General features: G+C 37.9%; 1 long non-coding RNA gene across 1 annotated transcript; it reads left to right on the forward strand.

The window, feature by feature from the left end:
* Positions 1–23064: 23064 nt before the first annotated feature.
* LOC127059271 (uncharacterized) lies at positions 23065–29744 on the forward strand. Its single transcript, XR_007776903.1, has 4 exons — positions 23065–23296; positions 23760–23923; positions 28020–28348; positions 29536–29744. It is a non-coding gene; the product is annotated as an uncharacterized LOC127059271 (long non-coding RNA).
* The last annotated feature ends 42345 nt before the right edge of the window (positions 29745–72089 follow it).

The following is a 72089-nucleotide window of genomic DNA, read 5'->3' on the forward strand; positions in this document are numbered from 1 at the left end:
TGCCATTTGTCTCATTGACTTTTAACCTACATTAACTTGGGAGGGCTCATAATTTTCTCTTTACTACCATTGCATCCATAAATTATGTTGGATTTAGAAGGTGTTTCTGACACTTATGGCTTTGTAGACCTGTGGACTTGCAGACCTTAGAAAAGGTCCTATCTTGAGTAAGTGCCCTTTTAATGTGCTACCACCATGCGAAAACTGACTTCTGTGATGAAGATTTATTTGCTAGCACAAAGTTGGTGGATATCTCCTTCACTTCATTTTCCAACAGAAAGATTTCACTGCGGATAACAGAGCTGTGTTAGGGTGTTAGGACATGATCTGCTTACCGAGATACTATGGCAGAGAAGAGCTTTGCTGGCAGAAGCCTTTGTAAGCATAAATTTAAAAATAAAAAAAAAAAATAGGCTGCTGGTTGCCATATCTGTCTTCCTCTAATGATACAGAAACATCTAGAAAATCCTGGAGACATGTCCTTTAAAATTACCAGGCATTAACATTTTCCTTTTTTCTGTCTCTGAAAAGTTGTTCATACCTTGGGGGAATTTGATGGGATTGGTGGGCATGACCCTGGTTTGTTAATAAGATGGGCACTTTTAGGTTTTCATGAAAAGCTGATGCTTAGTTATATTTCTCAAGGGAGATTTAAAGGAGGATTTTTTTTCAGTGATACAAAAAGTATTTTGGTGCTTATGTTCCCCACTGAGTAATACGTCTGGATTCCCTACCATTTAATGAGAAATTAATGGCTCCAAAGAATCAGAGTAGTAAATGTCAAAATAGATAAAACTAAATGGAGACTAATATTTTTTATGGTCATCAGGTATCTTCAGATACAGTATGTGCATTAATGCAATCCCATGAGATGTGGATTAGGTGATTAAGACAAACTTTGAAAAATAAAAATGGAATGCATATAGAAAGATAGCCAGAACTGGATGTTTCTATAAAGGTTTAAATGCAGAGTAAAACTGCTGTGTCCAACAAAGTTGCTGAAGACTCATTTGGGTGTAAGTTGAATTGGAGTCTGTCTCTAAGAGTGACTTAACAGTGACTCAACATGCTGAATTGTTGCTCCAAATAGTAGTTATCAAAGGCATCTTGCCTTTGCGTAAATGACTAATATAATTAGCTTATAACAGTACCATAGGCATTGGCAAAAGTAATCATCATTACTATCCATTGTGTTCACAACATCTGAACCATTCATTTCAAAGCCTGTGGAACTGAAACTTCTATCCATCTCAGGAGAACTTTGTTTTCATCCTCCACACATTTTCTGCAGGGGCCTGTTTTCCATGCCTCCCCATCCTCCTGCTCATTCTTACTGCATACAAAATGTAATTAGCATTGTTCCTGCTTGCTTCATCTTTATTTTATTTTTTTTTAAGGAGTGAGGCAGAGATGGGGAAAAATTTTTTTTACAATAAAATCAAATACAAAAGTCCTTTGTGCACAAAACCCTGTCCTGCTTGGTTAGCTCAATTAAACATATGTAGAAAGGCTTACAAAGTTGGCCCTATTTTGTTGTTAGTTTCATCCATACAATTCTGAAGTTATATGGGTGTAACCAAGGTCAGAATTTAGTCCATTGTATGCTTAAAAAGAAAAAGAAAGCACAATGAGTTTTTGATGTTTCACTTTTCTAGCAAAATGATGTGCTTCCGTAGCCATGAAATAAGGACATGATTTGAATGAGTTACCATCTCTCTGATACTGAGATAACTAATCTGAGATTGAATGCTGCTCTTTTTCAGGAAAAATGAACACAATGATTAATAGTATCATGGCAGCACTATTATTTGGTATGTAATACTCTCTTTATATTATTAAATGTTTGTGAAATTGCAATTAAAAGCTTGCCTTCTTTGCTAATATGCTCTCTTCTTTAATTAAAGAACTCTTGATGTGAACTTTGCCTTTGTGCACATGCTGAGCAGTGGTGTTAAGGAAGGGTTTAATCCTTTTAGACAAAGAGTCACCTGTTCACAGGCCCCTAAAATGCTTAAGTCACATCTCATTTAAGACTAGATTGCTCAGCACCTTTAGGACTAAGCATAGGCTTAACCTACCTGTTTCTCATTTTAGTGACATGTAGCGGAGTAGCTCGAGTAATAGCTGAAGCTGTGCTTCCTCAAATATCCAGGTAGCAATTCAAGTCTATCCACTCTACCACTGTTGGCTGGTGCTCTAGTCCCCTTATCAACTTCATGGCCCTCTTCTGCACTTGCTGCAACAGTTCCATGTCTTCTTCTGTTGGGGCACCAGACCTGTACAGAGCATTCCAGATAGGGTCTCTGCGAGAGCAGAGGGACAGAATCCCATCCCTCCACCTGCTGGCCACGCTCCTTTTGATGCAGCCCAGGATTCCACTGGCTTCCTGGGCTGCAAGCACACACTCCCTGCTCATGTTGAGTTTTCCACCAACCATCTCCCCCATGTACTTCTCTTCAGGACTTTTCTCTATCACTTTTCTGCTCAGCCTGTAGATGTGCCTGGGTTTGCTCTGACCCAGGTGTAGGACCGTGTAGTTGGGTGTGTTGAACTGGTTTAGACTTCAGGTAGAACTGCATGTGTGAAGTAGGTCAAGGTTATCTTCTCTCAGATCTGCTTTTACAGCTGTGCAAGCTCTTACCTACTTTGTACACTTCTTTCCAATGTCAGTTTTAACTCCCATCCCTTCTCTTTCACTGTCTCTTTGAGCCTTTTAGGAAAGGAAGGTGTGATGGATTTCTATGGCTCAAGAAACCTACTTGGGATTAGTCTCTTTCCCTATTGATTAATCACCCACAGAAAACTCTTGAGAGCAAACTTTGCATGTAGCTGTCTTTCTGTTATCTCCATAAGTTAGAAAGCAAGCTTTATTTGTTTGAGGGCACGAGATGTCCTTCTTTCCATTATTTATAGTACACATGTTGTGATTAGAGAAACTGCCACCGAGGTGAGGCTTCTTTTATTAATAATGCAAACCCTCTACTTATTACTTTGCATATAATCTGCTAAGATTTTTTTAAAGGTCAAATAAAAAGGCAAAAAAAGTTTTGAAATTTCAGATGAATTACCAACAGATAGGTGCCCAATGAAAAATCATTTCTCTCAAGAATCCTTTGTCCAACCTGCCTATTCTTAAACACCTACACTTTAAAGACTGCGTATTTTAGGCTGTGTGCCTGTGTTACAGACACAAAAACTGAAGACCAGACTTGAAAAATATTCAAAATCCACAATCTGAATAATTCTGAGAAGAACTCAGTTGTCCTTGAAGCATCCCACAAAAACACGAGGATTTTTAAAACTTCATTTTTCTCTATAAACAGAATTGCAGCTTCAGGATGCACAACTTCCTATTTTCTTGGGTTTGGCTTTGCATCCTTATTTCCTTTGAGTAATATTATAATAATCAAAATATTTGTCATGCAGCCCAGTCTGTGGCTGTGGTCTGATGGCAGTAAGCCAGCAAAGCCAAGACTGAGGGACCCCACCAGCCTGAGTCCTGCTTGATGCTGAGAACTGCTGCAGCTCTGCTCACGGCCAGCAGCACATCCCTCCATCCCAAGACACCCAGCTGTCTATGTGGGCTGATGACAAGCAACTGAGCTTAGAGCAACCTGAGTTAACGTCACTGGGAGATTGGTTTAGCTCTCAGTTTAAGAGTCGGGAAGTGGCAGTTGAGATCAATATGCATAGAACAGGCGTATTTTTTGATCTCTTTTTTTTCTTGAGCTGAATATTTGAATACAAAATCTGATCTTACATATGAGCTCAACTGTGGAAGTGCAATGCAAAAGCATTTAAAAATAGTGCCTGCCAAGAAGCAAATTAACACAGAGGAAAACCATTTGGAGGTGTTTGGTGATGGTGTTCACCAGGCAGGCTATGCACAGTTTTTATATACAGTAGGTTAGCATTTCCAAAGGGCAAAGAGAGATGGAGAATACAGGATAATCTTTTGTTGCTTCCAGGCGTGTGATCTTTGTGGATGCACATTTGCAGTTGGAGAGCCCTAGCAGTGTTATCTTTCAGTCAGGTCTTGCTATACTCTGAGATTTTCTTAAAGTGTCATGACAGAAAATTGACATTAAGAACATACCTCTTTATGTGCTTTTTAAAAAATAAATAAATTAAAACCCTGTTCCTTATCAAGCTTTTGATTTCCATATCAAGCTGTTTATGGCTCTGACAAACAATGCAGATATTTGAAACCTGCCCAGAATGTGTTTAAGAGCTGTACTACTATAGATTAATAGATTTGTAACATATTTTACTCAGATTTAGCTCTTCTCATATGCAATGATGTATTTTTCCCTGAGAACAATACAGATAAAAGCTGTAGATTACAGTTTGTGTTAGAGTGGGTATGCACAGATAAGGATGTTTCTCTTTGTGGAAGATGAAAAAAAGTAGAAGAGCCTAAGAACAACAAAGACGATCTTTCACAGCAGGGAATATATTTGATGACCTACAGTAAATATTTTAAATGCCTGAAAGTGCTTTTATATACAAGTATTGCTTTGTAGTAGGCACTTTGTAGTATGTATTTGCTATTCTCTTCCAATACAAATAAATATCAAGCTAGAGGAGAGTTATAGAACCATAAGATTAGGAAAATGATGAAAGCATAGCACTGTCATTAGTTACAGTCAAAGACATCAGTGGTCTAGCAGAGGGACACATTGATTTGCTTGCTACACTGATGTTTAGGACTAATGTAAGCAAGTAACAGGTAGGTTAATTTGGGCAGCAAGGGTTAATTACTGAGTGGATGTTACAGTGGAATAGAATGTCATGGGGCAAATCACTATAGCAGTTGAAAAAACAATGGGAACTCCAATGTAAAGTGAAGGTCCAAACTACAGAATGAGTTTCTAGCTCTGGGGTCATATAGGAAGTTCAGACTACAAAGTCCTACCAATAATTCAGAAATCTGATACTGGTCTAGAAATCTCTTTCTAGGGACCAGTTTGAAGACATTTCACCTTTGCCTTGAGCAAGGGCAGTAAAAGATAGCCTCATCATTCAGGAGCTCTTGGAGAGCAAATTCTCAAAGCAAATTCCTCAGTGGTGTAGGGTAGGCATCTAGATGCTTTTCTTTGCATTGTGGGATATTGTAAATCAATGAAAAGGAGACAGAAAGTGGTGTCTTAGTGCCTCCAGCTGTAGGACATAACATCTCAGCTCTGATGCTTCCAGGAATCTAGAAAGAGAGGGCAACATTGGAAGACTCATGAGGAGGTGAAGGAATGGATGAAACAGAATCTTAATTTAAAAAAAAAATCAGTAAGAGTGCCTAAGAATTTGAAGCACTGTATTTTCAGGATTCCCCATTCTGATAACCAGAAAGTCATTATCAGGGCTCAGACCTGGTAGCTCTGGATACATGTTGAAATCCCAGCAAATGAGCCCACTAGGGAATTTCATCCTTTCTGTTTGCACATATATTTTAAAATGAAATCACCTATGACCTTTTTTCCTGTATTTCAGAGTTTGCTGCTGTGCTCATCATATCCAGACATGCTGCAGTGATAAGGGATCTTGTGTTCAGAGTTTCAATACCCTCTCCACTTGGCTTCTGGGAAGAAGTTGAGACTTGGCTTTCTTTGAGGCTGGTAAATGACATGGTAACAAATGGGTTACAAACAGTGAGAAAAGGACAGGGTGAAACTAGAGGAGCTAGCCATAAATACCCCTCTCTTTGGGCCATTGGTTCCTTTCAATAGCCCATTTTGCTCTTCTGCCTTCTGAAGCAGCAGCAATATTATAGTAGGCTAACCCTGGCTGGATGTCAGGTCCACACCAAAACCTCTCCTCAGCTGGACAGGGAAGAGAAAATATAGCAAAAGGTTCAAGAGTTGAGATGAGGACTGGAAGAGATCACTCACCAAATACCAATATGGGCAAAGCAGACTCAACTTAGGCATGTTAGCTGAATTTATTACTAACAAAATCAGAACAGGAGAATAAGTAAAATAAGTCTTAAAAACACCTTGCCCCCATCCTTCCCTCCTTCCCAGCACTACCCCAGCAGTACAGGGACACAGGGAATGGGGGTTGTGGTCAGTTCATCACATGCTGTTTCTGCTGCTGCTCAAGAAGAGGAGTCTTTCCCCTGCTTCAGTGTGGGGTCCCTCCCACAGGAAGGAGGAAGTTCACCTTCTGCAAACTTCTCTCACATGAGTTCATCCCACAGGCAACAGTTCTCCATGAGCTGCTGCAGTGTGGGTCATTTTGCCATGGGGCACAATCCTTCAGGCACCGGCTGCTCCAGCATGGGTCCCCATGGGGTCACAAGTCCTGTCAAGAAACCTGCTCCATTGTGCGTTCCTCTTTCCATGGGTCCACTGGACTCTGCCAGGAGCCTGCTCCATCATGGACCTCGCAAAGATTCACAGCTTCTTTTCAGGCATTCACCTCCTCCGGCATGGATCTGCTCCACAGGCTGCAGGTGGATTTCTGCATCCTTGAGGTCCTCCATGGTATTGTCTTCACCATGGGCTGTAGGGGAAACTCAGCTCCAGTGCCCTGAAGCACCTCCTCTCCCTCCTTCACTGACCTTGGTTTCTGCAAGGTCACAATTCTCTCTCTTGCAGCTTTTCTCTGGTTGCAATTACATCTGCACTACAACTATGTTTTAATATGTTCCCACCATTTCTGGCTGGCCCAGCCTTGGGCAGTGGCAGGTCCATCATGAAGCTGGCTGGCATTAGCTCTGTTGGACATGGAGGGAGCTTCTGGCAGTTTCTCACAGAAGTCACCCCCTGTAAAACTCCACTACCAAAACTGGACCATGCAAACTTTTTAGCATTACCCTTTCTCCAAAACAGGAGGCAAAAAAGCCCCATGGCAGCCTTTATTGATTATAGTCCTAAAAGTCACCAGCCTAGTGGGAATGGATACATCTGTAGAGAAAAGAGGAAGTGTCTGGGGGACTTTCCCAGTGACAGAACTGAGGTCTCAGTGGAATTTCGGATATCTCTGTGGAATGTGTCACTCTGGTAAGCCAGACCCTCAGGAGAGGCACCTTCACAGAAGCCTGGGAGTAATGCACCGTGAGATTTCATTATGTAGGTGTGATCGTGTCTTGGCCGTGAACATAACAAAGATGTCACAAATTAATCCATTCTTAGGGTTTTTTTCTGCTTAAGTTGGCATTGTACAAGGAACAGAATACAATATTAGACCTGTAAGAAACATTAAATTCTAGTTTCTATGTTCATGTTTTTTTAAGTGAATGACTTTATTCACAGTATAAGAATAACTGTGGCTTTTGCTGAAAAAAGCATGTAATTTATTTTTTTTTAATTTTAATGAAAGCTAAATGGTCACCAGCCAAAAAAAATCTTCATATTAATAATATTTAGTTTCTGGTTTGAAAGATGTATTTCTTTTTGAACCAGATCTGATCAATGCACACAGTGTGTTTTGACCAAGATTTTTAAAAATGCTTCACTTAAAATTGTCCAGATTTTTGATCAAATAATTTGGAAAAATGTATCTGGTTTGTTCTCACATCGGGGAAGGCTTTTCTCCATTTTCTCACTTCTGTGTTTTTCCTGTCTTTTGATGAATCCTGACTCGAGCGCTCCGTTTAAAGGCTTTGAGCATCCCAGAGCGTGGGAAGCCTTCTGGGGCTGCCGAGACGCGGCAGAGTGCACGACCCTGCGACTGCTCCCTTCTCTTCTCGCCCACTGTGCAGCACAGGCTCCCAGACTTCTCCTGAGAAGTGTTGAGGCCCTGCCAGTTCTAGTCTGGGAGCTGGGTCTGTTTAGTACCTCTGAATACTAACTAGGTTGTTTTTACCCAACAGTAATATGTGACAAATTAAACAATATAAATTTTATCTTGATCTTAATTAAGGCAACAGCAATATTCCCCTTAACTTCAGTGGGACCAGAACTATATCAAATATTATTTAAACATTTATAATAGCATTAGATAATGGGGTTAGAATAATTAAGAGTCTATTGAAGAAATTTAGCTTGATGGTGGAAAGGCAAATTATGTCAAATGAACGGGAACTGTCATTTATGGAGGCCTATTGAGGTAGTCTTGTTTATTGAGGGAAGAGAACGAAGCTCATAGAAATCTTTCAGGGGCAGAATCTGAATGTCTTTTTGGGACTGAGAAAGAGGTGTGGGAATATTAAACAGATGTGAGAGGTGGGAACAGTGTTTCTCACCATCACACAGACTCAGCAGTCAAGAGTACCTGAAAATTAATTTTCGATCGGCAAAATGAGATCCTAGAATCAGTGTAGGCTGTTTCAATTAGGTCTGTGCAGATAGACAAAATTAATGGGTCAAATAAGTAATTAATGGTGTTAATATATCAATCACTTTTCTAATAAAAGTGTCAGAAATGAGTCAAGGGAAAAAAAATCTAATAATTAATTTGAAAACTGCTATGATACTCCAATTGATTTGGGGCTGGGATAAAAAAGGAGAATAATTAGTAAGGATCAAAAAAACAATATTGCATTTAGTCCCCCAAATGGGGAGGAAAATTAAACAGAGGTGGGATTGAAATATCATTTTTTATCCTCTTAAGAAGATTGGGATTGTCAACTATAGTAGAATACTATTCCTTATTTTAAAAGACCTATGTATGCCCTGTCCTTCCTCACTTCTACTCATGTGCAAGGTCATGTCGACTCAATGAGGAAACAAGTGGCTCTGTGTGTGTGTTTTAAACTTTCTCCTTTACCCAGAGCTTTAAGAAGCTCTTTTGTCTGTTTGCTGCTATGATAAAAAGATGAAGGAGCATAAAAGCCATAAATGTTTTTGGTTTTTTTCCACAAAAAGCGTGCTCATTTCAACACAAAATGAAGGTATTAGTCCAAGTGATCTCTGCTAGACTGATCACTGGACAGGAAATGAAAGAGAGGGGGCATTGCATGAACATGTCTATAAGTCATAAAAATATGTTGTGGGTGACTTTTTTAATTTTTGGAGGAAATTGTCAAAACATGTGAGTGGTCATTTTTTGAACAAAATAAACTTATTGAATACACTAGTGGAGGCGCAGAAGTTCATAAGGGTTAAAAAAATATAAATCTGGGATTTCCGTTGGGAAATTTTTTGACTGGCCACACAGTGCTGCTGAGCTTGGCTTGATAAACCTCTGTGTTATTGAAGAAAAATGCACTGCAATTGCTATTAAAAATAGCTCTTGTTTTGCCCTTCCCCATTCACTTCCAGTATGGAAACTAACTAGCAAATGAGCAAGAAACAACCACAATTCCTTTCAACAAAAAATCTAGGTTGAACCACCTCTTCCTCGCAAGAAGCTGTCTACCAAAACAATTCACGGAATTAGACCTGCTTTAGCTGATACCCTAAAGCTGTGAATGAAAGGCAGTAGTTAAAAGTACTTGAAATAAAAGGAAAATCAAAACAAGTGCAAGCTAACTCAATGCTTTTGAAAATGGGAGTCTTAAATAGAATGTGGACTAGTCTGTTATCTGCCATTACATTAAAACTGTTGCATGGAAGCTGCCTTGTGGGAACCAGAGATGTAAGTATTGGTGTACAAATGCTAAATATCTAGGAAGCATTAAAGGAGTGGAACTGATCAGACTGAGAACTCATACTGTAGTTGTTCAATGTGTTTCAGGGGATCCAAGTAACCCTAAAAAGCTTTTCTGCTAAGAAATGCTCTTTCCTTGCAGTAGGAGTAGCTATTCTCGCTCTATTTTACCATGAGTTAAACTTACCATACACCTTTCCTCTTCTTGGTAATGTCTATTTTAATGACACATCCACCAGTGTTGGTGGTTGTGTTCTTTGCTGTATTAATTTTCCTTATATTTATTTCAGGTCACTGCTGCTGGGCAGGATGTGACAAGTGTGCTGGTTTGCAAGGCTGTGGTGTACACAGAAGAGTGATTTCATTCAAACAAAAAGTTGTTGCTAGGTAGGCATTTTATTAGCACTCATGAAAGTAGCAACTTGCTGTAGTCTGCACTTTTTCATCTTTAAAGTACACTTAAAACTAGATCCCTGAACAATAGGCCAGTAAGTTGGAAAACACATTTGGACTTTGGAAGAAATGCTCTTACCAAGAAAAAAACTAAACCAAAAATACAAAGGACAATATTTCAAATAGTACATGGTAGTATGGTGTTTAATAATTTGTCCTATTTTAGCATATATTTCTCATATATAGATTCCTTATTCTCTTTGTTCTTTGTAAATTTACTCGTACACCCTCTCTATCACTTTAGTTGCTCTTCTCTGTGTTTTTTAGGTTTTGGTTTTTTTTTTTTTTTTCCTAATTCTAGTCTGTCTCCTGCTCTGTTCTGTCTTAAGATACACAGACCAGAACTGCAAACACATTAAAAATATGGGTGGAGCAAGATGTCCCCAGTGGCAAAATTATTTTCTTGGTTTTTGTTGTGACTGTTCTTCCTAATGACACCCAGCATTTTATGACTGGTGTTGCAAATTTAACTCAGAATTGCAAAGAGCTGTTATTGATGACTCCATTAGCATCTCCACTAATGGAAACTGTTCTGAATACAGCGTCAGGTAAGCAAAGTCTAGGTTATTCTTCCTTTGATACAGGAAGATCACAAAGATCCACATGGAAGCTCACCAGCCCCTGAGTGTTGTGCACACTCTCTGAATTGGCTTTTGGAGTTCCTTATGGTCAGTGTGGCACTTGACTATCTGGAAAAGGCCCTGCTGTTATCCAGACACTGCATTCTCTAAATCATTGACACAGATGTTGACTCACTCTGGTTCTGACAGTGATCTCTAGGGGCTCCTGAGTTTTATACTGATGTTCCTTGCACATTCTTATCTATGCATTTTATCACAAAACACCTTTAAATTATATTAACTATTTATTATGTTTTATTCAATTTTAGGTGTATTTGAGGTGCAAATCCATGGCTCTTTCAGACTTCAAATGCTTTTTCTGTATTTACTTCTAAAATATTTACAAATAGTTTGGTTTAGTGGTTAACCTTACAAAAGCATTGTCTCCTGTGAAAGGTTGTCCACTTCTCTAGGTCCCAATGCTAGCAAACAGACTATGGACAGACAGAAAACCTGCAAACAAAATTTGACTTTTGTCAAAATTGAAAATACCAAGCATGTACCTCTCTCTGTCTCAGCCTGGGCATTGTGTGACATGTCCTTATCCTGGCAACAGAAGTAATATCAGAGAAAGACTCATTTGATTGTGTTCCTTTTGCCTGGAGTTAGGAAAGCATCTTTCCAATTTGTTAGTTTTTGACTGTCATTTATTCTGCAATGATATAAAATGTGCTCTTGGACCAGTTCTTCTTTGGAAAGTGTAAGTCTGCGAATGACATTTCCAGAGCATACCTCAATCCAGTGATTTATTGAGGCAATACATTATCCAAGTAAGGTCCTTTAACCATGTTTTTCTCACCAGATGATACCATCCAGAGAGAAGAAAATCTGAGTCACTGTTTTGTTGTGTAATAAAGGTATGTCAGGAAGCAAGATGCTTCTGAAACACTAAGCAGGTTTGCCTCCAGGTATACTGGCATTGTTGCACCTTCTTTCACAATCATGTTAGTGAGCTGAATTGGCCTCCATACCTGGTCGCTAAGGTCTTGGTCTCCTTGACAACTAAACTTTTCAAAGATTACATGAAAAATCTTTTCTTTACCCCTCGAGCTGTTTTAATGCTTTAAAATATCAGGGAAAAGATCCTTTTGTCCCAAGAGTAAGGAAGTGGTGGTAATGGAGAAGGAACAGAATATTTTAAAAAAATGTTTGCAGAGCAATAGAGTAATATAGCACCACAGGACTGCCCAGACAGAATGCCCTCAAAAGGGATGATCTGAATTTAAACTTATTAATGAAAATACATTGCTTCAGAAGAGATTAGGCTTTTGGTTGAAAAATGAAACCTTTCACCTTTAATTTGCCCCACTAAATTCAGCAAAAGTTGGTAACAGCAGTGACATGTTCTATGGCTGCTACTTCATGATAAAATTTACAAACTTCAGTGTTGTTTTCTTGGTGATTTTTGTTAGAAAAGTGGAGTTGTGTTAGCTTTCAATCAGAACCAGTGTTTGGGTCAGAATTAAAGGTATATTTGCCTCCGTGGCATACTAATTTAGGTATTGCTGAAACAATGGGTTGGTTGAAATAATTACTGTTCCGTGTGTTCCATAACAAGCTAAATATCCCATGAGCATTCACCTGCACAGTCCATAATGGGACATTGCCAATGATGTAGGAGAGAAAAGAGTAAGATGTTAGGGGAAGCAGAGACAGCAAGGTGTTTAGGAAGTGGGCCTGAGTAGCAGTAGGCTCTGGCCATAACTGGCACTGTGGCACCAGCTCTTCTGATGGGTGGTGGAGCCTGCAGCACTTCCCAGCAAGGGACACCTCCCCAAGCAGTAACTTGGAGGGCTGACAGGGACAGAAGGGACATGGGTTGTTGTTGTGACTGGAAAGCAGTCATGAAATGAAAGTGCAGAGAGCCAAAAAAAGGATGCTGTGCTGAGGGGCCAACAGGCAGCACAACTTTGGGCTTCTTTTCCAACAGGGATTGCATACTGTCAAAGGAAGCTAGTGGTAGCCTCTTTTTTGTAAGTGGTTGCCAGTGCCTCAAATGGAGTTCGTTTGAACCTGTATTTATGGAGGTGATTAAGAAGAAGATTAGGAAGAACCTGTGATTATGGTGGTGAGGAAAACTGCTGAAGGGAAATTTGTGCTTGGGGTTGAATATTTGCAAACTTGGAGGAAGCCTCTTGTCTATAACCCACAGGTTAGAGACAGGTCCATCTGTGGAAACAGTAGCCACATCTCATTGTTTATTTTCCATACTGACTTGCCTATTAGTTTATCTCAAATTATCACTACTACTTCATTTTTGCTAGTCTTCAAATGCTTAGAATTCCAAAATAAATTGAGGTTTTTTGTAGCTTTTTCATGTTAAGGGCCACAGTCTAAGATCTAGGAACAGGAAGGCAGGTGAAGGACATAAAGTGCATGAATGGTAGTGCATTTGCTCATCTGAATCATGCTTTTTTGGTTGGTTGGTTGGTTGGTTGTTATTTGTTTTTTCAGTTAAAGTTTGTCTTGTTCTGTTTATGTGATGCAAGCTGGTTTAATTTCATTGGCAGTTGCAATCCATTGTCTGAAAGACAACTGCTGTAATTTTTTGACTGATACATTGACTCCCTAACTTGCCAAACACCATAATTCAGGTTAGTGGAGTGCCACCCACTGGGTAAACAGTGAACCCTTGTAGATCCTCTTGCACAAGAGGTGTGATAGACCGATGGCAACTAATTCTGCTATAAGAAGTTGATTTTCAATCACAGTAAAATTTGTCAATGATTCTTTCTTTCACAAACCTTACTCTGATCTGGCACCTAGACTTGGTTGATGGCTAAATTCAACATAGAATCATAGAATTTTTAAGGCTGGAAAAGACCTTTAGCCATTAACCTTTTGCTGCCAAGTCCACCACCCAACCATGTCCCTAACTTGCAGAAGGTGCACTCATTCTCCTTATCCAGATCATCCATAAAGATATTAACAGGCCTATTCCCAACACTGAGCCTGAGGAATGCCTCTTGTGATTTCCTGCCAGCTGGATGTAATTCTGTTCACCATCACTCTCTGGGCCCGGCCATCCAGGAAGTTTTTTACCCGGCAAAGTCTTTGCCTGTCCAAGCCTTGAGAAGCCAGTTCTCCTGGAGAATGATAGGAGAACTGGTATCAAAGGCTTTACCTAGCCCAGGTAAACAACATGCACAGCCTTTCCCTCATCCACTGTGGGTCACCTTGTAATAGGAGATCAGGTTAGTCAAGCAGGACCTGCCTTTCACAAACCCATGCTGTCTGGGCCTGATCCCCTCATCTTTCTATGTGTGTTGTGTGATGACATTCAAGATCTACTGCATAACCTCCCTGGCACTGATGTCATACTGGCAGGGGTGTTCCTTCCTGCCCTTTTTGTAGATGGGTGTTGATTTGTTAGCCTCTAGATAACTAGGACCTCCCCAGTGAGCCAGGACTGCTGATCAGTGATTAAAAGTGCTTGGTGAGTATTTTGGCCAGCTGCCTGAATACCTTTATGAAATCCATTCATCCCCAAAAATGTGTTAGTGTCTAAATGGTGTAGCGGGTCACCACTGAAGGTTCGGGGGTATCCTTTCTGTTCCTGTCCCTGTCTTCCAGCTCAGGAAGGTGAAAGCTGTGTACCCAGAGGACAACAGGTCTTACTGTAAAAAACTGAGGCAAAGAAGGTATTAAGTACTTCAGCCTGTTCCTCATCCTTTGTTATTCTGTTTCCCTCTGCATCCAATGATGGATATCCAGAAAACTTTTCAATTTATATTGAATTCTAGATTTCTAAACAGTCTACACTCTTTTTCAGTTCAAGTGTGAGTCTAGATTCAATTGATAGCTCTCGGTTCTGCTCATGCCTGTTAATGTTGAGATCTGCATTTCATGATTCACAATTCAAAACCAAAGTAAATCACTTCTGTTTGAATTGATACAATCTACATATTGCCCCATCACGCTCAGCAATTCTGGGTTTGTCCACTGCTCTTTCCACAAATTCTGGTTCAGTTCAGAGTATTGCCCTTGGATTTCTTTTGATTGGCATATTCGAGAGAGACTTGGATTCCCTCATAACAGGATGCAACAAACTGGAAGTTTTTATGTAATGGCTGGTGCCCCACACTGGAGCTACAACCTGATAAGACTGACTGCCTGTGAGGTACTAAAGTCTTTGTGGTATCTGAAGGCAGATACCATGCTTCACCTTTTAACTTCTGGTCTGAAGCAGTGCTTTTTGGCTCTAGAAGATATTTGCCATCTGAGTCAGAAGCTGGGGATACATGGGACTACCTCATTTAAAGGATTGCCAAGGAATTCCCGTTTTGATGCCTTAAGTGGATAACCATGACTTTATCAAATAAGGTTCTGGCCTCTTGAAGTTTTTTTGTAAGTGACTTAGCCCTGCTCTAATCACAGTTGAGAGTTAATAGCCTCTGCATCTTATTAATTAATTATTTAAAGCTCTTGAACAAACATGCCTTTTCAGGGAATATAAACTCATCTGACAGGCCACTGAGAGCAGATCTCTTTCTGCAGTTGGTACAGGTAAATCCTGTCCTATTCCTTGCCATTCTAATGCTCTAGCAACATTCCAGCATTTTATTTACAACTTTGAGAGGAAGATGTTAGACTAGGATGTAGCAGCCTGTCTGGATGACACCCACATTTATTTTGGGAGCCCAGAAACAACACAGTTGGCATGTTCAACTTGTCCTCAAATGCCTCCACCATAATAACCTGTTTGCCAAGCTGGAAAAATGTAAATGTGATCAGACGGTTGTGGAATTTGTGGGCTATGAAATTGCCCTTGGGGATGAACTGGGGAAGGTTCTTCATGAGATTGCTGCTGTGGTTGGCTGGGCTTCCCTGGGGGATATGTGAAGGATATTGTGTCTGAGGTTCAGAATCCTCTGACAAATTTCACACACATTTACCCAAAATGCAGGGATCTCAATGGGATGAATCAGAGCCTGGATAACAGTCTCTAGGACTGTGCACACTTTTTGTTTAGGTAAACTCAACCAAAAGCATAAAGAACCACACAATGTGCTCTGTTCTTCATGGAATCTCTTGCTTTTTCAGTGTTTTCTGTGTTCCTCTGTGCTTTAGAAGATCATGACAAAATTTGGGGTGGGGTTTACAGAGGGAGAATATAAATTGATGTGTAGTAGCAGAGAGTGTGTTATCTAATAGGCTCTCCTTTATAAGGAGTCTCAACTTTGCCGTTCTGGGACATTGCATAAAAACATCTATAATAATTAACTGTTAGTGAGACTCTGGGGCAAGCAAGGGGTAGAGAGCAAATTGAAAATTACCTTTCCTTATGTTTTCTGCATTTCCACTCCTACTGCACTATTCACTCCGTAGAATATTTTCTCCACTTCATATTTCACTTGAAGCCTGTGTGGCTTCAGGACAGATAAACACACACACATGTTGCCAGTATCATGTCTCCTCAGCAGAACTTCATTGAAAAATGTTGCCATTCACTATTTTCTAGGACATCGCATTGCTCATAAGCCCCCAGCTTTTTCTCACTCCTCTGCCAGGATTTTCCACCTGTCCAGAAACCATCAGATTGTGCAGTTGGGATCATGGGAAGATGAGACATTTATTTTTATTTTTATTTTCCTGTTTTGGCAGCTTTGATATTCTGAGTGGAAGAAGTTTGAGAACCCCTGAAGGAGGGGAAGTGTCACTCTGAATATGTCTGTATTGGGAGTTGCTCATGCTCCACATCAATTTACATCTGGTTTAAAGTCCTCTGAAAGGGTTATGGGGTTTATCTGATAGAGACAGAGGGTAAAAATCTTCTACGTCTGAATTGCTGATTGATTGCATACAGTAGTACAACAAATAATTCTTATTATGTCTCATAATTCACCTATGGGTTTTCCCGTGAGGCTTGAAAATAGATTTATGTGGGTTGCTTGGCTTTCCTTTTCACCTCTGCTTAGGAAGGGGAAAAAATTCCCATCTATATTATTGTTTTCAGAGAGATTTTTCTTGTATAGAACTACTATTAAAGCCATGTTTCCAGTTTATAAAAACTGTCTGGTTTATATTGCTGCAACATGGAAAGCTATTGCCTCTGTTCTATGTATCCGTCTTTCTCAATATATGCTGTGCATCAAGGGACCCTGCCCCAGCTACAGAAAACCTGTAAAACAAGGCATATTACTGCTTATCTACAAGCACTTCATGTCACAAGGAAATTCTCTGTATGATTAACACCCAAGTATTAACTCCTTCACTGCTACCAACACTGGAAACTGAGCTGGCTGTAGCAATTAAGTACTTTTGTGACTGCCATTCTGCTCCTCAATAAAGACATTGTTCTCTTTGGAATTCTATTTCGTATTAATTTGCTTGAGACACCTTAAGCTTTTCATTAATTTAAGCATCTTTGTTGTCTTTTGGTGAAGTGATAATAAAATTACAGATGAAGTGGTAACAAAATCATTCAGCCAAAAAGTGATTATTGTTTCTTCTGTGCCTATAATCAATAACATTTGTCTCTGAAATATAATCATATAATGGACTTTATTAGTAACTAGTGGATGGGCATGGCTCCTTTTATGGTTAATGGGTGATCTAAGAGGTGTCAAAGGGAGAATAATACCCGCCAAAGACAGCATCAAAAGCCTGGGAATATAGTTGTGTTCATCTCTTTTTCTCTAATTACCTCACTGATCGTTCACTGTAGATTAGATTGTATCTCGTTGCCTTGTTGGAGGTACATTGGAGCTGCAACACGGAAAAAACCTCTAGGAGACATTTTCTCTGAGTCCCCACTTTCACAGTGGAAATGGACAGCATAGTGTATTCCTCTTCTGCTGCTGGACAGTACAGCTTAATAGCCCATAGGAGTAGCCAGCCTATTTTATGCCTTATGTTTTAATTTGCTTGTAAGGACCAAAACTGAAGGAAAGCATAACTTCTGTTTTCACAATTGGTGCATAAGGAAGAAAAAGAAATGGAAAAGAAATGCTTCCTAATCTCCCTTTATGAATCCTAATAATCTCTTGTAAACAAGATTTCTTGGTAAAACTTCAGGGGCAGCAACAGGTTTACTCTAAACAAGGGCTGGCTTACAATTTCAGTCTAAGTTTGTTTCTAAATGGGAAGGATGAATCAACAGCACAGGTGTAAGAAAAAGCCTACATCGCTGAAAAAGTAGACCCTTCTCTATCTCTCCTTATGTCTTCTGAATAGGAAAGCCAGGGAATTGATACTCAGTGTGATTGTGTTACACAGCTTATTCCTCCACTATCTTTGTGGCTGACATTCTGTTTGCCTGAGAGTAAAGGCTTGATAAAATGCAAGGATTCCTTGACTGATGTCCACAGGATCACAAGCACTTAGGTGCCTGTAGATCTGTTTTACTATTTTAGTTTGGCATTAAAGTGATTGTAAGGGATTCAGCCATTGTGAAGTTTGCCTCTTTTGTCAGCTGTCTCAACAGCCTCAGAGAAGGTGTTAAAAGATTCGTATCTTGTGTCAGAATTCTCCATAAAATACAGCCCAGAAAATTTCCTAAGGCTTTTTTATGTTAATAAAACCTGCAAGTTTTCAAAGGGCAGGTGAAGTGGAAAAGGCAATTACTGCTGAGATTCAACAACTACAGAGATCTGTAGTCCTGCTCCTGTTAAGTACATGCTCTGTCCACACAAAATTACCAGCTTTTACCTTCAGAGGTTTGCTGAGTCAAAAGACTGTTTCTGAACCTAATTGCAAAGAATGCTCAAACCTGCCTGTAGAGTCGTTGCACCTACATATAATAAACAGAAAGACAATTAACTTTTCATAATTTAAGCATATTTCCCTCCTTGACCTGAGAGAACCCCACCAAATGCTTCCTGTTCCCATTAAACATTAAGAGGCACAGAGGCACTACAGGGTAATTCTGGGGACGTGAGAGAAGTTTGTCATCTCTCTGGTTTTCCTGTTCCAGGTCACATAGTGAGCCAGTAGCTCAAACTTGGGGCGGAACTCTAATCCCTTGACCCTTACCTTCTTGCTCTAAACAGCAGACCCTGGAAAAATGTCTCTAAACGAATGTAAAGGGAAACAAAACGAGGCGGTTTATTGTCTTTGCTCACAAATGCCTGTGCAATACGCAAACTTCATAACTGGAGGGTGGCCAGTGAAGATTTTTTTATCACAAAGTTACTATGAAGAGTACCAAGGCATTACTGTTTTCTCCTGAAATATACCCAGAAATCATGGCCTTCCTTTATCTGGTGACTCAGCTACACTGTGAGTTTGTGTGGATAACATGAAAAGTTTACACTGGCGTCCCTCCTCCTGCTCTAGCTCCCCTGTCTCTGATCCTGTCCCCCACTTGCTTCCTGACTACTGTTCATCCCTGGCCTGTGCTTTATAGTAACTGTTCTCTCTGTGGCCCTCATCACACCTCTGATTCCCTATTGCTTCTGCCTCTGTTTTTTTTCAAGATGTCAAATAAAACTTGTTTTCAGCCCTAATCATACCATGAAACAAGTCCTCAGGTAGCTGACTCTTTCTCTAGGATATAGATAATTTCAGTGCTTGATTAGTTCATTAAAATATTAAAATATTGTGTATACTTTCATATGTGTCTATCAGAGAGGGATTTCTTGCAAGGGAAATGAGCATTTTCTCTGTCTTAAAAATGTTCCTGTGCAATGCCTAATCTCCATTAACTTCAAGGGACAGAATATAAACAAATGGCAACAGATAAAAAAGTAATGCTTTAGCTTCGGCTTTACAAACATAACTGTGATTACCTGCCTTGCTTGTACAGCTGTGAAGTATCCCAAAGAGTTGTACAGAGGACAGAGAGAAAAGATGAACCCCGTGATGCCTCCTGACTGCTGACGCATCCTTTTCCACAAAGTCACACCTCTGTAGGTCAGGGAGAGCAGCCCCATGGGAAGAGGTGCAAGTTATGTCTACAGGGTAATGAAGAGGTTAAAGTGGTTCTTCAAGTGCAGGGTGTGACCCATGAGGTGTCATATTAACTCATCTGATACCTGTACATTACTATGAGCAAAACGAGTAAAAACCTGCTTGAGAGAAATTAAATTAAGCAGTTGAAGGAAACAGTAATTTTAATGACTTCTATATAAAAAAAAAAAAATCCCAATACTTCATTATCTATTTATTCTTTCAGTCACTCAATTTTATTTTATCCATCATAACTGAAAAGGAGAAAAAAACAAGTCTTTAAAAATAATCTGATGCCATGGTTTTGTGTAAACAATTCTGGTGAAATTGTGGACTGGATGTTTAAATTCCCAGTCTCTAATAATATTTTAGCTTTCTCTTTATTCAACTCAAAAGTATTTTAAAGTCATGAGAAGCTATTGCAGTGGCTTTGATAAAGTAAGTAACAAGGTTTTGTGCAGATTTGTGGATGTTTCAGAACTTAACGTATTGAAATAATGCAAAAGGCCACTAGTTCATCAAAACTCTTCCATGGGTTACTGGACATGTAGTCCCACTGATGTCAGTTGTGCAAGATAAAAGACCCCAAAGCTCAATAGAGCCCTTAGAAGAGAGGATCTCATTTTCCACTGCCTTTACTGTCTGTGGGCATCCCCCCTACTGCACAGGCAGTGTGCACAGCCCAGGGTGAATGCTGCCAGTATGTCATCATTTTCCAGAGGAGTAATGCTTAGCAGACTTGAAATGCAGGGCAAAGTTAGGTCATAAACACTCTTGAGGGTCTCACATCTCTTTCTCCAAATCTTCCCTGTGCTTGTTTCAGAGGCCTGAGGGTGAGCTGGGCTCTGAATAGGCACACAGGGAGAGGCAGCATCAGGAGAGGATGACTGAGGAGCATTTTTGTGAAGTTTTGCCTTCTCTGAACTGGGATAATTATGAAGTTATATCAGTTTGCCACGGCTGAAAGTCTGACCCAGATGAGCAGAAATGCAAATTGGACACGAAAGCCCAAACTTAGCATACTTGTCTTCATGCATGAAGGGGCACCTGGCAATGGGCTGGAGGGAAAAGTCCTTGAAGCTGGTGAGAATCCTCCTGTCGCTCTGCTGCCTCCTCAGTGGTGCTGCAGCAGAGACACAGGGCACTTGGCCTTATATTGCTCCAGCAGATTTGTTCAGGAAAAAGATTGTTCCATTTTGCAAAGTTAATATTCATCAAATGTTAATGAAAATACATAACAAATAATTATGACAAACATACCATCTGATTAAGATGAAAGAGGATGACAATTCCTGTGAATTTTTAATCTAAAAAATAAAGAACATTACATTAATAAGACTTAATTATATCATTAAATATTTAAATTTACTTTCCATAGTAGATTTTATTTTTATTTAACATATTTTGTTTTTAAATATTGCTAACATTTTTATGAGATTTGTTCATAAACCACATAAACAGATATGGTTTTTTGTGGCAAGAAGAATTTCAATGTCATGTATTCATTATATTGATCACAATTTCAATTGTATTTATTTTTTAAAAAAGCTAATAGAATCCTTTCACAATTTATTATAATTCACAATATCTCCAGCTATAGATAAATATTTAATAGCATTACTAATGCATCATGCACACAGTATTTATTAATTAGAAAATATGAATTACTAGTTGTACATTTCAATAATTTGCATTTAAAATTAATGTTACATTTTTCCAGGAAACTGTGATTAACTTTGGGAATCTGACTTCAGCTGTCTGAAGACAGGCAACCAGAAGTGCAGACTGCAAACCCAGCTTTCACTCCATGAGGCTGTGACCAAGGAGTGAAGAGGACTCTGAATAAGAGGAAGATGCCACCAGGCAGATGCTAACAGGTACCCTGCAATGCAGGCTTCAGAGAAAAGGAGGAAACAAGACAAAGTTTCAGCACTCCCTGGTTTTCCTTGACAAAGCCAAAGAGCAGATTTGACAATGTGTTTCTGCCATGTGGTTCTAGGTATAAAACTCACTCAGGTGAGTTTGTCTGTCCAGGAACTTTGAGGAGCAGTCTGCTCAGCTTTCCTAGGCAAGAGAGGGGGCTGAGGAAGGCAGGGCAGGGGGGCAGAGGTGGGACAGGAGAAGGGGCAGAGCTGGCTGGTGAAAAGGAGCTTTCTGGTGCTCCAGGAAGCCAGTGATAGAGATTCTAGTTGGGTTTCTCATACTGTGTCAAAATTATGCAAGGTATCCTGAGACTCATTCCTCCAAGATGCTTGTTTAATATGTAAGCAAGGTATTTCAGTCAGGAGTTAGATTGTACCTTTACTTCCAACAGTCAGTATCTGTCAAATCTCTCTTTTCTGTGAAATCAGACATATTTTTTTTCCAACTAAACTACTGTTTTTCTTTTGGTGGATTTATTCTTTTCAGCTGAAGTTTCCAGAAAGTCAGCAACTTCCTGATTTGTTAATTTAAGAACAAAAAAAAGTCTACTTTTTCTGAAAGAAAATTATGGCACCAAGAACAACTTCTCAGTAAGAAGTCTTAAATACAAATATCCTTCCTGGAACTGTTTGTCAGGCAGACATAGACATGACAGACCAACCAGAACCCTTCCTCAGAGGTATTAATCAGTTAGAATAATCTGCAGTAACTATACATTTTACTATATTAAGTAATAGCAGATATGAGCTTGTCAGTTAAGGCATGGATTGAGTCTTTTTAAGCCCCAGAGGTGGTTCAGTAAATGAAGAGTTGAGAAGGGGTAGCAATGCCTCACATCTTTTACCAGAAGATTTAAAAAGGCTTTATAAAATTTGCATTTTTACAGTATTTACGGCCTTTACCTATCAAACACTGGACTGCATTTGCTAATAAAGCCACTAACAGAACCATGTCTGTAAAGATTTCTGTTTTGCTTTGTTTTTGCTATGTATTTATGGAGTATTGTTGAATACAGCCTGCAGCAGATATCTGTACAACTACATCGAGCTGTTTGCAGCTACCACAGCTGTACAGCAATGTATTTATAAGTGTGTGTGCATATTGCTCTGTGTATGTGTGTGCATACACAGACATACAAATACACCATAGCCCTAAAATCTGTATGTGCATGTGTACCCTGAGCATTTACAGCCACAGGCACTCAGGTACGTGAAAAACCACTATTAAAATTTTGCAGTAAAAATCCTGCATCTGATGGTCAGCATACCACTCCCTCCCATAATTTTATAATTACAGTAATAAAAGGAAAAAAAAAAAAAACCAGGCTTGCACAGCCAGGAAACAAAAGAGAAAAACCTCAGGTTGGTTAACACTTCACTTCTGTAGTGACTCTTTGTTCACACATACAAGCACACACATGCAGTTTCTGATAAAACGAATTGTTTCTCAAAAGACAGTGAAAAAAAGAGAGGGCTGATGAAACCCTCCAGTTGTTCTTGAAATTACACCTATACCTGTTGTCATTTTCAGGAAATCTACTTTGTTTAGTTGGTAAACTTGTTTTGACTTTTCAGTGGAAACACTTTGCTGGCATTACTTCCTTATCTGTAGGCCAAATTCTGACCTGGGTTTCATGTGACTCCCACAGCAGTTGATATAGGTTGACTGTGAAAGACATGATAGGGCTTTTATGTCTACAACTGTAGGAGCACTGAAAGGTGTTTTGTTGTTATTGTGGCCTGAATTGGTAGAACTGCAGATGTCTATTTTAGGCCAGATTCAGATAGGCTTAGACTGAAATTCTCAGAAATATTGAAGTGCATACACAGAAAAACTGAAGAGGAGGAATCAACACGAAGGATTTCATTTTAGCTGAGTACACGGTATGGCATCTTGATTTTATACTGGTATGTGGAAGCATTGACTTGCAATGATTTTGGTGTAAATCACAGGCTTTGATATGCAGAAAGGTTATGGAGCATTTTATATGAAGTAATAATATTTAGTAATTCTATTGAACTAATCACCAGTTACTTTGACATTTAATGAAATAAGTAACACTAAACATGATGTGAGGGCAGCTTTTATGGACTTAAACTTTAATCAATTGAATGCGAGTCAAAGGTGCCATTTTTGCTGATGGTGGTGAACAATAGATGATGACATTTGCTAAAGAGCTTCTTGTCTTCATTATTCTAGACTGAATAATTGCTCCTAGGCAAACTGGGAAGAGCTGTTCTTGTTCTTAGTGACAAGAGGAAGCTGCAAGATTGTAAAAAAACCCCAAAACCTTGTCATTTTTTGTTGCAGCTACTTGTTATTGAGAAGTATTTTCCTGTTTTACAGGGTTCTGATTTGGAGCCCTTCCACAGGTAGGACTGCAGTTTGGCATTGCATTAACCCGAAGGTGAGAATCATACCTGATGCTGAATTCTTCTTCCCAGCATCTACTTTTGCCTCCCAATCTGATTTGAGTCAGGAGAGAGGCAGAATCTCGCCAGGCAATTCAGGTACAGATTTAAGGCTGGTTTGCTCCAAACTGACTCAAGATGCTTGGCTCTTCAAATGCAAATCCAAAGACAGCATTGATCTATGACTCACATAAGGTCTCCTGAAGTTTTTTGCTTCTGAAGTAAGCAGTTGCCTCAAGGGTTGGCTGATCCATGTAGGTTTTTCCTGTTCTCCTTTCCCCTTGAGAGTAGTTGTTACTTTTGTGCAGGGTATCATTTGTACGATGTGGTCCCAATGTCCCATGCTGCACAAAGGTACCACTGATTTTTTTTTTTTTTTGCAAATTTAAGTAATGCAACTCTGATTTTACACTCAGGATACATAAACATACAAGGGCCAAAGGTGGAGCATGACCTAAATTTGTAAAAAAAAATGTTCATAGTGTAGTATGAAAACACAAATACACCACGTGGAAGAATAAGTAGGTTTGCCAGAGTCAGTCATGCTATTATCTTATCATGTTCCTTATTCACAACCTGGTGGAATTCAACCTGGTTACTCATATTTGATCCAACATTGCTTTATAATTGATGACGAAGTTGGAGAAAGAAATTGGAAAAAAGATTTCAACATGAAAAAATGAATAGATTTTTTTTTCATTGTGGAAAGAGATTAATTTTCACATACTTGGTTTTATGTTACAGATCACTGGCACAGCAGTATTGAGAAGCTTGTATGAAAGCTGTCTGCACAAGCCCAGCTCAACTCACTGCTAAAAGTTATTAATTCTTTTAGAAATTTTTAGAAAGAAAATGAGAAACTTGCTCAGACATATCCTTTCTGATGTTTTTGGAACATTGTGTGCCCCAGATGTGGCCAGGAAAAAACTAAGAGTTCCATCATTTAGGACTATTCCCAAATCAGGTTGGATTGAGCTTTAAATTGCATGAATTCCTTCAGCAAAAATTCTAAGGCCTGGCCAGACCAGAAGGACATACATTAATAATAGTGATAAGCTCCTTTCTGCAGCCAGTTTGTAAATCTGGGTCCAACGTTACCAGGCCAATAGAAATGTTGTGAATGAAGTTATTGTGTTGAATCTGTCCATGGAGCATGCTGTTCTTGTGCCATGCCATTCCTCCAGTAAACTCCATCAGCTGCCAGGCAAGAGAAGTTCATGTCTGTAGAGAGTGAGATGCCAACCCTGCCTGACACTGGTTTAGAGATTGTGATAAAAGACAAGGGAAAAAACACCAAATGAGCACATGGGTTAATGGCTGCTATTTTAGTCTCTTGGGGACACTGCCAGCTGCCATTAAGTCAAAGTAGCCCTCAGGCTCTACTTGGTTTCATGATGAATAATTTAGGCTTTCCTGGTGCAGAGCCAGGTTGCATTGGCTTTGTATGATAGATTCTACAGATCTCCACTGTGAGCACAGGAGTGTAAATATACGGTGGCACATATGGGTGTGATGGATCAACCTCCTGTGTTCTGTTCAACAGCAACAGCAATAATCTTTATGAACTAGAGAGTCTGTATATCCTTACAGATGTCCTCCTTCAGATCTGGATACTTTGGTTTTGTGGAACTTATTGCCAGTCAAAATCTTCTTTGATATCAATTTATTTTAAGGGGTCAACAATGGGACTGGACATTTTTCTACCCACTGAAAAAAAGTAGTGTATATCTGAATAAATAACTGAAAGTGGCTTCTTACTGTTCAGGAAGTACAATCAATTTGAAATTAGGATTATGGAAACATCTGTGTAAATTCAAGTGTCATCTCAATTTAGGCTCATTCAGATCCTGTATTTTTTCTACTTCCCAAGCAGTGCATTTAAAATCTAATCTTAACTAACACACGTAGTTTAATTATAGCCAACAAAATATTCTCCTAAAATTGTATGTGGTAGCTGGGCTTTGGGTATAGAGGGAGGAGGCAAGGAGGGAACAAATGTTCACTGATTGTAAAAATCCTTATTTTGTTAGTAATATGTATCTTTAGAGACTTTAAACATACATTGAAAATTTCCTCTCATGAATCAAAGTGGCATAAAAAGTGTGAAGCAAGCACTCGTACTCTCTTTTTCTCCTTACTCATTTCTTGGTAATTTGAAATGAAGGAACTGCACTGGAATTTAAAACTTTCTTTTGAATGAATTTCCTCATAACTTATCACATAAAATGTACAATGCTGTTGCAGGTAGAAACAAATAAATCAATTTAGGATGTCATGGATAGATCTTGGGAAGATTTTGAAATTTGAGACGAGCACTGGAAAAGCTGGGGTGGTCTGTCACTACAAACTTTGTTGTAAGTCAGCAGAACTCTTTGGCACTACTGGGTGGTTTGGAGGTCCTATGAGATTTTCAATACTTCTGAATTGTTTTAGCACAAAAGGTCTGAAAATGGAAACATCATATTAGGCTGTTTCAGAATGCTGATATTCCTGGACCAGATCTCAGAGTACAAAGTATCCCAGCTCAGGGATATGGTAGCCCTTCATGAGCAGCACTCAGAAAGTTTTTGCTTGAGGATCTGTTTACCCTGCAGTCAAACTTCTTGCCTGTGCCCTTGAGTGTACTTTGAGTCCACTCAAAGTCCAGCCCCCCTGGTTCCCCAGCACAGTGTTTCATGTCCACCAGGTCCACCACGATATTTGCACAGTCACTTAGAGTTCTGTTCTGGCCACTGCTAAGATATTTTTTTCACAGAGATATTGGGAAAAAGTTTTTGGATGATATAATGGGAATCAAGAAACGTCAGCCTAGTATTTAATTGAAAACAAAACTGTACTCAATTATTAACTTCCTCTAAGTCACACCATTTCTGCTTTGCTCTGCTTTTGTTTGAGGCTGTTAATATATTTCATGTCACAGAGAGTTCTCCATGTCAGATGAATCCTACAATGGCAAATGTCCTCAAACTTCAGCACTACTTCTTGTGCATCTCCAGGCTCTTGCTGTTTTGTCATTTACATACATCTTTCTACTGCATATTCTGTGTAAAAAAGTCTTCTTTCACAAGGTTGTCCTAGTGGTCATGTGGCAATAAAAGTTGATGGATCTAGACTTCTTATTGATGTCTTTCCAAGAGGTGTCAAGATCAGCATTTTTCCTGTCCTAATAGTAAACTAAAAGAGAATGCAGCAGCCTTGGCTTGACAAGGTCAGATATTTTTTCACTTCATAAAAAGAAAAAGGAGATTAAAATAAAAAATGGACTTGGTAATATTTTATAATATGTCCCTTTCTGTCAAACATGACAATGAAAACAATGAATAACTAATTTTTTCTTCTTTTTGGGTCAGATTTATTTCTGCTTTCAGCAGGAAAAGGTTAATTATAGGGTCAGCTGATTTGAAGTTCCTGTTTTTGGTTTTTTTTTTTTTTTAAGAGTGACTTAGGAGATTAGGGGGCATAATTTCTCTAAGAATGAGTTAAACTCAGCTCTAAAGTAAGGCTAAGAGCTTAATGTAGACAAAATTTAGGCCAACAAATTAAATTTAAATAGGAAAGTGTTATTACAGAAATGGACCTTTTCCTCAGCTGGTACCCATACGCTCCTTTGCACTGTATATACTTGACTGAAGGTAAATTTTCCTATTATACTGTGGGCTCTGTGACAGTTGTAGAACACTGATCTGGGATCTCTTTCACCTCATGTTCCTTATCTCATTGTTGGAGCAGTTCTAAGAGCAGTTGCTTCATTATCAGTTCTGATGGAAGAGGCAAAAAGAATATTCAGATTTTCAGATCCCAAATGAATTTTAAAGTATAGACAGTGACTAAAATAATATTTTTATTTCAGCTGAGCAAGTTTACTCCTAAACAAATACAGAGATTCACTTTTCCAGCACAGGCTTTGATTTTAAAGGCTTCGTTGGCTATGTTTGTATGGATAGCATTTCTTAATTTGAAGGTCAAACAACATAAGATTTTGTCTTAAGTGCATATCTTATTATGAATCCAAAGAGTAGGTATTATAGTAGCAGTGATAGTTTGCTTTCCTTATCCTTCTGTCCCTACAGTGAATTGTAACAGATTCTTCTGGCAGTTTGTTAACAACAAGACAACTTGAGACAAGGCTTACAATACTGTTTTCTGAATTATTCTCTGTTACTTGAAAAAACATTTCCCTTCATCATTTTTGCAGGTGCTGTGTTGAAAGAGAAGTAGGAAGAATGCCTGAAAGGGATCAACCATTGCTTTTGTGAACAAATACCAGCAATTAAGCTAGACATTTTTGCATGGAGAGGGAATAAAACTTGCGAATTATAGTACTTCTGCTTCATTCCTCTGCCTCAAGATGCTGGGGATGGACTGGTGTTGAAAGTGACTTAAACTGCACTTAAATAAGTGCAAAGAGAGATCAGTCATCTGCTGTTTTGTCTGAATTATGGATACTCCTAGGTGGAAATCATTCCCATGCCTTCTAGAATATCAGTGCTATGTGGCTACTTCATGTATATCCATGAGAGTAAGGTATGGGGGCAAATTTCACTTGCAATTCTGAAATATCTAATCTTAGAAGCTTCTGTCAGCTCAGAGGAGAGCAGCTGGTTTGTTTCCTAGGACAGGTACATGATTCCTACCTTAGGGTCTCTGTGCAGAAATGTCAGAAACATCAGGAGTTTGGTCTTAGTATTTTAAATCTTTATGTATGGGATTTAACCAACTTAATGAAGGGAACCATTCCACCTTCCCTAATCAGAGTAGGTCAGCAGAAGAAAGAGAGACACCCAACAGCACCTGAGAATCAAGTCAAGGCTGTCTCTCTCAGACATCATGGGGAAGGAACATGGATACAAGATGATCCTTAACTGCCCACAGCAAGGGAACCTGACTAAAGAACCTGGGACTGAACACAGCCTTAGCCTTGCTACTCTAAGATCAGAATCATTAAGGGGGCAGTGCACCAGCTGTGTCTTTTTCAAACTATCCTAAGAACAGTCTTTCTTCCTTACACACATAGTGAGGTGATTCCCTCTTCATCAACTTGCTGGTTCTTAAACTGACCCTTAGCTTTTGGCCCTAGATATTTCTCAGCTTTTCTCAGTCAGTAACTGTTCAGAGAAAGAATAAAGCTGTAATTATTCTTAACTTTAAATCATAGATATGGTATGATATGCGCCAAGAATTACATGGGATAAAAATTGAGCTGGAAATATACACTGCAGCAAAATTGTGGAAAGCTAACAAAAAATAATAAAATAAATTGCACAGCTACACACATGAGCAGTTAAAATCATGTGAGACTTATGTATTCAGAACTGCAAATGCTTTTCCAACATACTAAAACACAAGTGGGTTAAATTTATCATCTTCCATTTTAATTTAAAAGATGTAGGAGAACATGTAGCTGAGGATTTTCTAAAAGAAGTAGCGATTTGAGCATGCTGGGGGTGGTGGTGGAATTGCTTGTAGTTTTATTCATTTAGGCATATCTTATCACTCCTCCTTTTCTTCCTTCTTGGAGGGCAATGAGAGAACCCAGATGCCAAGCTGTGGAACATGTTCTTCTGACACTAGCATCTGGCTCCTTGGCAGAATCCTCCAACTGTCATGCTGACAGCTTTCCTGTTGTGTCCTCGTATATTTTTATGTAAGAAAATTGCAGATGGGTTCTCTTCTCAAACTAATACGCTATTCTGTTGACCCTTATCATGCAGAAATGTGTTGGTTTTATCTGTTTGTGAATGAGACCTTGGCCAAATATACTTCAAAAAGGATACTTCTCTGTTCATCTCTGAATTTGTCTGCAAGCTGTCTGGGAAGATGCCAGAATCCTATTACACACCCTTTTTGTGCCTTTAAGCAGTAAGTCCTTCATTCTCTCTGCTGTACAAATAGATTGCACTTTTTGCAGCAAGCACACTGGTAAAATACAAGCATATTTATTTAATAGTTTTAGTGGGAAAAAAAAAGAAAATAAAAATCCTGCTTAAAATGGGGAGAAATGTGGTTTTGTTGGCTATGGTTTTTGTTGTTGTTGTTGTTGTTGTTTTGGTTTGTTTGAGGTTTTTTTGCTACTGGAGGTTTTTGTTTGTTTATTTTTAATTTGACATTACCTAGTATGATGCTGCTGCTTTGAAGGATTTTTTTCCTCCAGACTTTTGTCAGAGACCACCAATCCAGAAGGCTTTATAATGTTACAGCAGTAGCCCGGTGACTTCATTAAAAAAAAAATAACCAAAAAAAAAACCCCAAAAGGATTGCACTTATTAACATGCTCCAGGACCTCCTATGATTTTCTAAATGGAGTGTTCATAGTCCCACATCACATTTAGATACATGCCTAAATGTAGATCGTCGTGAGCAGTCCCAGTGACTTTACAGTGAGGCACAATTGTGCTTCAGTTTAAGGCTGGCCACAGAGGGAGTCTGATGGATTCTTGACTTAAGGCTTGTCAAGATGACAACAGGAAATACTTAAAGTTCCCATGTAGCTTCCTCTTGCTGTCCATCCCCTTACAGAACTCTTCCTGTGTATGTCACATATATATGTATATTTGTTTTTTTTAAAAAATCAAAGACATACTCTCTTACCCCAAATCTCAGGTCTCCTTTAAATACATAACTTTGCTTGTGCAAATAAGATAAAATACAGATAAGAAAATATTGTAAATGCATAAACCAAAATTGGTCTGTGACTCTGCTCAGTAGAAATTGCAGCTCCATGGGTGTTGTCCACAAAGGCTCTTCAGGGCCCTTAAGCTGGGACCCACTGAGACTATTTAGCCACGATTCCTAAGCCCACTCAGACTCTGACCTTCCACCTCATCTCAGCTCAAGTAGCAGAAACCTGAATCCAAATGACTCCCTGATGGTAGTATGGAAGATTGCCGGCTCTGATGAAGCCAGGTGGATTCCACTGAGCATGTTTTCTCTGTCCACACTAGGGGGGCATCCTTTGAGTTTGACTGCTGTAAGCTTCTCCTAATTTATTCTCCTAGCAACAGCTAGTAAGACTTGATTGACACTGGCTTTTTGTTTGGTGCTTTTGCAATAAATAAAGCCACAATGAGTAGTTTTATTGTTCTCCCACCTCAGTTATTCAGTTTGCATGGCTGTTCCAAGAAAAAAAAACCCCAAACCCTCAAGTCAGCATTAAAGGAAGAAGAGGTAAGTTTCTACAGGTTTCTTATTCCTATTATCACAAAGAAGAATCTTTATAAATTTCCAACAAATGCAAGTACACAGAAGCAAACAGGTTTGTGCATGACTCCTATGCTGTTACATTGTCCCATATCATTTTCTCATCTCAAAATTTGTCATAAATGACATTAGAACTATTCACGAAAGATCATAAATATCAAGAATGAATTTCTGCATTAAGCATTAACTTGGATAGGGATGGGATTTCAATCCTGTTACTCAGTGCAAGTTATTTCCTGCTGTTTTCTTGTTTCTGTTTCAAACATTCTGAGTCACTATTGGGTTAATCATCTTCTAAATACTGTCTCCAGGTGGTTTGGGTTTGCTGTTGTTATCTCCATGGCCCCAAGGGACTATACCTTCCAAAGAAGTGAGGGGAGCCCAAGCACTGATATTATGCAAGAAATAGAAACAGAAATACATCAGCAACTGTATCAGCATGCTTTCATTTGTACACATTCTGATCTGAACATACGTGCTTTTTGAAGCACTTGGCATGCATCCTGAGGTCTCAAGTTGCTTGAGATTACGTAAGCAGGTAAAAATTATATTTGTTAAAGAGGCACCGAGTATCGGGGGTGGGAAATGTGCCTTGTACTAATGGGTGGAGTACAATTAAGAGAAATGGAGTAGGTTACAATTTATATTTCATATTTAGGTGTCTACTGTTGTGCCCAGTGCATAATTTTGTCCCCTATTCAGATTAAATTTGAATGAGAATTATCACATATATGATGCTTTCAGGAATGGGGTTTGGGTCTTATTTCAGCCATGGATTCTGTAGGCAAAGAATTAATTTTACCTTATTGTCTTTCTATAAAACAGGGAAACTATTTTCTTCTTGCAAAGAGGAAACAGAAATTTAAAAGGTAGCTTTACCTGTGGTTGTGAGATGCTTAACTGCTACAATGGTGAAGGCTGCAATCAAAGCTTGGGATTTTAGAAAGGCGAATTTGGGATACATGGGGAAGTTAGTTAAATGATTGAGAACTTGAATCATTATCAGAAACAGAATTATTCAAATTCAAATGGGTGATGAGGCTGTTAAGTGGAAAAACTATAAGGAAGAGTAAAGAATTATTGGAATTAACCAAGCATTTATAGTTTGTGAACTCTACTCTCTAAGATGTTTGAGAGTCTCTATAGAAAGTCTCTATAGAAATCAAATTAAATTATTCTCAAGTCTTTCTGAGTTAGCACAGAAAATAAATGTCTAAAGCTTGTTAATCATATAATCATATAAACATAATCATATAAACCACCTGACTGGAGCTAGTTCATTCTATATGCTGAGTGTCAAGGAAGGAGGTGAGGCTTACCAAGGACTGGATCAAGTATCAAATGAATATTTTCCCTCAGTTTTTAATGAAAGTGATGAATAATGAGGATAATAATAGATTACTACTCTTCTCTGTGCCTATCCACCATGACCATTCTTTCTTTGCAAATTCACTGAGAGGTTTTAGAAAAGTTGCTCCTCCTAGATTCTTGTCATTTGCTGATTCCTCTGAGGCCATGCAGATCAGGAGGTATTCTGTCATTGTTTTTTCTCTCATAAGTCTCTGTATTTGGTAGACCTGGTTCTAGAGCTTAATTTTTTTTAACTCCTTGAGCAATGGTTTTGAAATTTTAAAGTTTCCCAATCTCTTTCTGCATGAGCAGCATGAAGTTTTTTCATTACTCTGTATATATAAAGAACTCAATGATATGTTTCATTTCAAAAGATTTCTGAATTTGAAAATTTTCCAGAGCTGCATGATTGTTTTGAACATTTTCAATCTAAAAAAACAAACTATGTCCAAAGGAAATCAGAGCAGAACAGTAAAAATTATATCTTAACAGAAGCAAAAATTAGTGTTCTGTACTTCAGAATTGTAGAATTTGGACAACATCCAGTCTTTATACTGACAGTCTATAAGCTTTGGACCAAGAATTTTTTAATATGCATATTTATAAGTCCCATGCAAAGATTAGATTAAATTTCATAGACAATGACAATGGGCTGAACTTGATTGTTGATGGTAGTAATTATTTTTTACAAGAGAACTATCAGAGGAATAATGAACTAACTATTACAAGTGCTTTCATGATTGGCCTTGGGAATGATCCCATTTAACTTATTGGTTAGTGATATAGGAGATACAGGAATGAAAAGTCATTGTGTTATTGTGAGGCCTAGAGATAACCTAAAATGGTGAAGGATCATCTTAACAAAGGATTGGACCATCAGGCAAGGAAAACCAAATGATTTTGTTGATGTAAGTGATGAGATGGCATGAAATTTACCAGCACAGATTGCAAGGCTAGGAACTTAAGGGCCTCGGTCTTGAACAGAATATGCATTTATCAGTTAAGATGGTGGAAAAAAAAAAAAAAGAGAAAATACTATTTTATCTGGGTAATGACTATAAGCTGCCATGCAGAGGAACTCTGAAAATCTATTGCAATTATGCAATCCTTTAGAATTGTAAGATGTCCTACCATTTAAGCATTTTCATGTTATTTCATTGTTCATAGCATTGACAAGGTGTTATTTCATTCATGCAAAGTCATGGTCACTTCTGTTCAAGAAAGATGACCTTAACACATAAGCAGAGAAAGATTATTGGTATGTTTATGGGAATGGAGAATTATTCTTGTGAAGAGAGATTAAATTAGATGGGTTGTTAAGCCTAGACAAACAAAGATTGGGAGGGGATAGGATGATTCTTCTAGGAGTAAGTGTTAAAGACAAGGAACGCTATTTAACTGAAAAGGTCTTTGTGGCATAAGAACTGTGGTTCTAAAATTGCTGTGAATAAATATAGAGTGGATATTAGCAGAATATTTCACACTATGCTTGGAGTTATTTTTCCAGATATAATAACAGTGTAAAGAACTGAAATTACTTGAATGTGATAAGTTTTAAAAGAGTCTGTATGCTTAAATCAGTGAATTTCTGGAACGGGGAAACTATGATCCAAGTTTTTGGGTATCCAGTTAGATGGTATAACCAAGGGTGACTGACCTAAGACTGAACTGTGCTTTATGTGCATCTTCCTCATATTGCAGACTGTATTTCAGAGTTCCTATTGGTTTCTCAAAAGAAGAAAATTCTTTGCTTCCTCCCTTCTTAGGAAGAGCTCATTATCTCTCCCTCCACTACCCACATAGTCAGGTTGGCAGGAATATGTTGCCTTTCTCTGAATTTTGGGGTTGATTTTACTTGCTGAGATCACTGGGGTGATTTATTAAATCTCAGCAATCTGCTATTGGAGAGAACATATCCTCTCCTCTCCTTACAGGACTGCACATCCCTATAAACTGGCATTTGGTCACAAGTTTGTTAGAGCATGCAAAGGAGCTTTTGGTGGCTTTTGGAGCCTGGTGACCTGTGGCACACAGGTTATGTAAAATCTTCCAAACGAAGCCTTGACTGTAAGGTTGTGTGTAGCTGCACTGGATTTCTGCAGTCAGGAGGTGTTGCAGGTTTCATATGCCTGCAAGGGTCTTAGTACAGCAATGCTGCTGTTTGGGTGGTGCTGGTAGTGCCCTGCTGTGTTGAACTTTTCTCCAGAACACTTGTATCAATATATCAACAGTATGCAGTTGCTTCTCCAGACAGGTTCAAACCAGCTACAAGAATAGAGAATTTGTACTTCTGGAAGGAAAAAAAAAAACCCGAGGCATCAAAAGTGTTTGTTAATTTAATAGAACCTTTTCCCTTTAGCTTTAAAGAGAAATTGTACAATGTCATTAGCTCTTTTTCTTTTTTTTAATTTTCTTTTGGTAGTGAAAACCAAAACTAAAGTGATTGGGGTTTCACACATGCTAGAAAAACCACTAAAGGTGCAAACTTTTCATGGTATATTTCTTTTACCTGAAGACAGTTAGACTTTCACAACTCAGAACTGGCCATTTTCAGTGTGAATCATTTGTAAATTAGTGGTTTTACGATATATCTGAGAAAAGTCTAAATTTCAAACTGAATTTTGACTTCTTGCAGACTCAAAAGGAGATCATTCAACTATGAGAAACAAATCTGCTACACAGACTCACTCATCCATGAGTAGACTGAAACCATTGGATTTTGTGCATCAGTGGTATAAACTCATCATGATCTGCTTGGTAATACTTAGTAGAAATTTTTGGAATCACTTATTCAAATTGTAAAAAGATATCAAACTAACAGAAATGGAGGTTTTTAGATGGACTGAAGCTCTATTCTCAAGGCATCAGCAGTAATGTGGAATGAATTGTTCATACCTACATGATTATGTTAAAGAAGACACAATTCATTTCTGGTCCCTTGCCACTATCACCCTGCCTCATAAATTCTATAACCATGTCTTGTAAGTGTCTTGCCTAATGAAGCCCTCTGGAAACTTGCAGCTCTTACTGGCTTCAGTAGTTCTTTTTTAAGTGTTCCAGTGTAGCAGTCTTCAAGACCTGCACAATGTTTTACTGGTTGTATTTTGTAATGGTTGGGGTATTGTTATACATAAAGCACACTAGATGCAGATAAATAGTTTTCAAACCCCTAGAAACTCCATTTAATGTGTCAAATTAACCTGTATCAAGGATAATAGCATTGTTTTACATATATATATGTGTGGGTGTTTGTGTCCAGCTGTCTGATGAGGAACCAAAACATAAACTTTGTAAATAAGAAATCAGTAAGAGCAAGTCAAATTATCGTGCAAGAAGTTAATGAAAGTGGATGTGTTTGGAGGTAAAGTATTTTTTCCAGAAAAAACCCTTCTAATATTCATTAAATTTGACCACCTTAGATCAATAATCATATGCCCTCTTTAAAGTGTCTTAACCTGAGGCTAGGTCCTAGTAATGTATTACTGAATTCTTTTCTCTTTATTTTTAATGTGAATACATGGTAGAGACCACTGTGGTAAAGATGAAAATTAAATTAGTTTTAGGATGTCCTGATGTATGAAATATTTACCACTAGAAAAATCTTCCAAGAAATGGTTACACACCCAAATGCTGTAAAAAGTTTGGTGAAAGAAACCACAAATGCACATTATCAATTATTAAATGTATATATTATTATATTTTTTTAAGTCCTAGTTTTACTTGGTGGATTTAAGAATTTTACTCTTTTCTGTGGGCATTGAATTAGGTCAGACTCCAGAAGCTTGTTTGAGGATGAAATTGCAAATAACTTCAAAAGGGACATAGACTGAGTTTCTTAAAACTTGCAGCACATGTGCTTGTCAACTCTGAAAGTGCCTGGATTTACTGGGTATCTAAGTTTGAACTACTGAGTTATAATTGCACCTAATTTTTATGGCATGAGTAAGTGCATAAATGCTCCTTGTTTAGCCCTTTATTTCCAGAAGGGTCAAGGAACCAGACCAGGTAGAATCTGATGGTGTTTTTAGCAGTGCAGCCCAAATCCTTTTCTATCAGTATTTATTTCAGCAGTTCTGTGCTTATCTTGTTGTCTTTTGTGAATTCTATTCAGTGGTGCCAAATTTTCTCTATGCAAACAAGACAAGCCAGGCTGCATAACTTTCTAACACAGTGTCTAAAAGTTAGGTACTGGAATATTTGCAACACTTGGCATTTGTCAAATCACTTTGCAGATCTAGCCCCAGTTCTGTATGAATTTGCATGGCAATACTTCTTGTTATTATGGGTTGGATGGACTAAAAATAATAGTTCATGCACTCCTCTGGACCAAATCACTACTAGGTATTGAAATCAATGGGTTTCATGAAGTCACAGATCAGCAGTTTCAGGCTGGCCCATTTTCAGGAGAGAAAATGAACACTTTTTCAGTAATTGCAGGGCATTTCACTGGCTTCAATGAAAGTGTTAATCAGCAGTGTGATGGACACTTAAAATTAGACCTAATTTATTATTTGGTAGCACAGATAAGTAGAATGAGAGGTGACATTTTGCTGCTAACAACTTTCTACTCCAAGACATTCTCAGGAGAATTAACTGAGGGGATACAGGAGCACGCAGCCAGGGAGCCACCACACAGCACCTCACAGGTAACTCACACTGTCTCACTGAGGGTTTATGTAGAACACACATGTTTTTCTTAACATGTTTGTGTAGGTATTTTTTAAATCTCAGGTTGCCTCCTGCTTTCATTTGCCCCACTTTACCTGCAAACGCCTTTTTCTGTAGAATTCTTCTTTCCCAGAACAGAGGCAGAGTAGGAGCAACCACAGTAATGCAAAAGCTGAGGCAGAATGAATAAGCAGCTGGGGCTCTGCAAAGGGCATTGAGGAAAGAAGAGTGTGCAGTTGAGTCTTGAGCTCTGTGATAAAGTGGACAGACTTGCTGCTCACAGTTGAGAGTGCTTCAGAGAGAAGTGATCTTGAACGTGGCATGGTTCTAGTTCAACAGACAGGATTTAGGTACTCACAGGCCTTCTATTGCATTAATTTAGAGTAAAGCTCACATCTAAGCTCAATTTTCCTGGCTGCTCACAGTTAGAATGTGGCTCACCCTCCAGACTGCTTCTCCAGATGGAGAAAGTCAGCTGTGGTCCTGGGCTGACTTTGTTTTGAACTCTGCCCATGAAGGAAGAATTTATTTGGCAGATAGTAGGTCAGGCTTGACTTTGCTCACCTGTGAGTCATCTAAGCTGGTATGTAAACTCAGGCACTTGAAATTTGTGATCAGAAAAGGGAACATAGGTGTACAGAGCCATGGGGTTGAAAAACTGAGTGTGTAGACCAGACGGGTGTCCCTCCCAGGCAGGGAGTTGGCTAAGTTTTGATTACTCAAGTGATAATGGCTGAATCACTCTATCAGACAACCAAGCACTTTTATAGGATGGTTTGGCAGAAGAGAAGATGTTACTGTTAATCCATAAGTAGGCTGCTGAAATCTTAGAGGCTGTTGTGGAGAGGCAGATAAAGAGTATGAGTCATGCAGTAAGAAAAATCAAAGAATAGATTTATGATCATGAAGAGATCTGACAGTGGCTCTGCTTAGAAAATGAGAGCTTAAAGAAGGTTGGTGTATTCTGTGGGACTCTTATTTTCCATGAGATCCCCAATTGCACTATGGAGTAACAAAGGGGATTTTATTGCCCCACCTGGCTTAACCAGAAGGTTGTTTTCCAAAGAACAGGCTGCTCCACACACACACACAGGCACACACACACTCTCCCCACTTCCCATACATTCCTTAACTCAGCTATAGCAATGCCACAGCTGAAGAGTGAGTCACATCAATAAATTAACTGTATTTTTTTGTTAGTCTTCTGTCAGATCAGTGAGCTGAACTGAATCAGCACTGGATACAAGTGGAACATCAGTAAGGTATGCTTTGGCAAGGGAAAGGAGAGAAGCAGCAGTGTGCAGTTAAATTGAATTTAAGTCCTGGAGTGAGGCTGCATCCTCAGATTGATGGAACCAATGGGACCAGAGTAGCAGCTGGTTTAAAGTCATATAGCTTAACTGTTTTTAATAGCTCTACTCTAGTTTACATCTGTTGATCTAGATTGGTTTAGAGGTATCAATTCACAAGCTGGTAAGCAACTAGTTTCTCTTCCTGTTTTCTTCCTGTTTTTCAGCAGAAAGTTCTGATAGATCTGCTCTTTCAGAAAAGCTTTAAAAAAAAGGAGAAAGGAAATTCTGCTATAAATCCATAAAAATCTTGAACTCAAGCAAAAGAATATCTTGGTAGCTAATTTAAAGGGGATATTTTGCAATTGTCTCTTCTTCATCCAGAGATGTTTCTAAGAGTTTGGACTTTTTGTGCATGCATGTTCATGCATGTATGTCTGTGACCATGCACTCATGTTGCAAAAAATACCATGTATTAGAACTCAACTGATTCTCTCACTATTCTCACAGTAACATATTTCCCAGAAAAGAAGATGAAGTGAGAATTCCATGACAGGAAGCAAGAAACTTCTAATTGCAAAAAGCCTAGAAACTGACAGTCAGTAATTTTTACTTTTATTTGTTAATAATGAAAGCCACAGGCATTACCTGCTCTTTTTGTTGAAGACTCTCCTCTCTGTGAGAAGACTTTATGGTTTGAGAGTGCTGAAGTAAGATGCACAGGTAGAAATTTTTATGGGGTTTCCTTTCTAGGTTAAAAGAAGGGGTATCTCATCTCCAACTTCAGCAGGTTCATAGAATGTAGGGTTCAGAGATGTTAATCACTGTTACTTTTATCATGCAGCTTTATTAAGATCAATGTTTTTTGTTACCAAATTAAGGCAAACTTCAGAACAGTTATTAACACAAGTCCACATTTACTGAAAGAACTGGGCACCTTCATGTGCACTGCAATAGCTGGGAGTTACACAATATCTATATCATTTTTCACAGCTTTGTCATTAGCTGGTAATGATTTGATTATTTTGCAGATGAATCACAGTATAAATCTCTTTCACAAACACTACCTCCAAGTATTAATCAAAACCATTAAGGCAAAGCAGTCAGTGCAAATTAAAAAATTTGCATGTCTAAATTAAAAATTACAGTAATACATCATAAATAAATCTTTTAAATTCTCTATGGTCTGTATGAGCATCCCCTTTTTGTGCCTGTAATGAGCCCATGAATACAGCTCTTCCCCCCCCCCACCTTTTTAATCAGGCTGTAATCAAATTTTATAGGTAGAATTCAGGTCTTTCACTTTGAAGTCCATGTTGGATCTTATTTGAGAAAGAAATTATTTTTTGTCTTCATTTTCTGGAACCCAGCAAGAGAGAGTGAAAGACACAGACTCAAAGACAAGTGTGAAAGACAGGAGTTCAAACCCATCACATATAATTTGCAGTGTCTTTGGCTATAGCAAAGTAAATATTTGCAAAGGGTGATATATCTTATGCAAATAACTTTGAACTATGAAGAAAATGACTGAGTTGTGTTTTAGGTACTATTTCATTTTAGAACTATTAACACCTTATTTCCAGTGTGGAAAAGATTAGAGGAACTCTCATTAATTTAAGCCACTACTGAGATATAGAACACACTCTGCTTCCCTATAAATAAATTCAGACATGTTTAAGAACAGCTCAGCAACCTTGCATTTTTCAGCTAATTACTGTCCTTCACTTGAAAAGAAATATTCAGGGCACAGAAGTTTGCTGGCCTGTTGGTGCAATTTTATTTACAATTTGATGAGGTTGGCCTGATATTTGAATTTTGTTTGTCCCCATAGCTCTGACAGAAGAGATTTTGGGAAGAAATTTGTTGCAAAGCAGCAAGTACAGATTTCAAAGTGTTTGCCACTTGACACATTTCAGAACCATGACCTCCCCTGTGCAGAGTTTGCTGTGACCAATTCCAGCATCAGCCGCTGTTTTGTCTATGATCTTTTGGCTTTGCTGCCTCACAGCAGTCTGATGGCTGAGCAGCCCACTTGGAAAAGGGACCTTTTTACTTACTCTGGAATGACCCCAAAAGGGAACTGGAGGATCCAAAAACTTTCCCTTTTTAATGGTTTCCTTTCAAAGTCACTAGCTTTTCTTTTCCTTGAGGGTACATGGCAAGAAGTTAAACATACAAATGTAAACCTAGGAAGAAAAAAAGAGAAGTAATTAAAAGCAGAGTAAAACTAATAAAAAAATGCTCCTTGATCTGACTAGATTTACACATGAACTACACAAAACATAAAAAACCCCAAAAAACAAAAACAAACCCTGCATGTCCGACCTTCCTCTGCTAATAAATCTCTATGGGAAGAGACATGGGCTTAGTAATTTATCAATTGCTTGCTGGGCCATTTGGGTGGCTGAGGACAGAAAGATTTTTACAATAATTAGTAACTTACCTTTCAGAGGAACATACCTAAGAATGTGCTTCAAGACAAGTCTGAATATGTGCTCTAGCCCACTTCTGCATTGTTGCTTTAAATGGTTCATTTCTGTTGCATTCCACTGTACTTACATATGGAGTTCAACATTAGATTTTCAAATTAAGAGGGAACCCTGAATTCTTCAGAATTGCATTTCAGGATGTTTTGCTTCATGGATGATTTGATGTAGCCTTCCAGTCCACAGACAAATCTAGTTCCTGACTATTAACTTCTACTTAGATTTAGGAAATGAAAATCAAGATTCAGTATTTTGAGCTAGGCTTTTAGATGTGGTGATATTTTAGATCTGGTGTCACTTTTCTATTAGATAACAATTAGTGCTTTGGAATTTGGCAATTCTCTAATAATTTTCACTTATGCTATCAAAATAGTTTACAAAGCCTTGCATTTCAGACAGTGTTTTCAAATTATAATAACAAGAATGTACCTGTTTCAGGTAATATTTCAGACAACATTTCAGGCAATGTTTTCAAATTATAATTACAAGAATTTACCTGTTTCAGATAATATTTCAGACAATGTTTTCAAATGATAATAACAGGAATTTACCTGTTTTACATAGGAAATTCTGATATGAAAACTGTTTAAAACTTGTTTCTCAGCATATGAAGTCCATTAAAAGATGTGAGGGTAGGATCTGGTACTGCTCATTGACCATTTGGACAAAATAAAACAAACAAAAAAACCCCATAATGCCATGAATCCACAAGATATGAGAAAAAGTAAATCACTTTCAAATTCACAACTCACTAACATTGTTGAAACAAGAATGAGAGAAACCTTTTTTAATTTAAAAAATTGCATTGAACCAATCACTTCAGTTAAGTTCCATGAGGACCATTCAAGTCTGTATAGGAGGAGGATCAGATCCTGCCTCTTTATATTTACCTGTAATTGAAATGTCATTAGCAGCTTATTTGTCTTATATTTTAGATTTTCTCAGACAGATTGGAGATTGTATCAAAAGAGCCTTAGAATTTAGAAAACAATTCCAAGATTGTTGCTTTATCAAGGCTCAAAAGAAAGCTTCCAACTCTTCCATTGTGAGACTGGCTGGGACTTGTATGGGGGAAGTATACAAAGGAAAACATATTTTGTCTCTACAAAACCTATGGAAATATGTACTACCAAGACAGCAGCAAGCTCACCAAGACTGTGAAGGAAGGAACTTGCTGTGCAGTTGACCTAATATTCAGAATTTTATTAACAGTTAGAATTACTTGACATTTTCTTCTTACGAGGATATTTGGGAAGATAAAGGTCTCCAGGCCTCCAGATAAAGGTCTCTAAACCATTATAAAAGACAACAGAATCATACAGATGCACACATTCCCCTCATAGTACATTCCATAACTTTTACCTGCCATAATCTCCTGCTTCTTATTTGTCATTGTGGGGGTTTGTTGTTTGTTTTTATTTTCTTTTCTGTAGTGGAGACTTAATGTAAAGTCACTACATAAGAGAGAAATTGTTTTTCTATTTATAAAGTCTCCTAGAAAGCAAGTGCTGCTTAAAGTATTTAATTAAAGAACACTGTGATTTTACAACATATTACTTCTGCTTATAAAATTCTGTGCTCCAAAGTTTTCTTTCTACTAACCAGTCTATGTATGCAGCAATCATAGAATCATAGAATGCTTTGGGCCGGAGGGGACCTTAAATATCATCAAGGTGGGCATAGACACCTTCCATTGTTCAAAGCCACATCCAGACTGACATTGAACATTTGTGGGGCTGGGGCATCCACAACTTCTCTGGGCAACCAGTTCCAGTGCCTCATGTGTAGCAGTTCATGTATGTCATGCTTAGCATCAGGTTTACACTCACACATTCATTTAGTTTGCAGATTTCTTATTGTAGAATCTCGTAGGGTTAAAAAAAGAAGGAATTCATTTACTTTGGTATAAACTGGCAAAACAGAGGGATTTTGAGATTTGTAGAAGTATTTAAGCATTATGTGCTGTAGCTAGATTGAAAAGCATTGAGCTCCCTGTTGTCTAGTCTGCTGTGCTGACTGGGAATCTGGTACGATTGCCATGCTGTAACTCACTCAGGTCTCCTTCTAGCAGCATGTCCAGAGCTGCTATTCTAAAAGGGCTACTGAATCCACAGGCACAGCAAAAAGGTCAGATGATTCTTAAATTCAGGAACATACCTCTAAATCATTAGCCACTCTATTCAACTAATTTTTTTGAATATACATTTTAGTGGTTGAGTGGGGAAATTCCTTTAATTTATCTTTTTAATAAACAGTATTTTACTCAATGCCTGCATTAAAGAGCAGTGAGGTATTTTCTGAAAAAAAAAAAAATTCTGCTGAAATAGAAAGGCAGTGAGAAGTCTCAAGCCAACCTGATGATGCATGTTGATATTTTGTTTTAAACTATCCAATAAGATTGCTCAGATTAACAGGTCACTCAGACTTTTCCAGGCTCTCTTTGTACTGGTGGGACAGGCAAATGCACCAGATAGGCTTTTTAAGTAACTGCACAGATAAAGTCTGGACAGTTTTAGTATATATGACTTGCCAGCTCAAGCAGAGAGACTGACAGTGTGGAAACAGCTTGTCAGAGCTCAGGTCATGGTTAAAAACTGCTAATGTTAATGCTGACAGCCTGTAAAGTCCCTGCTATCCATGATACCTTTAGTGAAGTTATAAAACACTCTAGAGGATTCTATTTCTTTCTCCTTCACTATTTTATCCATTTCTGTCATTACTGAAAATATTTAACTAATTCTGTGAATGTCCCTTGCTTTATGTGCATTTGTCAAGCTGAAGCCTGTCACTGGTACCCAGCACTGCAGCATCCAGTGCCTTGGTAAAGAGGAAGATGTGCTTGCAGATAGCTGGGAATGGCTGTTGCCCACATGAGATCCTGCTCCAGGAGACTCCCTGGGCTGCTGATTTAGCTGAGATTTGCTACAAATGAGGTCATGGAGAGCAGCAGGCAGGTGATGACCTCAGTGGACACTAGGAAATAAGCATTATTGCTCAGTTCTGGTGAGAAATCATGAAACTGCAAGAGCTGTATTATCCTCCTGCTGAGCCTCTTTTCACACAGAAGGAAGTTGTACTCAGGGGCCTGAGGACACATCTCTTGCTCCTCCTTGCTGTGAGACAAGCCTTATATCCTGCGTAAAGTCCAGCACTCTGTCTATGAAATAAAACTTCTTAAACCAAGTTGTGTTTTTATCCTTTTTATCTGAGATCAAGCTTTTGCTTCCCCTGTGTATTGATGAAATATATTCTCTTGTCACTAAGCAGTCCCTTGCCACTGGAGAGCCAATGTGCCCACTCCTGCCATACACCAGATCTGAAGTCTGTGCATTAGAAAAAGCTGCAATAGGAAAGATCAGTGGAAAAGGTCCAGTCTAATGTCAAATCTGTGCATAGCATATCTCGGCAATTAAGGAAGACTGGGAATCTTTTTTGCTTTGTTCTACTAGAATTTGAGAAGTTACCTGCAAATTTATTGACCATCCTCTTGGCCAGCAACGAAATAGTGTTATTTACTACAGAAGTCACAGAGACTAAAAATGGCAGGATACAAATAAGAATGAAGGTAGAAATTGAATACAATAGAAATACAGTTTAGAACAACAGAAATAAAAGGCTCAGGGCATGGATTTCAAAACCAAGAATCACCCCCACTTATTCTGTGATTTTCCCCTGCCAAGTCAAAGGCAGTAGTGCAAGTACTACAGAGATAAAAAGCCTGCAAGGTAACTCCATGTTGTCACATCTCACTATCAAAAATACAGTGCATGTAAGAGCAAAAGTGGAGTTTAGACCATTTAAATCTGCGCTGAACCTTTGCTTGAAACAGAGCATACTAAAAAGAAGACAGCTATTCCTTTGAAAAGATCACAGAATTACAGGATAGTTGAGGTTGGAAGAGACTTCTACAGATCATGTAGTCCAGCCTCTCCTGCTCAAAGCTGTCAAGTTTTTCTGTTGATAGCTGTGAAAAGAACAGTATCACAAATAATGGGTGAGTATTGTGTAGAGAGAAGGTCTAAAATATCCTCAGTTCACATACCTGCTTTAAAAAGCTCTCTGACAACATGTTGCAAGGCCAACTGATTGATTGGGTGCTTAGATTTCAGGACAAAGGAGCTTGTTATATAACTTCTCCAAATTAGGATACTTTGTCATTAGTTGTCATCAATGAAAACAAACTAGAACTTACTGCACAGACCTGCTTGCAGCCTTATACCAATATCTCCTGCAGTAGTCAACTTCTGTTTGGTCTCATAGCATAATTAAACAGACTCTTATGTTCATAATATCTTTTAAAAAACTTTCAGTTAGGTAGAAATTATCTATTTTAGAAAATATCTATATTTTTAAACTTTTTTTACTCCTTTGTCGTTGTTTTCCATTATAGATAAGCTACAGTTAAGTATAATAAAAAAGATGCTACTGAAATATTCGATTAGACATGGCAAGTTAAATATTAATTATTAGAGTATTGTCCCATGTTGACTTTCTCATCCAAGCAAATGCCATAAAAATCACTGAAGCTTGTCAAGTAACTTCCTATTCTGGCAAACTTTTAAAACTCTTTTACTTTTAGAATGCTTGGTAACATGTTTGAATTTGAAAAGCCTTTTTTTCCTTGTTGAGTTTGTCAGTGTGCCTTGCTTCTCTTTTTTACTAGTCTGACATGCTCTCTGTTATTCTAGATAGTGCATGTTTTTCACTGACTTTTAGTGCCTTTCTTTCTAATCCTTTTCTTGAAAAGTTCATAGTCCTCTTCTGACTTCTGAAACTTAAATAGATTTCATAAGATCCAAGGTAGCTCCTAGTACACTCACAGCAAAAGAAATTGCTAGGAATCTGACATGTAATGTAAACAGGAATGAATCTTGCATGAGCCCTGTAAATTTTGGTCTTTGATGAAATATGGTTTGTTATATGTTCTCTTATCATAACTAGATACAGCATTTGGACTGAAGGAGTCCTAACTAGCAGTGTTAGTTTTACTTTAAGTTTCTTTTTTCTTTAATTGACAAGGTTGCTGTAGCACCAACTCTGTTTCCTGGTGTAGCAAACATCTCTGCTATATTATGAAAGTGTGGCACGTGTAGCACCACTTCCTTGGCTGAAACATGCTAATTCTGTTCAAGAGCTACACAGATTTATACCACCTGAAAACTTGGTCCACCTTGCATATTAAACCAGACACGGGGCTTTTGCCTTATGTGAGGAAACACTCCTCTTCTCTTTCCTATGATCTTTGAGTAATCCTGACTGCAGGATTTTGCCCTCGGGCAAAACCAACGGGATGAGCATAGCTCAGAGAGTTAAGAGCAACATGTTGCCCATGAGTTGAAATACTGTGGCACTAGGAGAAACTAATAGAAGGAAAATTTCCTGACATCATTTCCTTGGATAGCCATGAAGAAGATTCACATGAAAATAAAAGTATGTCTGGCATAAGTTACTGTTCTCTATTGGGGCAAATATGTACACTTATGTGCATTACTAGAGAATTTATCAGAGTGAGTACAAATAAAGTTGTCAAAGTTTGTGGTATCTGACAAGATAAAAGGAACAGTCAAAGTAACAATATGTGTAGGGCCAAATGTTCATGCAATTTATGTATCTAATTTGATTCTATAAGACAGAATCTGGCACTGCAAGCAACTTACTTGCTAAAGGGAGATGTCATACTTCCTATGAAAGGTCTGCATGATATTATTACTATTTTACTTGATGCTTACTTGAAATTGTTTTTAAAAATCCCTTCAGTAGGCTCCACATAATAAAGTCTGTTGTTCTGTAGTAAAGTCTGTTGCTCTGTATTTAGATCACATTTGGATTGTGGTTATGCTTTTTCTTCTCTTTTTTCCCCTGTTTTTTTTTGGTTTTTTTTTTTTTTTTTTTTTTCCTCCTTCTCCTTTCTTTTTCTTCTGTGGATTCTCAGCTGTAGGTGACATTATTGTGATGGCTGCATTTCAAAGACCTCACCTGCTCTGTCATCTCTGAATTTGTGTTACACTTCATGGTATCAGCTCTAACGATCTTATTCTCTCGCTCTCTCTTTCCTTTGCACCTCTACTCACTTCCTGACACTTGACACAATAAAACTCTTTTTCATTTAGAAACTGTATTTAACCCCTTTTCACCAACAGCTTTTTACTCAAAAAAGAAAGAAAAGCATATTAATGGGACACTACAACTTCAGGGATTCAATTATTTTTTTATTACAAATAAATATATTTATGTACTCTTTTGTTTATACCTAGCCAGTCTTTATAAGTGTTACCTGTGCATATCTCTCTTTAAAAATTCATAAATGAAATGTGGGCTCCTTTAACTTTTTTTTTCCATCAGTCTTTTATTATCAGGCTTCATTTCCTGGCAGTTAAGAAAATAAAAGAAAACAGCTACAGTGATGAAGACAAACTTAACTCTCTCATGAAGATCCTTTCAACCAATGAAAATCTTCAGTGTTTATGACCTGGCACATTTTATTAAATGCTAGGGCTTCATTTACATATACATTAAATTGTATTGTTGGAAAAAAATTAGTTTAAAGAGCCATTGCCTTTAACTATACCTTATAAACAAAGAAACACAACTTGATAATCAGAAATTCTAATGAATGAGCGAACAGCTTATTTAAAAAAAATAATAACTTTTCCAACATGTAACCAGTAGCTGCAAGAAAAATATGTATGTAAAAGTGTAGTAATAACCATCTAGAGAAGTTGCATAAAATCCTATTACCTATTAATTTCATTTCTCTTTTGCTGAAGATGTCATTAGCAGACAAAGTTGTCATTCTTTTAAAGCAGTTAAAATTTCTAAGCACTTAGTGAATATTTTGAATGATCAATATTTAGTCTATTCGTTATTCATGTGCTATTCAATTTAGCTATGTGTAGTTCTTTATTGGTAGAAGAACAACTCTGAATTGAATTCACATAAATATGTATTTTTGAATAGGAAGAGATTATGCAGTAAAGATTCAAGCATGTTGGGTTTTTATTTTTTTGGTTTTTGGTTGGTTTTTTTTCCAAAGTGGGTGGTTTATGTTTTTGTTGTACCCAACCTATATTATTTTCTATTTCTTGAATGCACTCATTTCTGTATTTCTGATAGAGAAAGGATCATAAATATATTTAAGTAAGTTAAATACAGACTTTACAAATATGGGTACAAAGAGATATGTAAAATGCTGTGTCTTCAGTGAACAGATGGACCAAGAAGTTGTTGTGAATCTGGCTAGGAACTATGGTGAATGATATTTCATTAGCCCATATCAGTTACAGATCTGTTGAACAAAATAAGACTCCAGACATTTTCTGAATTACTCTCTTATATAGGTCAAATCACAGTTGTAAGAGCAAATGTTCACAAACGGCCACTGATCTGGGTGGCCCAGATTTTAAAAGCCCAGCTGGAAGCATTTTGGGTCTGGTGGAATTGTAGAGTACTTTTTTTTCTGAGACCCAAACCCAAGGATATCTCAAAACCGAGCTTCAGAATAAAAACTGTCGTGTAGGAAATGCTTGTTATTAAAAGTCCTGTTTCTCCATAGTGTACTTTCTTTAGTGTCATATGGACATTATGTCCTCTGGAAAGGTGATTCTTTCTTCTTGTGCCAGAGAAAGTGAATAAGTGATTGCTTAGTCTGCCATAGACCTCTTTGCAACCTTAAGCAGTTCACTTAACATGCCTTTGCTACCCTTCCTCATATATATATAATAATAACAGCTAGCTCTGTATTGTGCAAAATAAGTGTGGCAGTATTTCACATCAGTCAATTTCATTTTGAGCAAAAAAACAGATACAAGAAGTATGCATATCTATAATCTAGGGCAATATGGCCTGAATCTTGAGTGCTACTGTGATACAAGTAATTAACATTTTCTTCCTGGAATGAAGGCTGTCAACACATTTTTTAATAGATTCCATGAATTAAGTCATGGTTTCAAACAATTTGGTCTGAAGTTGTGCATTAAAACTGTGGTGAGCCATTAAAAAGATGACTTACCAACTGTCAAAAGCAAAATAAGAATTAAGAAGGTGAAGAGAGAGAGTGCTGTGTGACAGCCACCATAGATTTTCCAGACTGAATGCTCAGATGCCTCTCTACGTATGGGTCTGCTGGAAACTTTCAGTACAGGTACAGAAGTCACACCTGTGTCTGTAGCAAGAAACCCTGATTTTCTCTTCAGTTTTTCTTACCACTTATGTAAAAGATTTAAACAAAAAAGATTCAGCCTGATGTTAATGCTAATTTCAATTTTGTTATAGTCATTGCAAACAACAGTAATGAAATAATCTATTTTTGAAAAATGGAATGGAGTAAGCCTAAATTCTTTTGGTGAGCAGAACTATTTTGGTTTTAACTTTCTCTCAGGTGACAATTAAATTCCCCTTTCAACCACAGACTGAAATGCATCACCACTTAATTTTTTTCATGGAATTAACTCCCACTGCCTGTTTAGTGATTCATAGACACCACCATATGAAGCTGTCAGACTGTAGATACTGGAGGGTAAGGGAAAAGACTATATTGCCCTTCATGTGAAATGAGGGAATTTATCACTCCTTCTTTTTGGAGCTTGGTACAACCTCCTCCAAGCGCCACAGTAACTCCAGCAAGCAAGCAGTCATTTCCTTGTATGAAAATCAATAATGCCTCACATGGGTGTTAGAAATGCCTGTAAAGTAAGAGAGGTACTCAGCCATAACTACTAAATGCTACTGAAGGAAACCCTCACTTTTCAAAGCCACAGGAAATCATTCTTCTGAAGTGATCGTTTTCTCTTGCTTGTTTTGTGACTCCTGTTCATCTTTGCCCTCTGTGCTGCTGATAAGTAAGTGACAGGTCACCACAGTAACCTTTTAACATGAGGTAGGGAAGGCTGAAAGTAATTCAAAAGGCTATTTTTTTTTTTTTTTTTTTGCAGTAAATAGCCTGTCTGAACCAGATACAAGCTTCTGATGTAACGCTGTTTGTCTTCAAGCACCTTCAACAGAGCAAATCTGCTTTTGTTTTGACATTTTGCTGTCAAATTTCCTGAATGCATAATTACAGATATATTATAGAAATACGAGTGCTACAGTCAGGTCTGCTTCCCAGTCATAGATAGATAATTCCATGAATAACAAATCCATTATCACCCTTGCTACTGACAGCAACAATAAAAAAATCATTGTATCAACAAAGGAAACAAATGATGCTAACATACAAAAGGAATATTGTATTGACCCAGTATACAGGTAGCCATACAGACAAATATGCCCTTCTACATATATTGCTTTTGATTTTTAAATTTTTGGAGTAGAACAGGAATAACTCTTTAGTAAGGATAAAAGCCACAGACCTACCTATTTGTTTTTACAAGACGTCTATGTGCCAGTTTCTCAATGGGAACAAAACAAAATAATTAAGTTTTAGTTTGGAAGAGCCACTGTAAAATTTGTGTTTGTGGCAAGCACGGTACACTTCATATTTGTGGCTACTTAACTTCAGTCCTCACTCTTTCTCTTCACGTTGAGTGCTTATTTGTTGCAAATTTTATTACAGTTTAACATGAGATACTGAAGTTTGCAAATAAGTTTACTGAGCTGTGGTCTAGACTGACCTGCTGCAAAGTGTGAAGGGCTATATGTTCCTCATGGAACAACTAATAGTTGTCAAAACCCTCCTAGGCCATTCCACATGACTTTGTTGGGTGCTGGGGTCAGCTCTTTGCTTAGCTGGGGGTCCTGTATGGCTATGACAATGTTCTAATACTCATAACAAGGCATCTTGCCTAATCAGCTGAGATGGGAATAACAACAGCTGAGATGGGAACAACTTGCTACAGCTGAGATGGAATCTCCTTCTATGATCCCAGTGTACAGTGGTCATGCCTGAAATTGTATCATATGTGCCATATGTAAATCCCGTGCCAGGTAATTCTCCAGCTGGGCTATAATATGTCAAGTAAAACCTTTAGGTGGATCAGACATTTATTTATTGTTCCATGCTATACATAAACAGTTTTCCTTTGTCCTGTCATAGTAATTAAAAGAAAAGAAAATTCATACCACAACAGAAAAATACTTATTTTCCACTTCTAGCTTCAATATCTTCCCTCTATTCCTAAATCTTTCAAATAGACAATTTTAATCTCACATCCACTTGGGGTGTAAAGACCTTTACTCCTGTGCAGATAACTGATTGAAATCAAACCAAGAGGGGATACTTTTTCAAATAGTGTATGTTTAAATTTTGCAGCTCCACGGCACTGGAAATTGTGGATATTAAAATATTTTTAAAATTCAGAATACAGCTAGACAAATGTATCTAATAAGTCTCCATTGACATTTTTCTAGCATTAAGACATCTCAGATCTGGGAGCGGAAGTAGTATGTCAGTTTTGTCTTGTTCTTAATTACTTTCCAGAATAGCTGAACCCAGATTTGTCAGAAAAAGGGTGTTTGGTCTGATACAGATATTCTTATGTATCACTGTGCAAGTGTCCAGTAAAGGCTTCATGAGCCAAGGTAACAAAAGATCATTGAGATCTTATGGATGACTGGAGTAAACAAGAATGCCTTAGCGTTAATGTCATCACAGCAGAAATTTCATTCCTCACATTAAAAAAAAAAAAAGTGGGTTTTTTACTTTTTTAGAACATCCATATGAATAGTAAACCAGTACTGATTAACCAAGTCATGCAATACCTCAAAACATCAGCTCTATGTATCTGAACTACAAAGGGATGGAAGGTTATAGGTCTGTGTTAGAACAGTGGTTATAGCATAATTGTATAACCCTAACTATATGAGCACTTTCATAACTACATCCGTGCTGGATTTTATGATGTAGGAATACAGCATTCAGAATTGTGCTCCTTGCTGCTAAAAAAAATGTGGTGATTTATCTGCCCTCAGCAAAAATAGCAGCAGGCTACCTACGGTTAAAAAGCAAAATATGTCTTGAGAGCTTTCCATGTGGTTCTTCATGCAGAGGGGAGCTCATACACAGATTTCTGAAACCCAGCACAGTTCTAGAAAATTGGCTTTTGACATCCTAAAGATCTGTGACTGATTACCTGCAGCACTAGACAGATTTTGCTGGCTGGATCTGAAAGCAATATACCAGTACATTTACTTGAAGGAAAAATGTGGGAGGAGGAATGTGTTTTCAGTGATCTTGTAAGCCTTCAGTGTCCTGAGGCACAGGCCATCATCACATGACTATATATTTGCTAGTGCCAATTTGTTTATATTTATTTAGGGAGACTATGAGATTCACTGGTGTTCTGTCCATGTTACTTGACTATTCTTTGAAAATGGTGCTAGCACAGCTGAAGTAAAAAGAGCCACGGGAAATGTCTTGATCCTAAGCCATGCAACTGCATTAACTTCTGAATGGAAAATGGAGCACTCTGCACAGAAACTCCTAGGGCCTATGAAGCAGCAGGGAGCATGGCAGCAGAGCAGAGCAACTTGGGGAGACCAGCTGCAGTGCCTGGGACCTATCAGAAACACTCCTGTGCTCTAGATGAAATCATAACCAGGAAAAGTGCTATAAGGGAAACACTACAGCAGAGTGAACCTACATAACCTACTGGGAGTGTCATGAGAACACATGACCAATCTCTATTTTCTATACTAATGCAGTAAATCCTGTTATGTATTATCTCCATATCATTTGGCATACACTGCTCATGGAGAGGATCTCTTCTCAAAGAGATGTGAGGGAAGACTGACTCCCTTTGGTTGCTGGGAATAAAGACTGGATTTGTGATCTTGAGCAAGTGTGTTTCTCAACTACATACAAGCAGTCATCCCTCCAGGATTCTAGCAGTGACTGGGTCCATTGCCTGTAGATCTTTCCAAGTAAAAAACGTGCTGCTTTCTTAAACCAGGGACAGTCCTACTCATAAAAAGGTACATTGTTGTACTTTAGTGAGATAGTATCACCTGTGAACTTCAGCATGTGTGTATATCCAGCCCCTGACAGATGTGTGTACGTACATGCCACGTATGTGTGCCAGTTGTAAACATCTGTATAAATGAGTGTGTTGACAATGAATTACTCAAGGAAACTTGACTTTTTTTTTTTTAATGTGAATTAACAGCTTCTTGACTTGTTACTACATCAACTGCTAATTAGTTTCTGAGTGTAGTTTAAGGTGTTGGCATTCATTACAAAGCTTTCTGCGGTTGTTTGGATCTTTATCTGCCTCAAAGGCAGAATCTTTAGGCAAAAATAGTTCTTCAGGATATACAGAGCAGGGAAAGGAAAAGTGGGCTGTAAGGTCAGGAGTTGGTGTTAAAGAAGAGCACATCACCTAGATTTGGCTCCAATAACATAAAAGTGCTTCAAGTTAGGTGATGACTTTAACCATCAGGACTAAGAGCAAGATTAATTGTTGGAATAAAGATAGGGAAATCAGAACTGGGAACTTCAGGAGATTACTGAACTCCAGTCAAAAGAGGCACCTAGCATGTATCCCTTGATTCTGAAAAAATTCCAAGTATGTAATTCTAGGTGTCTAAATAAACAAAGGTATGAGAACAAATACCCTTAACAAAGGGTAATAATTTGAAGTGATGAGAAATACAATTCATCTACATGGGAATCATGAAAAAGCTGAGTCAGGGAAATTTATAAATCTGTAAGCTTTTCCTTTATAGTATTCATGAATTCAAGTTAGAATTTGAAAAGTAAGATAAATACATAGAATCTAAATGAAAAGGCAATAGAAGGCAGAATCATCTTTTATACAGGATAAGAGTATCTGTGTTTTATTTGAAAATGGACTTCTAACAAGAAGATGTAACAAATTGTATCTTTTCTGAAGTTTTTGAACTTATTCCACAGATAAAGTAATTCCATTTTGTAGTCTTTAATACTTAGCTTCCAATGAGATTTTAAAGCCTTGATTTTATTTGAGTTAAATAGTTTGTTTCAGAAACATGTGATTAAGGAAACACTTTGGAAGCAAAACTCAGCTCACTCTTTCTAACCTACTTACCTAAATGCTAATGCTCTTAATCTTAGATACAGGTGTGAAGACTCACATCATTCACACATATAATACTGGGCTGTGTTGTCCTTACAAAAAACATATCCAGCTAAGATAACAACTAGGTAGAGGGAAAAAGTCTGGGGTTCATCTAGCTATTTCAAGATAGCAACACCCTAAAGTGTCATATGTTTCAGAGTAAATGATGCTCTAAAAGCCTTGTCTGAACTGATTTTAGTTTGTCTCCTTTTTTTTTCTTCCTCTTGACTTTCAGGAAAGAAAACATTTCTTTAAATACCCTGATCATAAGCCAAGAGAAACCAACACTTATGCTCATTTCCTGTCTCTCTGTTTCCTTTTCTAGACTTGCTCTGCCTATCACTCTAAAAGCCTTCCTTTTAGGGTTTCATTAGCAATTGCAATGGCATTTCTTTGATTTGCAGAAAAGTTCTACTACATTTTGTTAAGTATACCACCAGATTTCTTTGTTTGGCAGGGTTTTATTTTTCCCAAGTAACTAGTTTCCAAGAGTTCAGCCCGAGCAGAAGAATTGATGGCTACTGTTAACATGCTGCACTAAAGAAACTTCTCTACAGAAGGTTTGGAAAAAAACCCCAAAACAGTGGCATGGTGTTACAGCTCGGGTGGTTGACTACACAGGAATATTTGCATGGAGCACTGTGGAGTTCTATATGTGCCACACTTTTCTTACTGTAGAAATTCATAGATGATGGGTGCTTCCTTTCACTCTCAGTAGTAGAAAAGTGTTGACATATATTTTCAAGCCTGGCATAATTTTTCATGGGACTGTTTCATGGAACTACCAGTGGAAAGCTCCTCTTTGCTGCTCTTCATCACCTTTTCCTCTTCCACTTCTATACTTTTAACAGAGGAATCACAATAGAAAGTCCAAGGTTTGAATTTTGGTGGTGGTGCTGGGTGCTCTGCAGATAACAGCAGGGCACTCATCAAAAAACAGCAAAGGATAAATGAGACTAGATAAGGGGGAATTCTATGCCTTTCTTTTGAGGTAGTGAGATTTTTCCCCAAAGTATTGAAATTTTAATCTATGTGTGAAAGTAAGAGACTAATCTAATTTCTGACCTATGCATTTCCCTTTAAACATAAAAATCAAACAGGACTGCTTCATCTTGATATCAGAAATATTCTGATGTTAATTAATTCATTATTCTGTGAATGACTAATGATGTAAATATATGTTTTGCAAGCGCATACACCATATTATGTTACATATGTAAAGTTGTCAGTGGGTAAAAGAATAAGGAAACTTTGTACACAGTTCCATGGTACCTGCTATGTTGCTTTTTTTACCCATCATTGAAAGGAAAGATATTTTCTCACCATGTCTGTGCATACTCAAAAAAAATGAACGCCTCCACACTTCTTGTTTAATATCTTCATTTCTGTGGTTACCTCTGTATTGTGCAGATTAATCCACAGTCAGCCCATTGATGCCAAGCTGCATGGCTGCCCTGCTGCCCTTGGTCCTGGGTGTCCTTGCCCTCAGTCTTCTGTGGTCCTGAGGGACATTTTCAGTGCCATGTGGCTGAGGTGCTTGGAGAAGCACTCTCCTCCCTTTCCCTGCCTGACGATTCTGTCACCTGCCCCACAGAGCAGGGTTGGTTACTTCACAGCCCAGAAAGCCTAAAATGTTCACAAAAACACCTCCAATAATGCTTACATTGGAAATTTACACAGCTGTTGGTATTGCCACCCCATGTGCAGGGCAGGATGGCCTGCCCACCCCCTCTCAGGGAGCTCTCCTGATGGTTCATGGAGTGACTGAACACAGCCAGAGACAAGAAGGGGCAGCCATGCAGGCAGACCCTGTCCTCTGGCCTTGAGGGGGGTGGGCACTCCTCACCCTCCTCACCTTCCTCGCCCTTGCCTGCCCCCTGCCCTGGTGCTGGATGGCTCAGTTCCACCTTCCCTCGCAGGTGTCTGCCTCAGCTGATGATGGATCACAGCAGCAGGCACAGCTGGGCTGGCAGACTTTTCCACCCTTGCTGGTGGGCAGCCACAAGCCCCTGGTGTGGGTCTTCAGCCTGGGCTTAGCATCCAGCTTTTCCCAAAACCCAGGGCAGGTGTGCTCAGGTGCATGGCTTCTGAAGTGGTAGGAGGTCCACCTGCATCCAAAGCCAGGGATGGATGTGCTGAGAGAGAAGAGCAGTTATTGATAGTTGAGAAACTGAAATTGAAATTGATATAACCTTGTGTTGTATCATCCTACCTACTTTCCTAATCCTTCCTTTTTTAAATCTGAGTGGCCATGCTGGCACAATTTCATGCAGCCAGCAGCTCATCTTCTGACTTAGTGCTCTTGCAGGTAGCTTGCCACAAATTCCCACTTTTTTTCCCACAAAAAAGCTCTATGAGGGTTTTCTATCTCTCCCTTGAGGAGTCTGGTGGGCTTTGCAGTTCAAAGACCAAGTTGCAAAGCTTTCTTCCAGAGAATGCTCAGACAGGGAGTGATGGAGGGTGACTGTGGGATATGCTGGTTGTCCCCTCTCCAGTGGGAAAGGCCACTGTGCTCAGTGAGGGATTCAGGCAGGCTAAGCCTGTGGGGCAGGTACTTGTTCTGCTGTTTTATTGCATGCTGCCAGATACAGGTATAGACAGTTCTTTGGAGACTGGTGGAGGGTAATAGCCTAGGGGTCTGGATTCATGTTCCCTCCTTCCTTCCCACATTTTCCTGATAAACAGAAGAGCTGGTAGGTAATGGTGAGAGGCAGACAATTACTTAGGGCAAACAGCCTGAGGGCTTCACAAGTGGGGCACAACTCAAGGGCTACCTGAGATTTCTCAGGGGTGCCAGAGAGGCTTGTTGAATAATCAGCATGTCTGAAGCAACCCATGCCTGGGTCAAGCAGCAGAGATACAGACAAGGTCCCCTCACCCTGGGGCACTTTCCCTTAGCTTATGTCTAAGGCTGATCTTGGCTCTCAAGAGAAAGTTGACAGAGCAGAGTAGGCAGGTCCCATGGATATACTCAGTGGATGTGTTACACTTATGCTCTGTGCAGCTGATACAGAGTGTGCTGGGCTTGTCCTTAAAGGTTTATTTCATTTCAGCTGTCAGGACAAAACTTATAAATGTGGTTGTGTGTAAATAGCATCCAAACAGACATGGGTAAATCTTTTAGAAAAGGTAAATGGTATTTTCTAGGTGTTGTGTCAAACTTTTAGTTTTTCACCAAGCCACAGTACTAATAAATCATTATCAGTGTCAACACCTCTCCTCATATTGCTATCAGGGAATGTCATGACAGTACAAACAAGACTTACCAGTAGGTCAGGGTATCCTTTTCTATTTCTATAGCCATTTGGTATTTTTTCCTTAATTCACTACAAATCATAATCAGTCAGAGAATATTTATGCAGCAATGAATAAAAGGTATGTTCAGTAGTTCATACTGATCATGCATGATAGGATCCATTTGTTTCATGCTCTAAAAATTCCATATTAATAACTAAAAACTGTTTCCATTTTTAGATTTTTTTTAGTTACATAACAGACATTTTCAGTATTTAAACATTTTTTGAAATCTACCTTCCTTTACAAATGCCAATCAAGCCCCATTTTTTTATTTTTTTCAGAGAAGCAAAGGAACAGCAGCTGGAAAATTGTTTAATCAAAGGTAGTTAAGATAATATGTAGAGGTAAAGGCAAAAAACTCTAAATGTGAAGCTGAAGAGGTAACAGTATGAGTAAAAATATGGCTATCCACCATTTTGTATAATAACCTTTCAAAAGCAAGGCTAACTTTAATTCAGTATAGATAATGAGGCTTTAGTGCCAAGTTAACTTAGAGCTTCCCAAGCTGGAATAGGAATAGGGAAAGCTGGAGCAACTCAAAGCAAGAAGTAATTTTTTTTTCATGGATTTGGTTTCTGGAAAGATTGCTTTAACATCCTACCTTCATTTAGGTTGCAAATGAAAGGAAAAAAAGTCTATTAGACAGGGATAAACAATGAATTGTAAGGAAAATACAGAAAAAAATAGATTTCTAAAAAGAATCAGATTAACTTTACTGCTATGTCCCTCTATTTTATCACCACTGGAAGAAAATAAAACCCAGGCAACTTCTACTAAACTACCCCATGTTGCCACACAAGTGTTAAGAGTCACAAGTCAGGATTTTAAGTAATGAGATCAGCTTAAAAAGTTGAATGATTTTTAAAAGCAATATGTCTGCTTTTGTGTAAGTGTGCACATGTATTCTCTTAGACTAACCTTCCAGAATTTGAGATGTTATCATCCCTAAGCTCTCTCTTTTTATTTTTTCCCCTTTTTGTTTTTCTTTTATTTTTCCCCCATAAAATAAGAGGGCTAATTATTGTGACACTTACAATAAAATCACAAATATTGTCAATGTCATATCTCCCCCAGGACTCAGTTAATAAATGCAAACTAGTAATAACATAAAATAAATTCCCAGGACAAGATCAAACCTTGTTTTTCTGCTGTGTTACCACATGGGGTAAATAGTGGGTGGGGATGTAGGAGTGTGCACAATAAAATACAAACTAAACAGAAAGTCATTAAATTTGAAAGAGAAAAAAAGCCTTAAACAGATCTGTATTTAGTGAGCCTTGAACAATGAGTATGGCCTAAGGACTGGAGCAGCACTGGTGGTAGCTCCTGCCTGCTGCAAAACATGTTGCAGGGCAAATGGAAAAATGTTTTAAAGTCTTATTTTTCTATTGCCCATCAGCACAGGCAGGCAGCTGATAAAGCTGATAAAGGGGCTGATAAAGGGACTTGTGGTAGCTCCATCACAGGTGGGCAGGGTGAACTGATCAAGGTTTTCCTCTCCAAATCAAAGCATCAATAAGTTGGTTTTTTTTGATGGGTACTCATATTCCATCAATGACAAACTTTCAGCTGTACACATGAGAGTGGTATTTTTGCCTAGAAGTTACCTAACACCAGAAAGTCTCTTCCCTTTCCCGTTGAAAGTGTGTGGGTTTGCTGTAGTACAATCACAAAAGCCAAACCTGAGCAGTTTTTTTTTTTTAATGCAGAGGTTCTGCAGACTTTCCCAAACCTGTGTTGGCTTGTGCAGAACGACTTCACTGCTCAGCAACAGGCACATGAAATGCAGTCAGTCATTGCAGGTGCCTGTAGCCACTCACTTGGCTATGCTGCAGTGCTTTTTAACGTGATAGAAAATATCACAGAACTTTAGAAGAAATGGTCACACCTGATTAAACTATTTAAAATCTCTGGAGTTACATCTATTTTTATGGCATTAAATTGACTTACCTGTTAACTTGGGGAGTATTCAAAATCCTACTAAAATTTTATTGTATTTAAACTATAGAGGCACTGAGAATGGCACAGTGAATTATGAAACAGCACAGAGACATACCATTTCTCATTAAAAAGCCTTTACCACAATTAGATAGATCTCAGAAGCATTTTTCTATTTGTATTGCTGCTCAAATGCCATTTTTACTATTCAAATGTTTTGAAAATTGATTTTAATTTCTATTACCTTTTCAATGTCATTTCTTCTGGGCTAAGGGACTACTAACAAGAGAGAAGAAGCAGACAGCAATAGGACAAGACTATCTGGCATGAAAGGCTACTGAGTTCTCCAGAAATAATATTAGCAATTTCCACTGTTCAGATTGCATTTATAAAGGGAAAAGAGAGTCTTTTTTTTTTTTTTTTTTTCTCACAAATTTGATGGGAGAACTTAGTCCCTTTTGGTAATGTTTTGACTGGCAGTGAAAATCTTAAAGAAAACAGACCTGTCTTCTGAAAATACCTTACTACAAGGTTGTTGCTGGGCAGTGATTTGCTTGGTATTAGCAGGTGATATAATTAGTATAAGCAATTATTGGAGAAAATATAAGACTGATTCCATAGCTTTGTGTGCACTTGTCCACTCACCTGTCATGTACAGATGATTTTTCTATTCCTATTTCAGGGTATAATTTTTCTGAGAATTTTCATTAAGAAAAAGTCTGAAAACTCAAATATTTATGAAATATTTAACTCTATTTTCTGAACACCCTGACTGACCCTATGTATTATGGCTACATCTATTTCCTCAGGCTTTTCAGGTAATCATTCTAGCCAGAAAAGAATTTTATATAATTCACAGATCAGAACAAGTCTGCTTTTATTTACTGTTTGGTGCTGTTAGTTTTTAGTCTGATATCACAGATCTGAATTCTCTCTAGGACAAGGCAGTCAAGATTCCCCTTTGCTCATGTGGTCTAGAGCCCAAACAACACAGCCTGATTTAGGAATTTCCCCAGATAAATCCTCATTCCTAGGTTAAAATCCACAAACCAATTTTTTAATGTTGGCCAGTAGACAGGTGATAACGTGCATAAAACTATTCATTTCAGATGTAAGGACATAGATATCTTTTTAATTTACTTGTTTTTCAGTGTTAGTCAGAGTTATTTGCTTATTTGCACATATATAGAGAAATATCTACACCCTGAAGTAGGCAGATGTAAAGATCTGATTTGCATGCATATATCATACATTTGCAAGAATGTATGAGGCATTCATGTCTAAAATAGAAAATCTGGCTTAAGGTATTTTTTGAGTCTGAGAAAATTTTATTTATTTATTTCACAGATGATTAGCAAAGAAACCTACAATGACTTTTGACTTTGCTGTCACTGATTTAACTTAGGAAGTTTTTGGTTAGAAGTAGTCAGGTAAGAAGGATACTTTACTCCCAAATTCTCTCTTGGAGATAAAATCCTTGGGTGGCTATATGCAGGTGACGGACAGCAGTTTTTCAGCCTGTATTGGGAATGTCTTTTCTGTGGGTGGTAGATCAAACAAGGCCAGCTAAAACTAAAAAGAAGCAATCACAAGGGAATTTGGTCATGGAAGCAAAAAGCTAAGTGGCAAAATATTGTGGAGATACTGTTAAATAATATGTGATGTATGGGACAGAAGGCTGCTGGCATCCAGGTCAAGGTGACTTTCAAGTGGAAAGTGTTTTCTGCTATGCACTGAAAGCAATAGAGGTGGGATGGGAAACCTCTTCTCTTAAAAATTCTTAAACATGAGCACTTTTAGAAAATATTTACTTGAAAAATGTTTCCAATCACTTAAAAATAAATAAATCTATGGCATTTAAAAAATGATGTATTTATTGAAACCACTTAGTAGGGAGAGTGATGTACGTATTAGGGAAATATGCTGGATTTGTTGGTGAGTATACAGAGATATTAGAGGAGAAAAATGACTGCTTGGTTCCCAAACAACAGATTAAAATAGTTATTGAAGTTAGTTTACCTTTTGTTGTTGTGCTTTTAAACTAAAGTTTAAGATATTTTCCTCTGAAGTTATTGAAGAACATCTTTGACCTCTTTTTAAAACTAATGGATTTTTATCACACAGTTACAGGTGTCTAAATGTGTTCTTTTTGTCCTCAAATTAAATTTAGTTGTGGTGAAAAGTTGGCTACATAGATAGGCATATTGTTTCACCATTGATTTGGATTCCTCAGTGTTTTCATTCCAAGTGCATAGTAAATTAAGTTGCACAAAATATAAGTAGTAATCCCAGTTGCACAAATTTCAAAACATATATTTGTCACCCATTATGGTATGTTTCGCTTCTGTTAACACAGGAAATCTCACACAAACAAGTGCACTGATAACTGTGATAAACAAGTTGGTGTAGTGCTTATTTTTTACTGCTTGCAGATTTGAGGACTGCAAAGTATATCTCCACTAAAATTAAAGAGGAGAAGAAAGAAAAGTAGAAATGGCATGTGTTTCTTAAATGACAACAAAATACTGTGCACATCATCCCTGCATGATCAGAGGATGATGTAAAAAAGTAAGAGGTGTCTTTTTTTTTTTTTTTTTTTTTTTTTTTTTTTACTGGAACTTGAATTAGTAAGAACAGGAATCAACCCCAAACCTTAATTTTTAAATTCAGATTTCAGATATTCACTGAGCAATGTGCAACATACTGAGTTTGTAGCGACTGACCATCAGCTGTCAAAGCTCGAATTTCCCACTTTCTCCCACAAGGTTTGTGGGTGCTTTTAACCACAAACACTCTGAGAATCGTTCCAAAAAGAAAGTTATGGGAATTGCCTTCCCAGGTGTTATGAATGTATGAAGTGCACCTGCAAGCATACCACACCTATGGCACACTTCATACCTTGCCTCTTTTTTGTTGATCGTCTTCCCCCAGGGACAGGGGCAGAGACTTTCATTTTCTCATTCTTTCCGTGTTGGTTAATTAGTAAATTCATATCAGGAGTTCTTTAGCTGAGAGAACATTGATCTAAATCAACTTAAATTCATGAGATGTTCCTTAGTTCTTGGCATTATTTTATATTCCCTACTATTTTCAAGTATTTAGGTGAGTAATAAAAACTGTTAGGCAAGACCAGCAGTGATTCTGCAAGAAACTTCTCCTGATCCTCCCTGCCTTCTAAGAGGAAGTATCAAGAAATTTATATCCCTGTAGTGACAAAATTAGGGATAACATCAGTAGATTATGTTTACATTTAAACAGTAATATTAAAAAGAAAATTTGGTGAAACGAAGAATAAAAAGTGTATATCAGAAGGTGCAGAAAGATAAGAAAAATGAGCTGAATAGTTCACTTTTTTTCCCCAACTTTGTTTTTACCAGAAGGTGACATTTCACAAACGACAGAGTACTCTGTTTAGAAACTTTGCTGATTAGAAATTTTCAAAGAATGTTTAAATTTTAAAAACACAAAGATGTTACAGAGGTAGAAATTACATTTTAGAGTAAAAAGGGACTTTAATTTAGAGCAACTTCTATGTTAACTCCTTTTCTTTTCTTTTCTTTTCTTTTCTTTTCTTTTCTTTTCTTTTCTTTTCTTTTCTTTTCTTTTCTTTTCTTTTCTTTTCTTTTCTTTTCTTTTCTTTCTTTTCTTTTCTTTTCTTTTCTTTTCTTTTCTCTTGCTAAGCAGAGTATCTTGACTAATATGAAATGGCTTTTGTGTCTTAGGTCAACATGAAAATGTTAACAAACAAACTTTTTTGTCCTTGTCTAGAATAGGAACATTTCTCAAAATTGGAAAAATTCTGAAATTTAGGTAAGCAGGTTTCTTTGCATAACCAAATAAAAAATAACATGCTATTCTCAAAAGACATAATTTTTACAGCTGGGACAAACTGAGCTCTTCTGTTAAGAAACTTCATGACCATGTCTACAGATTTTAGAATTTTTGAGCAACACTTATAAGAAACAACCCTTAGTTATAGGTACCAAAAGTATTTGAATATGTTCTCATCTCCTAATCATTGGAAAAACATTGTTTCCTCTCACATGCATTTGAAATTCTGCTTTAGAAATTCTCTTGAACCTCTTCTTCACATCGTTCTGCTGTCTTTCCTTTTTCAGTTGCAAATATCAGATGCCTGGTTTGGCCAGGACTGTCCATGTTTTGGCTTATGCCACATTTTAAAGATTTTCCTTGAATCACTATTATATATTAAGTTTAGAGAGAGGGCATGACACCTTTCCCTGAGTTTAAAATTTCAGTAAAGTTATAAAAATAAACACACAGCAAAAGGCAGAACACTGCAATATCACCCAACATATATGGTTACAGCAGAATTATGATGTAAGCTTGATCTCTGAGTCCCAACCTCTCCTTTTTTTAAAATGATCAATGTATATTATAAATAAAATTTAATCATCTTTTAAAATTGTTCATACATATGAATCATCTTAGGCTTGCCTATTATCTCTTCCCATAGCCTAGTGAGGTCTGAGAATGGAGCAAAGCTGATGCTTACCTGCTATGTAAAACAGATTGCAAAACACAGACACATCCCAGAACAGAGGTGAGCTGTGCTGACTGCAGAAATCTTTCAAAACTGTCCATTTATAAGATGAGTGTTAAGAGATAGCCTTCAACCCACTGAACTAAGAGTTTAAAGCAACAGCAAAAAAGGAAGATATGCAGTAAGATAAAGATTTTTTTTCCATTTTGCATCTTAGAAGCTGAGTCATAGAAAGATTACCTTGCCCAAGGTTATATGGATACTTAGTGCCCTACCCTAAGCTGATCAACACTCAGTTTATTGTTTTACCCTTCCTAACACACCATATTACCTTAGTATGAAAGAAGTATTCCCATAACAGAAAAAAATCTTTCACTGTATGTTTCTGGGCTAAACTGTTTATGAATGGATTTAGCTTCACTTGCTGAGAAACTCTAGAAACAGAGATGTTATCAAATGAACTGAGTCTGACAGAAGCAGGGTCTGCTGATACAAAAGTCTTAGACCCTGTAAAAACCAGAATATTTCCCTTAATAAGAGCACCTTCGTGACTCTTTACATTCAACTATTTCTAAACAGAAAGGCCTAGAAACATTACTGTTGTGAATCTGTGTAACACACATTGATGTCCTAGACAAATTCAGCTGATGTGATCTGTTGTGACCTTTGGCTGCTGGTGGAGAGTAGCATGCTTAGCAAATGGAGCATGAAGCAAATGGAGCTCTCAAACAGCACCTGGTGGGTCTATGGACATAACTGGGCCTGTAATGCAGAGAAAGCTGTCTGGGGAGCATGAGAGAAGAAAGGATTGATACATTATTTGATGGAAGAAACTATTTTTGTGTGTTATGCACATTTGAAAATAAAAAAAATATATACACCATAAATCTATATAAAATACAGGGAGCCAAGAAACTGGGAAAGAGAATTGGATGTGGGCAATGTTAATTATAATTTATTTTACCTGTCCAAATGCCATATCAGTTTGCTTAGCCTGTTTGTGCCAACAAAAGTATGACCAGAAAATAATCATTGAAAAAAATTTTGTCTGTATGAAAAGATCAGAGTCCTATTCCATAATTTTGGCTCTCTATGCAATATCTAGCTATGTTGGTTTTACACAGTATGGCAAGATGAATATGGCTCAAATGTAATAGTTCAACTCAGTAGTGCAATTACAAAATGCTGATAGATATGTGAACTTTTCACCTAAAAGTAAAACCTCTTTTCCAAGTTCTGAGTTCATTGTTTCCCTGTTCTTCCTGAGAAACTCCTCCTACTGCCCTAGTTAGCTTGCCAGAGCTTGCAAAGAACAAGGATGTGGGAATAATGAATTATTCTATTCATTTTTTATTCTTGATGAATAGTAAATTATTCTAATAACATTTACTATTCTATTCATTTATTACTGGAGAATAATTAGCCGGGAATGGCTTCTAAGAAGTTTTTCCAAAATTAGACTTCAATGGTTTTACTGTGTTTATCTTTACCTGTATGAAAATATCTTTGTAGCTCTCCTCACTTAACTGTTCCCTCCTCCTCCCCAACTCAGACATGTATCTGTTTCCCAAAGCTACTGTATTGTTAAAAAAATTTTCATCTCCTCTTCCAAAGACCCAGCCCCTTCCTTCACACAGCTGAACTCTCGTTGCAGACAGAAACCCTTCTCCTTGTCAGATGCATCTTCCCTCTGCTAATGAGAAGTGTATGTGAGTGGGGGAAAGACCTGAATGAAGATCAAAGCATAGGTGTGTCTGGATGAGAATAGAAGGTTATAGGTAAATGAAAGGAGGTGATTATGGAAAGATATGAGTAAGGAAGAGATGCAGTGTCTGCACAGGTGTTATATCCAGCTGGGATTTTAAAGTTAATGGGAGTTAAGAGAAGTGTGCTCATTTCACCTCATGCAGAGGTCTTGGTATTGCTGTCTTGACTTTGACCAGTGCTTTTTGGGGGACTGCAGTGTTTGCCTTTAGTAGATTTCACTCTGCCATTTGAATTCTATACTTCTGGTATTTCAAGTCCCTCATTTTGAAGAAAAGAATATTCCCATGGGAAACTCCAGATGTCCTTTCTCCTTGTCAAGGCAGGAGAAACTGGACTGTGTTTTGTTGTTTTGATTTAGACCTGATGTGGAGGAAGGCTGCTTTTCTGCATACAGTTACCTAGCCAGACTGAATATTTGTCTATCTCTAAATAATTTCCGTATTTGACTGCATTCTATATTTAGCCAGAATCAATGTTTCATCTTCTCTAAATTCCTTTCCTTCCTTTTATGGAAAGAAGGAACTTTCCATCCCTCTCTTCTTAATAGAATGAATACAGATTCTATGAAAGATTTAAAATAGACATTTCACTGTGAATATTATGCCAAATAATACAATGAAAACTTAATGCTGCTTTACATCCAGTCTTCTTTTCCAAAGTCTCTTCACTTAACACTTTAATTATTACTGATATAAGTAGCACAGATGAGGCTGACTGCCTAGTGCATGACCACTTGCATATTTAAATTGGACCTGTCATGGGATTCCACTCAACTTCCCAGCCAGTTTGGTACAAGAACATCCATTAGTCTTCTGAGTCTCTAAAGTATGACTTCAGGGTATAATCTTGCAACGCTACAAATATCCTTCCTCGTGATGTTGTACTTTGGAGTTCAAGTGGACCAAGCCCAGAATAGCTACCACAGCAGTTTATACCTGCTCCATCTAATACCATATGCTCTCTCTGACAGGGACAGTACAAACTACCCAAGGAGAGAGATGAGGAAAGGCATAGAATCTTCATTCTCCTGATCGATCTTCCCATGTCACAGCAAACAATATCTTAATTTAGCCATCAGATACTGAATTGTTACATTCACTGTCCAAACATGCCTGTAGGTGTACTCTTAAGCACACATAAGTCCTAAAAAACTTTCCCCAGGCCTTGCTCTAAGCAGATCATAGAGCTTCATCTCCCTTTGCCAGGATCTCTGGGTTTTCTCAGGCTCCTCAAAAAGAATACCTTGCTTCTTGTGAGTCTGTGAAAGTACATTCCCTATTCAGTCTAGTGGGAAACATCTAAGGCAAAGAGGCTCTTGCTGTAACTCAGAATGGTGTTGCTCTTCACAAAAGTCAACACCAGAAAAAAATTCATACAGAAAGACAAATTTAAAGAATCACATTTGCAGCCAGGGTCTGTACCATTTCTTTTTAACAACGTTGAAGAAGATTTTTGCAACAGTGATTTCTAATTAAAAATAGATATTGTAAAATTAATAATGCTTCTTTTTCCTTGGAAAAAAACTATTTTTCTAAGGGAGACAGGATTCCCCACTTGAGAGCACTTTTTCTCATTAATTTTTTGTAACTAGAGAAGTAACAAAAGAAAAATATTAAGAATAAAATGTAAATATCCTGGGATGAGTACTTATTTTATTTTAACTGTAAAAATTGGTTTAAGTATATCTGCCAAACTTAGATAGACTAAGTAACATGAAACACAGTGGGAGAAGATTATCTTCATCATCAGATCTTGTCAGTGGGAGAATTTCTCTACCCCAGTACTTATATTGCAAAACTTACTTGTTTGCACGTACATCCTCTACATTTTGAGAGTTGCTTTAGGCTGTAAAGAGAGAAAAATAAGTTAACAAGTCAAAGGTTGTAATGCTTCCAACAGTTTGCCTGGGCAGGTTGATAAAGATGGTGAGAGATGTGTAGATTTGATTTGTTTGGCACGTAAAATTGTCCTGAGATGGTAAGTGAAAGGAATCCTTTATGCAGTCCTGTCACTGTCAAACAGAACCAGTTGGGGCAGGGTGAGTGTCGCCTTTGACATTGCAAAAGACAAAAAAAAGGAGATTGAGAATAGTTTGCACTTATCTAATATCGCTAATGAAACCACAGTGATGTCAATTCTGATCAAGCTGTAATCGGAGTTGCTGATTGTGTGATAACAGACTTCCTTTTTACGTGTTTTCTGCATGTTTGCAGTGGAAAAGACCATAAATGATTAACTGTGGGCGAGTGGAAATAGTATAGAAAAACATAACTCTACCACAACAACAACAAATGAGAGAAAGAAAGGACTTCAGAGTGAATGCAGAGAGGAAGGGGAGGAGAAGGGAATTCTGAGTATTATTAAATATGTGAAAGAAGACTCATTTATTTTAGAAGAAGTAGATCACTCAGACACATTCACAACTTTGTGGTCATTGAAATTTGCGTAAGTGCTATTAATCAGCTCACCACAGATTATCATAGCTGTTTCTTTGGAAATGATACTTGAATTCAAACCCAGTGTTAAAAGGGAAAGCAGTAAAAACATGAATCAAATAATAAGAAAACCCAAAAGTTTTTTTAAATCCCTTTGGATCAGATTCTACCACCCATACTCAGAGTAAAACCTTACACAATAAAAAGTCTTTCCTGAAGCCAGTGGGGTCAGGAAAGCAAGTGTTTGATGATAATAAAACCAGTAAAACATCATCCTTAAATCTACCTCACACTGCAGAGATTCTTTTAAAAGTTATTGCACAGGAACCTGTCTTCTGGGCATAAAATAAAGGATTACCCAGGGGTGGATTTATTTGGGGTGGGTAAGGCAGTCACAGCCCCTCCAATTAACACTGCTGGTTCGTGTCACCTGACTTGATTGCAGCTGCCTCTCTCTGTCGCTGCTCCCATTCACAGGATGGCTGGACCTGTCCCTGACACTGTGATCAAGGTGGTAATGAGTGACAAACAATAAATCTGCAACCAAACCACAGTTTTAAGAAAATATTCTCAAATAAAACAGAAGAAAGTGTAAGCAGAGTGACTGTTCTGGTGAATATTGTCGGTCAGGCAATAATTTATCCTGTCAGCCTTTCTCTAGCCAGAGCCTGCTCCTGCTTGGAGAGGAAATCATTTCAGCAGATTAGTTAACAAATGTGCTTAGCTGGATAACCACTGATCTCAGACCCCTTAAAAGAAAATACAGTAATTACTTTCAGTATAAAAGAATAATTATCATTCCCTCTTCCAGTACCAGGAAGCTTTACCAGTCAACAAGTATTCTGAAGTAAGAAGGTAGGAAGTTGTTGCTGGTCATCTCTTATATCTTTCTGTTTTCTGTTTTATTCTTTCTTCTCCTCATAGCAGGCACAGAGGTCAACGCATGTATAAATCAGACAGAATATTTCCAATATTATTTTTTAATGGAGATACCTTTTTATGGTTAGGGTAGAAGTCTTCCCAGGTATATTCCTACATACATCTTAGGCAGTTGAAAACCAGTTTTATTTCTAACAGTAAGTGAAAAAGTAGTTTTTGACCTCTAATTGTTGGTGTGTGTTATTTGGTTAATATTTTTCTGCAACATTGCTTGGATAACATTCCTTAAAATGGAGAAGACCTTTTGGCTCCAAGTCTAACTGAAAATGATGCTATCTACCAAAATCTGCTGAAACAACTGAAGTATGTGTGACCTGAATCATGTGTGGGCATGAATGTATGGAGCTAAGACAACACTTGTTACCATCAAGGGGTGGACCTGTACTCAGTTTCCCCAGTGCTCTCTGTAGTTTAATTCAGTCATATTTACTGTATTTTTTATATCCTCTAAAAGCCATCAGTGAGACAAGTTATCTATAAATATGTGGCTTCTTTTCCATGGGAGCAAATTTGTTCTTGTTTCTCCCCACAGCTAAATATGCAGAGAAATAAGGAGCAGAGCAATGACATCACACTTTTTCTGCACTTCCTCTGCAGCTGTTCAGGCACTGAGGTGCCTGTATGCCAATGAAATGGGACAGACAGAATGAAAACATTTTCATGATAAATCAGAATTAAGGTCTATAATTATGGTCTATAAGCTTCAGTCTTCAACAGGACTTCAGAGGCATGCGTGTGTATGTGCAACTATATATGTTAGTGTGTGCATGTAAGCATTTTATTTTTGTACATTTTTAATATCCTTTCATGAGCATTGTTTTAAAAGGGTAAATTTTCCCAAAATGGATTTCTTAAAAAAATATTTTTCTCTACTTTCTGCACCAGAACAGTGGGATAACTGAATTTTCCAAAGTAGATAATTTTTGAAATATGAACTGATGCCTCAGGGCAAATATGAGACATATCTGTGAAATCCTTTTGGACGTTATCTCTCAGAATTGAAGGCTAAAAAATGAGAAGTCCTTTCTGTTGGCCAGTGTTTTGTAACTTTGTCATATTGAAAACTGTGATGGATATTACAATAATAGCTTAACATCTGAGAATAACTTATTCCCAAAACAACTGAAACACACAAGAAAGCAGAACTTCACTGATAGATTTTTCATTTAAATAAAAACATCCAAGAATATTTTAGAGAACTCGTACAATTTAATAAGCTTGATCTCAATTTTTTTTTCTCTAAAGAAAAAGACAAAAGAAATATTTTAAACACAATAAGAATTGAGTAGCAGCAAAGTCTTCCTTAAACATTCCAGGATAATAATGGAACTCTGAAATCATAAAAAAGCCAGCATTATATGGCAGTCATTGCCTCTTTATAGACTTTCTTTTATATTTAATATATATGTAAGAAGTCAACTAGCACTGTTGTTTTTCTGATTTTAGTGATCAGAACTTTTAAACCTAGTCCATGTAGAACCTTGCTTGCTTTAGTTGCTATCAGCAATTATTATTGTTCAACAGACCCATCATGATGAATGTGTCCCTGTGCTCTGCCACAAGCAGAATGGAAAGATAGACAGCTCTTGTCTCACTCATGGAATCCTTCATCTAAGGTCATCTCCTCTCTGTTTTCTCTCTTTGTAGGGGATTTTGAGGTGTTATTAAAGAAAGGACACTTCTGTGAAGAAAACTGTGTTGATTTCTGCCATCAGGTGAATGAGAGTATTTTAAGTCCTGCTGTACCCAATTTCCAGGTGATAAAAGAAGATGCAGAGATGCATTTATGATGAGGGAAAAGTAGCAAGCAAATGACTGGCAGATAAAAACTGGTTTAGAGGGTAAATGGATACATAATCTGACCCCAGGCTAGGCTTGGAAGCAAAAAGTTATTTAAATATGAAATTTTGGACTAGGAAAAAAATAAATGGAAACTCAACACTTTCTCATGCTTCATAGAATGAGAAGGAAATGTTTGCTGCTCCGAAGTTGCTCAGTGAAGGGAAAGGATGTTGGAGAGTTGGAGATCCTTGGAGATTTGCTGCTACTGAGAGCAAGAATATATTGAAGCAACTGCTCTTGTTCAAGGTGTTTTCTGTACAGACATATCTAATTTGTCCTGGACATAACTAGGTCTCTAATTTGATAAGGCACAGTATTTTAGGGCTGAGGCATAACAGGTCAGTCAGTAGAAAAAGCTGAAACTTCTGGGAAATCTGTTTTGTTTCGGGTTTCTTTTAGAAAGTTTTATTAATGAGATTTTGATTTTGCTATTGTTATTGAGGAATAGCTAAGAATTTGTTACCAAAAATTTTATTTTTATTTGTTTTACTTGACTACTACTACAATATAATAAATATAAATACAAATATTGCTATATAAAAACATCAGTCATTAGTTTTAAAAAATTCATTTTCCTTTTTTCTTTTTTTTGAATAGCATTTACTCTGTCTTTATCTGGTTGATTACTCATGAACATACTGCTTACCTCTTGCAGTTTTTCAGTATGTTGTGTTAGAAACTTGTCCTGTAAACCTAAGAAGGACTTTCAGCTACAGCTTTTAAGCAGACTTTTTGTATTTTGGAAAACCATATTTTTCTTGCTTTTCTGCCCATTAATCTTGCTAGCATCTGGATTGGTTTTTTTAATGTCATCTCAACTCACACTTAGCCCTCATTTAAAAAGAAAAATAATTATTTTTTTATTCTTTATGAAGTATTAGATCTCTGAATGGTTTGGGTCAAAAGGGATCTTAAAGCTCATCTAGTTCCAACCCTTTTGCCATTGGCATGGACATGTTCCGCTAGATCACATTTTACAATGTCCCCTCCAACCTGGTCTTGAGTCCCTCCAGGGCCAAGGCATCCACAGCTTCCCTGAGCAACATCTTCCAGTGTTTCACCACCCTCGTGGAGAGGAATTTCTTCCAATATCTGAACAAAACCTGCCCTAATTTTTAAAGCTGTTCCCCCTTCTCCTGTCACTACATGCTCTTGTAAAAAGTCCCTCTCCAGCTCTCTTGTGGGCTGCCATCAGGCCCCAGCAGGCTGCAAGGTCTTCCATGGAGCCTTTTTTTCTCCAGACTGAACAACCACAACTTAGCCTGTGTTCCCAGGAGAGCTGCTTCAGCCTCTGACCTTCTGTGCCTCTCCTCTAGACTTGCTCCAGCAGGACCATACATTGCCTGTGCTGGGGAACTCCAGAGCTGGATGCAGTGCTCCAGGTGGGGTGTCACCAGAGGGAAGCAGAGGGGCAGAATTCCCTCCCTCTCCCTGCTGGCCACTCTGCTTTGGATGCAGCCCAGGCTATGATTTGCTTTTTGGACTGTGAGTGCACACTGCTGGCTCATGTCCAGCTTATTGACAA

Source organism: Serinus canaria, chromosome 2, assembly GCF_022539315.1.
Source record: "Serinus canaria isolate serCan28SL12 chromosome 2, serCan2020, whole genome shotgun sequence".
NCBI classification, from domain to species: domain Eukaryota; kingdom Metazoa; phylum Chordata; class Aves; order Passeriformes; family Fringillidae; genus Serinus; species Serinus canaria.